A 72,089-nucleotide genomic window follows, 5' to 3' on the forward strand; every position below is an offset into this window, starting at 1 on the left:
GGCCCTAGGAAAGCAATGTAGCTTCTATGTCTACCATTCAGGGGTGATAAAAGAATCTCTGTCGCTGGTGCCTAAAAGGTTACAGGATAGAGAAAAACAACAGAGGGACAGTTCTAATTGGTATGAAACCATGTTGTCATGGTCCCCATGGGCCACCACCTTAATAACTATATTGACAGGACCCCTTTGAATCCTATGGCTAACTCTAATTTTGGGGCCACGTATCATTAACACGTTCCTCCATATTATAAAAGAATGCACCAGAGCAATTAAGTTAATGGTCCTTAACAGCCAACATAGGCCCTTGCCTACAAATGATATAGAACTCTATTAAGTAGATTTGACTTATGTTTCAACTCGAAGGGGGAGTGAAGGGACCAGGGCCATTTGTTTTTCCAGGGGCCAGTTTTCTAAGACCTCTGTCCCATATTACCCCATCATCCTATACTGACTCATGTCTGACTTCAACCAGAACCTCAGGAAGTATGTCAAGTCTGGTAGCCAAACAAGGTCTTATGCAGCCACAAGCAGGAACTGTCCTCGCTATTTTCAGCCAGACAGACCTCTGACACTACAACCAAAGTTGCTGACCAGATGTCATGAGCCAATCATAAAATGATTCCTGTATCAGTAAGGGTCTATACCCAATCACTTCAAAGTATACTTCATCACAGCTGGAATTCTCCCAAGTAAGCATATACGGGGCTACCTTACCCTCCCCCAGGGTTGAGGTCATTTTTTGCAGGCCCCAGCATGCTGGTCTTTTCTCAAGAGTAAAACTGCTTTCTGAAATTGCATATCAGTTGACTTCTGGTCATTTGGAGCAATCCAAGAACCCTACACTAGATGATTTCAGAGCAGAATTCTACCAGAACTTCAAAGAAGAGCTAACACCAATACTCCTCAAATGATTGTACACAACAGAAACAGAAGGAACATTACCAAACTCTTTATGAGGTTGCAATCACCATTACCCAAAACACATAAAAATGGAACAAGGAGACATCTTGATGGCAGGAGGTGGGTATTTGGGGGCTAGGGGGAAAGCTGATGCCAGGGAAACTTCCAGGAAAGCACAGGATGACCCTAGCTAAGACTCCTAGCTATAGTGGAGAGGGTGTCCTAACTGACCACCTAACTGTCACCAAAGAGCCCTTACCCAGTAACTGATAGATGCTGCAAACAGATGCAGAGATCCACAGCCAAGCACTGGGCCTAGCTCTGGGAGTTCTCCAGAAGGAATGGAAGAGGGATTGTACTAGCCAGGGGGTCCAGGTCATGATGGGGGAACTCACAGATACAGCTGACCTGAGCTCTTGGGAGCATACAGACTCTAGACCAACTGTTAGGGAGCCTGCACTGGACTGACCTAGGCCCTCTGCATGGGTGACAGTTCTGTAGCATGGTCTATTTGTAAGGCTCCTAGCAGTGAGATCAGAATCTGACCCTGGTGCTTAGCTCGCTTTTGGGAACATGTTCCCCATGCTGGATTACCTCACCTGGCCTTTATGGGGGGGCAGGGCTCTGTCCCACCTGTACTTGATTGTGTCGTGCTTTGTTCAAGTCCAAGGGAATCCTGCCCCTTTCTGAGTTAATGGGAAGGGGCAGGCGTAGAGGGTGGAAGTCTGTGGGAGAAGGGGGAGTGAAGATAGAAGGAGTCACTGCCAGCTGTCACCCTGACAAGCAGCATGAAAAGATGCCGGTAAGCCACGAGCCCTGTGGCAGGGTATAGATTTGTGGAAATGGATTAATTTAAGCTATAAGAACAGTTAGCAAGAAGCCTGCCATGGCCATACAGTTGTAAGCAATATAAGTCTCTGTGTTTACTTGGTTGGGTCTGAGCGGCTGTGGGACTGGCGGGTGACAAAGATTTGTCCTGATTGTGGGCAAGGCAGGAAAACTCTAGCTATAGGAGAGGGAAAGGAAAAGGAAACTGTAGTCAGTATGTAAAATAAATGAAAAATGTTAATTAAATAAAATAAAAATTTTTAAATTTTTCTTTGTCTTTTTAATGTTTGTTTTAAACATTTATTTCATTCTTTTTCAAATTTTATGCATTATATATGTGTACACATAATTTATACCATTCCCTCCCCTCTGTACAGACCTCCTGTGTTTCCCCACTCCCTCTCAACTTCATGAGCTCATGCTCCTAACTATTGTTGCTATACATGTCACACTCCCTGTGCCTGAAAATCCCAGGAAAGCCAAAGCTACAGTGATTTATTTTAAACTCTTTGTTGGAATTAAGATCAATCTAGCAACATAAGTTATTTCATTTTTTAATGAAAATCCTTCTAGATATAAAAATGGAGTTATAAATCCAAAGCCCATATTTGAAGCTCCCATAACCTAAGTAGAAGGAAGCAGGTTTGAGAGAAAATTATCCCATGATAACTTGTGAAATATGCTGACCACACACTGCTGCCTCAGAACATACGAAATACATAACTGATGAAGTTGACAATACATTGCCATCAGACAACTCTCAGTTTAAGGTAACACTTTAAAAACTACGGCCAAGCATTTCCTAACATAAAGAATGTTTATGAGTGACAGCTCTCTTCAACCCTTTTGTGCCAGTGATTTAGGTCTGGCAGACAATGCTAATATTGCTATTTGTCAGGTTTACATTTCTGAAGTTCAATGAAAAAAACAGTTAAACACCCCAAATACATTTGAGTCCTGTCAATCCAAAGACTAAATAAAACTTTAGATAACAAAAATAAGTTATATACACTGCTAAAGATTAAGATGAGTTACAAAAAAAATCAGAACACAAAATGTGGTGAAACAATTTGAATTCAAGAATAATGTTGGAAATGTAGAAATGGCTGACAATTTATAACGTGCTATGGGAGAGAGATTACAAGGAATGGAGTAGTCACTACATTGTTCCCTTTGTCTCTGAATAAAGAATTATAACTCACAAAAAAGTAAGTTTGGCTACGGTATGGGAAGTAGCGCTTGCATCGTAGACTCACTGAAACAGTCGGACCGTCCCTGAGATGATTTTCTTTCCTAGTTGAAAAGAATTTAGGAGACGTTGACAGGTGATGAGAGTGTCATGGTTGGCTGCATGGCTACAGAACCAGAGTTTCCTTCCCGAACCTGGAATTCATGGGCTATCTTCTTCAGCAAAGCAGCTCATCTGCAGGGATCCTCTTAAGATCCCAACTCCACATTTGTATGCTGCTATGAGACTAATAAATAAAGATATTGAAATAATTGGCTTTTCTGAAATTCCTAAGAGAGTAAACAAGTATTTTTTATCATATGTGTTTTGTGAAAATTCTACAACTCAGTACTATGCCTATCACACAGATTTTATCAGAAAATAACCACCAGCTCTTATACCAAGGAGGAAAAGGAAATTGATATTAAACAATAGCCAATAATGGAATCAATTCGTCGTTCTATCCTACAATGATGTCCTAACTAAATGGCGTTCTTGGTGTTCTCTAGTATTTTGGGTAATAATGATGTATTTTCAAAGAATTTTTTTTCACTACAAAGACAGATGAAACCCAACACCTAGACAAGGTCTATCCTTTCATTTCTGATGCAATATAGACATGGAATAAATTATTACCCCCTCATTCAGACTGACTTCAAAATAAGCAGTGATTTCTCTTTATGTATAAAAAGGATTATGGAGTATCTAACAATTGGTGGCAAAAGTGTGTAGGACACAAAGTTTAACTACCTGAAAGAATGTAATTATTTAGTCATTATAGGCATTGATGACTGTTGGGATAAAGGAAATCAGTTTTCTTCAGGGATATAGCCTCCAAAACTTGACCCATGCTCTAGTCAATGGCCCTAGATCTATGCACATATGGTAGAGGAACGGTAAGTGGACTCAGGGGTTCATGAAGAATAAAGGGTCATGTAGTTAGGAGGGGACAGTAGTAGAGGAGACAGAGGGGGAGATGGGAAGAGAGAGAATCAAGGTAGACTTTATCAAAACACATTATATACATGTATAAAATTCCTAAACAATAATAATATTTAAAAATTAAAGTGGTCTTATTTAGGAAAAGTTGAAGTCATTAACAACAAATCTATATCAATAGCATAGAAAACAGAAGGATCACATAGAAAATAGATAGATTGAAATTTTATTTTTTTTAATATCAGCAACAGCTTTCCCTAGAATTATGAAAGAAATGACAAGAATCAAAAGCAGGGGACCTTTACAGTTTCTATGATTGATGTTATCATGTCAGTTAATGCTGTGGATATAGCTCTATATAAATAAAACACTGATGGCCAGTGACCAGACAGGAAGTGTAGGCGGAACAAGGAGAGAGAATTGGGGAAACAGGAAGAAGGGGGGAGAGACACTGCAGCCACCGCCAGGACAAGCAGCATGTAAAGATGCCGGTAAGCCACCAGCCACGTGGCAAGGTATAGATTTATAAAAATGGGTTAATTTAAGATAAAAGAACAGTTAGCAAGAAGCCTGCCAAGGCCATACAGTTTATAAGTAATATAAGCGTCTGAGTGATTATTTTATACGTGGATTGTGGGACTATGGGGCTTGGTGGAACCTGGAGAGAAGCCCTGCAGCAACAAGTTAAAGTATCCATTTTAATCATTTTATAAGCTATGATTTGTTTATTTTCTCCAAGTACATACTTCCTCTTAGATTTATTTTTGTTTTTGATAGATATATTTTGGTGCAGTATATGCATGGATACATGCAATAGTAAAATAAGAGCAACGTACATATTTAGCACTTAAATGCTTACTCTTCTACCTTATCGACTTTCTTCCAAACACATAATTCTTGTATATGGGTAAAGATCAATAGGACAAATATGAATTGAAAGTTCAATGAAATGCTTTTAACTAAATTTATTAACTAAGGAATTACAAAAATATAATGTAGAAGTCTAAGAATTTTCCAGTAGTTCACAGAAGCAGCCTTGGCAAGAATGAAAATGTTCTTTGGTAGGTTAGCTGTGCATTAAATACTATTTCATTCCCATCTCTGAATTAGGAGATAAGAGCTACTATCTTTCATGCTTTGAAGCACTTAATGTTCTGGATAAATGTCCTTGAGCCTCAGAAGACACTTACCTTCCTTTGTAACATGCTCATATGTCAATGCTTAAAGAGTTTGAAAATGTCAAAGATAAATTATTTAGAGCCTACATCAAAATGATTGAGTGTATCAGTTTGCTAAAATATATTTATTTAAAATCTTTCCAATTATCCTTATTTGGATCACAAATATACAATGTCAATGGGAAGTCTAGATACAAAAAAATTAAATGTATTTAAAAACCACATGGTTCATATAGCAAAATAAAATTTGTCTAAATGGAGTAATCATGGAATACTGAATTAATAATATTTGATATTAAATAGTGTCACTGTGCCTAATTAACAATATTTTAATCTGTCATAATATCAAATAAATTTTAATACATATGGAGGTTGATATAGATTTCAATATTTTAGTGAGTTCTTTGTTTCCTTTAAGATATGAGTGGTTAAAATGAAGAAAAAATTTCCTACATAGCTTTAATGTGATCATCATCATAATATTTAAGCTAGTGATTATGTTTATTGCCTTGAGTGTTACAATGTAGCTCCACATCGCTGGCAATGGTGGCACACACCTTTAATCCCAGCACTCGGGAGGCAGAGCCAGACGGATCTCTGTGAGTTCGAGGCCAGCCTGGTCTACAAAGTGAATTCCAGGAAAGGCGCAAAGCTACACGGAGAAACCCTGTCTCGAAAAACCAAAACAAACAAACAAACAAAAAGAACAATGTAGCTCCGTTACAGATGCCATAAACAAACAATTTTCTCTCTGGGAATCAGAAAAAAAAGGAAGATGGATTAAAGGTGAAATCTGAGAATCCTATACATTTATCTCTTTTAAATATTGTGTCAGTAAGAAGCAATATTTGTACCCATGGAAGCAGAGGGAATTGTCACCAGAGTGAATGTTGTGGATGCCCACATACAGCACCAAATATATGGGAGTTGAAACCTGAAGAATACAAAAGCAGCTAACAGAGCAGGAATATAGGTGACTGGTGACTGTTGACAATGATATCCAAATATTCTGATCTCCCAAATTAGCTACAATTTTATAAAAAAAAAAAAACAAAAATCATCAAAATCAATAGCTTTTGTTCTTTGAAAGTTAATATTGAAGATGACACATAATAAGAAAAGATACATGTGAAAGGTACATCTTAATGAACAATTGCTCTCCTGAATACATGAGGAATTTATATATCTCAGTAGTCAGATAACAACATACTTTAGGAAAAAAATCAAAAGGTCTGAATAGATATTTCATCAAAGAAGCCACATACTTGAAAAGATGTATGTGAATGACCTTAGGAAAACATATATATATATATATATATATATATATATATATATATATATACATATATATAATGCATTGTAGTGAAAAGTACATACAATTACTATATTAATAAAAATAAAATAAAGGTAATTCAGAACTTTGTATGAAAAGCCACCCACTAACTGGTAAAATGGAAAGACTGATAACATCCAACGTCATCAAAGACATGTAACTGCTAATCTTTATGTACTGCTGTTAAGAACACAAACTAGTAGAACCAGTTTGAGGAAACTAGTAAACTAGTAACCATAACCACTAACACCATATAGTCTGCAAAATATGAAAATAAATGTTTACTCAAAAGCTTGTACATGAATATGTACAGCATCTGTATTTGTAGTAGCTAAGAAATAGAAGCAAGAAAAAGTACTCATCAGACTACTCAAGGAAAAGCAAATAGAAGTACACATTGGAGTGCTACTCAGTTAAAAAGGAATAAATGACCAATACATGCAAGCAAATGGAGAACTCTCAAAAGCAAAACAGAAGCATTGAGATACAAAAGACTACTGTTATGATTTTTGTATAAAATAACCCCCGGAGCCTTCTATGTTTGCCCACTCGGTCCCCAACTGTTTCCAGCAGTTAGAGAGCTGTAGTACCTAAGGCCTCCTTGTTACCTGGCATGGCCACTCAAGCTTGTAGCCCTGATTGGTCCCACCCAAGCTCTCCACTTCAAGTTTGCTGCCAAGATGTAACACTATACCCTAAGCTTCCACTGTGGTGCCTTTTCTGCCTTGATGAATGAAATTTTCGGAAAATGAGCCATAACAATTTTTTCCTTTCTTCAATTGCTCTGCCGGGTAGTTTTCATTGAAAGTAACTAAGTAAGTATGATATGCTTCGTCTGTCTTTATCCTCTTTATAGAGAAGACAACAGCACAGAAACAAAGCAAATCAATTTGTTACAGGGACAGAAGGGGTGCAGTCTGGAGAACAACAGGAAGATATGTGTGAGAAGGGTCCTGCAGATGACCCAAACCCACAGGGCGATGATGGTTTTACATCTCCATAAATTTTATGAAGTTTGTCATATTTTATACTTAAGGAAAATTTAGGGCTACAAATTACCTCTTAATAAGACTGTTAAAATGCTAAGTATGAAAAACAAAGAAATATCTATTTTGGTGTTATAAATGAATAAACAAATTCACAAAGTATAAATTTTAGAAAATGAATTTTGGCTGATAATGAGCAGAACATTATAAGAAGTCAATGGCTGGACATCTGCTAATTGCATGCTCTAAATTCCCTTTATTCTAAAAAGTGAGTGATTGCAGCCTCCATTGAATAGAATTCTTTATCAAGTAATCCTAAATAGAAAACCAAGAATGACACAGACTCTGGTGGCATCTGGAAATGTATTTTTAGATGAGATGTCAAATATTAGCAAAAATAGTCACCCAAAGGAAGTATATTTTAAGAATCCCTTATTACAATCACATTTTTAACTAGATATCAATCACAGTATAATGCTGACAGAGATCATTTTAGCTCTAAAGGACTCAAGTCAGCTGTGATCATTCTGTATGTCACAGACAATGGAGCACAGAGGCCACCTGGAAAGTAATCAGTGTGGTTTAAAAAAATACTGTAAATTGAAACAAATTTCCATAGTTGCAGCTGGATAGTCTCTTACCTATGTCTGCAATACAAGTATGTATTACATGAATGTTTGTATTGATACATTGTACACTCCAATAAACTTATCTGGAGGTCAGAGAATAGAACAGCCACGATATTAAACACAGGTTTAGGCAGTGATAGCACACGCCTTTAATCCTAGTGTTCAGGAAGCAGAGATCCGTCTGGATCTCCGTGAGTTCAAAGTCACACTGGAAACAGCCAGGCATGGTGACACATGCCTTTAATCCCAGGAAGTGATGGCAGGAAGCATAAAGGTATATAAGGTGTGAGAACCAGGAATTAGAGCCTTTTTAAGCTTTTAGGTTTTTAACAGTAGTTCAGCTGAGATCCATTTGGATGAGCCTCCATTCAGAGGCTTCCAGTCTGAGGAAACAGGATCAGCTGAGGAATTGGAGAAGTAAGGTTGAATGTGGCCTGTTCTGTTTCTCTGATCTTTTGCTGTTCACCCCAATACCTGGCTCTTGGTTTGTTCTTATTAATAAGACCCTTTCAGGTCCATTTTACAAATATTATTTGCTAAATGACTGAATGAGTAAATAAATGACAAGGAAAAAGAAAAAATAAACCAGTGTCAAGTCTTGGCAGGTCCATCCCCTTCTTTTGTTCCCCTTAAATTAACTAATGAAATTTGAACAAATGGGGGGTCGACATTTATTTCTGGACTCGATGAAGACACAGTTGTGTTTTGCAGATCTGTGAAGACAACCAATGGATCTGCATCTAGAACCTCGTGGCAACCATTTGCTGGGTAAAAGCCTCCAGATGGTTCACGTTTCCATATTTCTTACAGAAAAGCACAGATGTCCTGGAGGAGAAGCTTATTTTCTCCAAGGTGTTTGCACAAGGAGTCAAACCTGCTTGATGCCCTTAGAAAATACTTAAGTTCCAAATGTTAGCTTCTTCTCTAGTGACCCTAACTATTGCTGAAACAGGAAACACCTGGCTCTCCTGAATCACATATTAGGTTAGGACTTCAGAAAAGTAGAAGAAATGCTATTATTCTGGGTACTATTTTCCCAGAAGTAATCAAACCTTTTTTCTCTGTTGTAAGAATCTTGTATCTTCTGACAACTTCCATGAAACTTTAACAAATTATTTCTGTGAGCTGATGAGCAAGGTAGTCTCAGGCTCTTCACAGTATTTGCCCCAATTCCACTTTTTAAAAAATAATTCTTTTTTTGAGATTATCATACAATTATATCTTTTCCCCCTTCCATTTCTTCCCTTCAAATATTCCATATATCTTTCCTTGCTATTTTTAAATTCATGGTCCATTTTTCATTAAATGTTGAATATATATATATTTACATTCAATGAATATATATCACATATATGATATATGTATGTTGTATATGTAATGCATATCAACAATATATATGATATGTATATATGTACAACCTGTTTAGTTTGTACAATGTTGTTTGTATGTATATTTTCAGGGCTACCCATTTGGTGTTGAATTATCACTTGGCATGCTATTCTCTGAAAAAGTATATTTCTTGGGCTCTTGGAATTCCTTTTTTTGTCATTTGTAAACAGATGATTCTCTCTTGGCCTCTTGCTCCCAAATAACCATTTATAGACTTATATTGATTATAAATATTTGACTGGTAGCTCAGGCTTATTACTAGCTAGCTCTTACATCTTAAATTAACCTATTTCTCATCATCTATGTATTGCCACGTGACCGTGGTGTTACTGGTCTGCTGGCATGTTACTCCTTGGGTAGCTGGCCGGCATCTACCTTGACTTAGCCCTTCTTTCTTCTATTCAGTTTGACTTTCCCACCTAGCTATATTCTGCTTGGCTATAGCCAAACCAGCTTTATTTATTTATTTATCAACCAATGAGATCAACACATATTCACAGTGTACAGAAAGACATCTCACAGCAGTCTGTAGTTCTTTGTGTAGGCTTAAGGTCCTCTTGGGTTTTCTCTTTCTACATTGGTGTGTTTGTTATTGTTGTCAGGTCGTTTTATTGGTGCGATTTTGTGGGTGTGGCTTCTACATTCCTAGGAGACACAATCTTGCAGCACATTCTGTGTTCATCCTTCTTTAGTTTTCAGTTCTAGACAACGAGCAAAAATGTCCTCATTTGCTTTATGAAATTGTAGTATACTCAGTTTATTGAAAACAGGACCCAATAAATTCATAACCAATAATGTTCTATATTACTATTACATCTTCAACTAAAAGTGTTTCAGGGTGGTGGTGGTGCATACCTTTAATCCCAGGATTTGGAAGGCAGAGGCAGGCAGATCTCTGTGAGTTCAAGGCCCACCTGGGCTACAGAGTGAGTTCCAGGACAGGCACCAAAACCACACAGAGAAACCCTGTCTTGAAAAAACAAAAAGAAGAGGGGAGGGGGGTGGAGAGATGGTTCAGCGGTCAAGAGCATTGGCTGTTCTTCTAGAGGACCCAGGTTCAATTCCCAGCACCCACATGGCAGTTCACAACTGTCTGTAATTTCAGTTTCAAGGAATCCAACAGCTTCACACAGAGGTACAAGCAGGCAAAACATCAATGCACATAAAATACTTTTTTAAAAGTGCTATTATTATATAGTTAACAAGAGACATTAAAGATTAAAGTATGTTATAAATGTAAATTTATCTTTGTTTTAAATATTCAATATTCCATTCTTCTTGTTCTACTAGATTAAAACTTAATTTCACACTTTGAATATCAAACATTTTGCTAAAGATAAAACTAAATATTCAGTCTAAAATCTAAGAAAAGGTAATGTTCATAAAACTAGTATTTTTCATAGCAAAAGCACAAACTTTGAAGTATGCCAAAAATAGTGTCAGAAATAACACAATAATGTTTCCACAAATGGTCTTTCACCAATTTAAGTAAGCATCATTTCAGTAAGCACATTCTAGACATAGTATTCAGCACAAGTGTTCATCAATGCACAACCTACTCATTTGAAAATTGCTGGTTCAGAAACTTAACTATGACATGTGCTTAGCAAAGCAGTCATTAGAAAACCCAGTTTCTGGGTCAAATCAATACCATTGATAAAATGCCTTCAAAAGAACATGAACATTTTTTGTGATTTTGAAAGTGCCACTTTTCGTAAGATAATGTGCCCTTAACCTTATTGGAGGAAACAGTAAGTGCATCATTGTCCCCATAATGGCAGGGATGCCAATTATTAAATTGGACTCTTAGAAGAACAGGCCTGTTTTTATCATTGACACCTCAATATCAACACAATTACTTCCCTATGGGAAGAATAAAAGGTGACTCCTGGGTGCTAGAGCCTGAGCATCATTTATCTTTTCCAAGAGGGTTTTCTTCCATGGTTTAAATTTAAGGACTCTATTTTGAAGAATTTTTAAGATGACAGAAAATTTTGTACATACATAGATATGGGTTCATTTAAACCTATGACATAACTAAAGGCACAAATATTGGTCACAATTAAATAATGTTAAGCTTCACATTGAAAATTCTATGTGAAACAAATGTATACTTAAGTTCTCCAAATAAATGTGTAAATACTTTCAGATAAAAAAAAGAATAAATGGTATTCTGAAATTCTTAATTATGTGGAATTAAAATGAAAACATCATAGTATCTCTCATTAAACCTATGTGTTTTGGTCTATTACTACATATCCCGTACTGTATAGTGTGAGTTACTATTTTGGTGCTCATTTGTGAATTTAAAGGAAAGGTTAGTAATGTAAAAGTGAAATATAAAACTAGGTAAAGTTTTAAGTTTTGTGATTTTACCCTGGATGTTGTGTTTATGATAGAAAATATATTCAATGAAACTTCAATCTAGTCCATTAGATCTTTTTAAATAGAAATATATGGGTATCTATGTGGATTTAGTTAATTTTGAAGTTGAATACATAAAATCAAATGGGAAAAGGAGTCTAGAAAAGCATTAGCCTGAATTTTATCAGTGAAAATTCAAGAGAAAATATGCTAAGTGCTCATACATAATGTTAATCTTCTTTTTCCTATGTTATTTTTTTATGTTGAGCATATTTGGACTCAGTGCACCAGCACATGATTTGATTCCTTTGTAGTTTAGAAATCTTATTAGATATTTTTTTCTTTATTCCATTTGACCAAATTTATAACAAAGCAAAAGGCAGCAGACTTTAATATGAGATGACATAAAAGCAATTGATAAGTCAACTATAAAAAGGAAAGTTTGCCACAGTCTCAAAGCATTTAATTTCATGATTAGCATTTATTTAAATAATATAATTTTCTGTTTGACTAAGAACTTTCCTACCAGTCCTAGCAACAAGAACAAACAACTATAAAAAGCTAATAGGTTTACTCACTCTAATAAGTCACTTCTTTTAACGACAAAGAGGGCATAATGGTTATATATTTGGTATGAGGCTTGGGCATCAAAAAGAAGGAAGTAGCTCTAAACCCTAGCTCTGCTACTTATCAGCTGTATCATCTGTAAGCTACTAAACTTCTCTGAGATCTTGGGGGCCAGAATAAACCATGTAAAATCAAACCTGCCACTGGGTCCTTCTGTCATTAGCAGGCTGTCAAGCTGTGAGAAGGAGGCATCACTCCTGTTAAAGGGCATATAAATTTCTAAGCTACTGAGAAAGAATGGGATAAGATTGACTTTTCACAAGCCTTTCTGGTTCTCTGGTGCACCTCAGGGTGATGTTTCAGTCCATGATTGTGTCTACAACAAGCACATTAGCAAAACCTTGGATATGCAAGTGATGGCCCAGGCCTTCTCTAGAGAGAGATAGTTAAATGGCCTTGCCTGGTAATACTCTGTCTTTTACTTTCATGAGAAAGTCACCATAAAGGGTACTAAAAAGAACCTGAAAATGGGCATGCGTTAAGGGAAAAGTTTCAGAGAAGAAACTTTGAAGTGTTTCAAGACTATGCAGAAAAGATAACCTGTAAGAAATTTGACATCATCAAAAGCCTTTGAAAAGAGAGATGGCTAAATTGAAGGTGCACTTTTGTCTATGATATCAATATCCCCTAAAACCAAGGTACATTCACTGTGTAAATGCATTCTGTTCATTCATACCTGCTATATTCCTAATCCTCTCTCAGCCACATCCAATTAATATCACATCTGTGGGAACTGAGAGAATGAAATGAAGACTGGCATCTGAATCCCCAGCCCCTTTGTAAAAAGCTGGCTATGGCCACCTGTAACACTGGCATTGGGAGTGAGACAAGTGGATCCCTAAAGTGCTTGTCAGCCAGTCCACCCAGAACAAAAAACTTCCAGTTCAGTTGGAGATCCTGTGTTAAGATAATAAGTCAGAGGAAAAATAGCAAGAAGATTATTTCAACATACCACAAACAAACATGATTTGTGGAAACAATTGTAGAGTCGTCAGGAGAGTGAGGTCACTTTCACTACCAAAGCCACAGTGAGGATAAACAAGCACACAGAGAGAGAGAAACAGAGGAGATGGGGATCACAGGGTCTCTAGGGATAGTGACATCCCTCCACAAAGGGGGACAGGAGGCTTAAGCCAATCTTTTCTGTACTTTTATTTCCTTTCTTCTTTCTGAGTCAGTTTTACACTTCAGATGACAAGGTAATCTCTTGAGCATATGATTAAATGGCAGACACACAATAATGGGAAAGGAATTAATTTATTAAGATTGATAAAGAGGGAGACAATTTTATAATCTGACCCAGCTTATTACTGTGAAGATCTTCAATTTCAGATTGCTCTCTTCTGACTTTCTAAATTTCATTTTCCACTAAGAGCTTAGAAAATATTATTGGGTTGTCCAACAATCAGAAGCGGCACACATTTGAACTTCAGAAGCATCGCACAAGTTGCTGATGAAGTGCCATAGCTCAGAAAAGCTATCACCTGCAAACACCTTGAATTTACCACTTCTGTTTCTGAAACACCCCCCCATTTCCATCGATCCTCCTATTCCCACTGGTACTATGCATTTCTTTTTCAGACCTGCCTGGAATAGCACATTTTCTTCCTGAACTATATGAGAACATACATATCCATTTATGGGTCTTTACTCATCCTTATCTTACTATACTGATTATTATTGTATTATTATACTGTATTATTTACATATTCACTCCCATATCACAGGATTATAATCATGCTTCACTTAATATTGCTTATATACTTGGGACTTTCAATAGAGTCAAAGATTATACCTGATCAATTTTCTAGTCACCCTTAAAATTCAGGTTATTGTTTTGACTACAAGAGCTCTCATTGATCTCCAATTCTCTCTTCATTCTATTCTGCAATGTGATGAACATATGTCTAATTATGAAGTTTAGGTCTGACTCTGTCTCTTAGACAAATCCTTACTGTCACCAACATTTCCTTTGCTTTTTCATAACTTACAATATGCACAGGATAATTAAATGGATCAGCTTGCTCAGAACATCTTCCACTTAAGCTTGCTAGACAAGAGAAAACAAACTACTCAATTCAATCTAGAACATTTCTAGGGTTGGAAGACAAATTATAAACTCATCTCATTTATACATCTTATGGTAGTTTTGCTCTTTCCTCTCAACAATGTATAATCAATTTTCACACTGCATTGCATATTATACATCCACTATTTCATAATATGTAATATTTATAAAGTGAGGGAAATTGTCACATAAAATGATGGAACATAATCAGTTTGCTGTGGGCATAGAAAAAGAATTTCCTGTGACCAACATTACAAATGTCTAAGGATTAAGTGCAGAACCTGACTGGGTGGGAGAGCAATTGCATTTGGCACAGCTTCAAAAACATCATTTCAGGAAGAAAAATCTAATTCAATTTTCAGAATGTCTGGTTAAACCAATCCATGACAGGTCTATATAATCGATATCTACTGCCACTTACCTTGGCAGCATTCCTGGATTGATCATTTTCCAAAATTGTGCACATATAAGCCACTTCCCATTGTGTTTTATGTAAATCATTTTGGCTGGTCTTCTGTATCAATTTATGTCTGACTTTTACCAAAATAAAGAATTTGACCAAGGCATTGCATTAATATATATTATATAGTATATAATATATAATGCAGACATTTCTTAATGCCTATCCACATTTCATATCTTTGTAAAGTCAGATTTAATTGGTATACTCTATGCTATCATAGATGGCTCTAAATATTTGCTGATTTTCCACATCTTTCCAGTGCTTCAAAACAAGCATGTCTATCTCTGTAATGTACGCACTTTCCAAATTGGCATGCAGCCTTATAACATGTAGGAGCAGTTCTGAATATCCTTTGAAGGGATAAGTGTTATTCTGGCTCATGGCCCACTCAGGAACATTCTGTCGCCATGTAAACAAAACCTGAATCTGGAACCATGGCAGACAAGTCCCTGGAAGGGCTGGATTTACCCCTACCTGCCTCTCTAGAGCATCCGCACCCATTCTTCCTGCAATTCACTATGTTCCCTTCACAATGGCCTCTTTCTTGTTCAAGTAGCACACCAGTTTTTTCTTCTCTGCCTGCATGGCCCCACAGTTCATCCATAAAGCTTGTTTAGCATTCTCATCCTCGAGCTCTCTATTTGGGTATCACCTCCCAGAAGAGGCCTCCCCTGCGTTTGCTACCTAAGCGCTCCTCCAGGCAGCTCCCTCCACTGTCATCTCCACTCTTCGGTGGCTTTCATCACAGTTCTCCCACATTTTGTGTTTCCTAACATAGTTGTTTGTCTACCAGTTAAGCCTTGTGTGTCTCCTTTTAAAGCCAGCATTCCCACTACCATTCACAAAGGAGATGGTAATAGAATGTCCATGATATGAATGTCAGCGCTAAGTAAGAAAGATGCAGGTAGCATTCCTCATATTAATACCTGTCTGTCTCCGTTTTGTTAGTCCCCCGTGTTCTCAGGCTAGCTTTCAGTTCTCCCTGCCTTGAAGGATCTTTACTCTGGATGCTAGGAACACAGTAAACGGCCATCCTTAAGGGACAGCAAGGGAAAGAAAGAGATTCCGGGCGGGGAAGAGACACAGCGGCATTGTTTAATCCTCATGACAATTGAGGATTCATGTAAAGAGATTAAAATACTAATGATCAAAAGGCTCTAACTCTGAAATGTGCTTGGTAAGCTATGCATTACTAACAGTAAAAGAAAACAAAGATCTGCAATGCATGGGGTTTTTGTGTGCAGTATCACACTGAAGAGTGTAACGTGGAGTGTCGTTAATGATTTGAATGCTGAATGTATATAGCCTGGGGACCAGGGGAGGTAACACCTGAAAACCTCACAGTTGCTTCATCAAGAAGTCTGGATTAAAAGTTTATTTCCAATGGAGGAGGGGAGGCGGGGAAGGAATTTAGAAACCACCTTCAATGCTTTAGGACTCTCGGCTCCTTCTTAAACTCTTGATGGTCTGTGTTGAGAACCTGCTTAGCAATGTTTGATACTGAGTAAGATAAGTGATTATGAAAGTCTGATTTGATCATCAAATCATGTGTGGAAAATCTGCAGTGCATTAGATTTCTAAGGGAATTTTAGCTGGTGCCTAAGATTTCATACCAGTGAAAAACAGGGATTTTGCTGACATTTGGTTTTCTTTATTTCATCCCTGCCTGAAAATGTGAAACTATAGCCATAGGATTTTAAATGGTAACAGCTATAGTATGCTGAATAGTGGCCACATACAGGATACTCTATGCTCCAATTTGAGACTTGTCTCAATCTCCTAGGGATACCTGGTTTGCTAATCTCAATTGTCAGTTTAATAGCATTTGGAATCACCAAGGAAACACGCATCCCATTCTGTCTTTGAGGGGTTTTTGAACAAGGTCAATTAACATGAAAAGACCCACTCTAAATATGGGCGGCAGCATTCCTGTCTGAGTAATGGAAAGGAAAAAGGGGCCTGAGCAGCAGCGTCCATCTTGCTTTGCTTCCTCTGTGCAGATGTGACTTGAGCTGCCTCAAGCTCCTACCATCATGACTTCCCCACCTTGATGGACTGTTCCTGGGTGCCAATAAGTCTTCCTCCTTTAAGCGTTTTTGTGATCAGTATTTGCCATGACCACAAGGAGAGTCACTGATACAAACACATCAGCAAATTAATATCTTCTTGATATATCTTTCCACAGGAAAAAAGGAAAAGTGGACAAGAGAACAAATAACACAACTCTCTCTAGTGTTTCATCAGCATTAATCTTACCAGAGAGTCTCTAATTCTCAAAGTTGCATCTATACCAAAGTAACTCCCAAATAAAATCATATTGGGAAATAGGTCCAATGAGTGACATTGAGACTGTGAGCAGAACTCATTCAATAGCCTGAGCAAACACGGCCTAATTAAGAAAAAGGGATCTTCAATGCCTTATTCAGTCATCATCAGAGATACCTCCTTCTGCTGGAGATGAGAACAAATACAGAGACCCACAGCCAGATGTTATGCAGCCAATGAGAGACCTTGGAACACTCATCCCTAAATTGGATGCCCCCAGCACGTCTCTCACCTCAGGAAACCCCACAGAAGAGGAAGTGGAGAGAGTGTAAGAGCCAGAGGAGATGGAGGACACTAGAAGAACAAGGCCCTCTAAATCAACATGAGCTCATACACACTCACAGAGACTGCACAAGTCATCAGGTCCTCTACATGTGATATGGCTTCGGTTTAGTATTTTTATTGGAGTCCTGAGCATTAGAATGAATGGGTGTATGATGCTTATGCCTTTTCTTGGGCTCTTTTACATCTCTGTGTTTTCGTTATCCAACTTCATTGTGGTTTTTTGTTTTATCTTAACGTTTGATTTTATTATATTTTATTTTGTTTCATTATTATCCCCTAAAGACCTGTTTACTAATGGCAGACAGGAAAGGAGTGGATCCACATGGGAGAGAAAAGGAGAGGATCCGCATGGGAGAGGAAAGGAGTGGATCGACATGGGAGAAGTGGTGAAAAAAACGGGAGGAACTGAGGAAAGAGAAACCATAATTAAAATGTATCATATGATGACAAAATCCATTTCAATAAAAGAAAAAACGAAAACAAAAAGGGACCTTTGCAGATATTTAAAATTCATGAGAAGAGCTTTTCCTGGATCACCAAGATGGGTCTTGAACTCAAATGTGTGTGTGTGTGTGTGTGTGTGTGTGTGTGTGTGTGTGTCCTTGTAAGAAAAAAGCAGAGGGAGGGTCAGCAAACACGGCAGAGACTGAAGTTTTGCAATATCAAGCTAATGAATATGCACACCTACCAGATCTGAAAGAATCAAGAATTGGTTCTCTCTTAAGCCATCCTGGTCAGTGCAGCCCTGTCCCCTGTCAATATCTGGATTTTTACATCTGTTATCGAGAACTATGAGACAATAACTACATTTTTTGTAAGCCAAAAGTCTCTATGTATCCAAGTTCTACACCAACCCAATTAAATCAAGGAACCTTGCACTGAGTCCAAAGCTCCCAAGGTCCTGTCTTTGCCTCTGAGTAAAGCCTGAAAACATGTCATTGCAGTTTCCTATTCCAAATGCATTCTTAAATTCAAGAGAGAGTCTTCAATTATAAAGACCAAAAATATCCCTGACCTTCCATGATAACAATGCCCAACACCCTATTTTATTTAAGCAAAGAGACTACATTGTATGGTAGAGGTAGTGATAATGTATGTTGGAGACTGCTGGATCCTTCAAATTTGCTGTCATTTCTATCATAAGTGGGAAAGAATTTTTAACCAAAGAGAGAGAGAGAGAGAGAGAGAGAGAGAGAGAGAGAGAGAGAGAGAGAGAGAGAGAACTAGACTAAAGGCCCAAAGGAACAATAAGCATCTCTATATCATTATTTTGTACTGAAGATAATAATTCCAAATTATTCTGTAGAGTAACATCAAAAATCTGGGTATTTTTTTCTACTTCTTATTTTTAATTTCCCATAGTTTTTCTTTTCTCTTCTCATCCTGATCAATAGTGAATAAATCTAGCTATGCCAAGTGAAATAAAGAAGTAGTCATAACTTTACGAGGAAATAGAAACACATCTAACCCCAATCTTTCCTGTTTAACCTGCCATCAGAGGAAATGTGAAAGGTCGCCTCTTTGCCTGTATTTCTTAAGGAATTAGTCATATGCATTATTAAGTTGGCTCTGTCCCCAAAGACTAAATGAGAGATGAACTACACTGAACAAAAGCACGTCGTTACATTCAGAAAGCCATTTGCTTGCAACAGGAAATCAATGTAAAGCAGTCTTACAACATTGCATGACATTAAATATCTATAATCACTTTATTCTGCTTAAGTTGTATAGATGTGTTCAGCCAACATTCTCCTTCTATAATCTTTCCCTAGGAAAACTCATCTCCTTGCAAAATTGTGGGTACACTTAGAAAGTAATAGCTTTCTAAAACCTATCTCTATCCAGTCCATGCCTCTGGGCTCCAGAGGCTGTATGGTTCAGTGGTTATGTATGAATAGAGAGGCTTGGGTTTGGAATATATGTGTGCAACTCCCAGCCACCACTCAGATGTCAAATTATTTATCTTAAATAAGCCTCACTTCATCATCATTAAGTAGAAGAAAATGCACACTGCCCTAGGCTTGGCAACAAGTACTGGATAAATGGTATAGTTACTTCATTATTATTATTAGGTCTTGACAAGCAGATGTGCCAGAAATGCCTTGAAGGTAAACTGTCCAAAGCTGAATTCATTATTCATCCCAAATACTTGATTAATTTCTATGACACTATCATACTCAATGCCATATTCAACACTATCATCCTTCCAAGTATGCTATCTTTGGGAGTTGTGCCCATTTTTTCTTTCCCCTAATTTCCTGCCTACTAAGTTTTAGCTTTTTGAAGCATAATTTAGAAATAAAATTATGTATATTTAAATGTACACTATGATTACATATACATAAAATAATTGTGTCAATCTAGTTAATTTGCATATCTATCACCACACATAGCTAGCTTTTTTCATTTTGCTTGTTTTTAATTTATTGTGGAGAAAGCCTAATATATACCATCTTAGCAAATGTCAAGATAGTGCTATTAATGACAGTCAGCTTGCCCTATTAGACCATCAGAGCTTCCTCAGTTTATAAATGAAAGTTTGCACTGCTTATCCAAAAATCTCTCCAACTCTCCACACCAACTCCCTGGAAATAACCACTAAGTTGTTTTGTTTTTTGCTTAAAGTTCAAATTTTTCTTTTCCCTTTGTTTTATATTGCACTGATATGACACAAAAACATGATGAAATACCATTCCACCATGAAAATAAATATTTCCATTTGCAACAGTATGGACAAACCTGGAAGATATTACACTACAAGAAATAAGCCAAAGACAAATTCTGTGTGACAGTAACTCCTAGATCCCATTCCTTTACCTTTGTAATGACTCATCAGTACATCTTCATCCTTTACTACTTCCATGACCCAAATTCAGGTCACCTTGTCTTTCCTACTGCAACCTCCCTATAATTGGTCCCTTAGGCTTTTGTCTCTTGACCTCTCATTGCTGTCTGATTTCTTCCAAACAGTGGATATGAAAGTGATGCCCAACACACTCAAGTATGTTCCCTAATAACTCAAAGATATTTTTAATAAAACATGTGTTATTCTTTTAGTTTTCTGAAATTAAAATATAATGCAACACTTTTCCCCTTCTTTTTCCTCTAACTCTTCTCATGTCGTTCTCTATAAACCCCATGGCCTCTATTCTTTAATTGTAATATACACAGACACAGACACACAGACACACACACACATACACACACACACACACACACACACACACACACACACACACACACGTATATATACATATCCCTAAATGTATAAATACAACCTACTTGGTCTATATAAATGTCAGAGACGCTAAACCCATGAAGTCTTATCATCATGGCTGCTTATATAAGACCTGAAGGACATGGAAGAGGGAAGTCTCATGTCGGGGAGGACCTCAACTCTACTCAATGAACTACAGACAACTAAAGAATACTGAGAGCAGGAGCATATTCTCTTCCCATGAGGAGAGATACACAATTGGTTATCACATACCAAGAGGTCAGCTCTGAAATCAAAGACATAAAGAGAAGCTAAAGGACAGACAGCTCAGCAGTTAAGGGCACACACTGCTCTTCTAAAATCAAGCTCCAACCTGCCTACCTAAGTAGGTTGTTGCTGGAGGGCTTCTCTCCAGGTTCCACCAAGCCCCGCATTCCCACAATCCACATATAAAATAATCACTCAGACACTTATATTACTTATAAACTGTATGGCCGTGGTAGGGTTCTTGCTAACTGTTTTTATATCTTAAATTAACCCATTTCTATAAACCTATACCTTGCCATGTTGCTTGTGGCTTACCTGCATCTTTACATGTTGCTTACCCTGGCGGTGGCTGCAGTGTCTCCTCCTTCTTTCTGTTTCCCCAATTCTCCTCTCTCCTTGTTCCACCTATACTTCCTGCCTGGTCACTGGCCATCAGTGTTTTATTTATATAGAGTGATATCCACAGCAGTAGGTCTTCCATATAATCTTCCCAGGAGGCTGTCATACTAGCTCAACTTGTGAAAAATGTCATTAATTGGAATCATTTGATCCTGCAGGCTTTCTTGAACATAAATATAATAATATGCACACAGCCTACAAATTTATCTAGAAGTAAACAAGACAGAATACAAGTGAGAGCAATATCAATATATGTATGTGTTCAATCTCAATGCTATTCTCATTTATGTTTTTACACTAATCATTCATTAATTCTAATACCTTTAATTAGCTTTGACAACATTGTATCGTTTATATCTTTCCATCCAAGTTAAGCTTTGTTTTATAAATAACTAATACTGATCAACAACTTAAAATTCAAACTAAACCTAAAAGGACAATGCCTAGCTTCATGTCTGCTGCTATGATAACAAAGAAAGAACTCCGACAAAAAGCAATGCAGGATAGAAAAGGGTTTATTCATCTCATGTTTCTAGGTTACAGTCTATCATAGCAGAGAAGTCACAGTGGCAAGAGCTCAAAGCAGCTACTTACACCATGTCCGCAATGAAATAAGTGCACAGATCCTTCCTTGCTTAACGGGTTAGTATAGCCATCTCCTCCACAATTACATCATTCAGAGCTGAGACTGTGAAATGTTGCCACCACATTCAGCCTAGGTCTTCCTACATCAATTAACAATCATGGCAGTCTCCCACAGACTTGCGCACAGGCCAACTGTGTTATTCAAGGTTTCTTTCTATTGCTGTGAAGAGACACCGTGACCACAGCAACTCTTATGAAGGAAGGCGTTTAAATGGGGCTTACTTACAGACTCAGAGGTTTTTAGTCCATTGTCATCATGGCAGGAAACATGGTGGCACATAGACAGACATGGTGCTTGAGAAGTAGCCGAGAGTTCTATATCCAGATTGGCAAGCATCAGGCAAAGAGTGCAACAACACTGGGTCAGGCTGGAGTATTTGAAACCTCCTAGCCCCTGACCAGTGGCATACATCCTCCAACAAGGAACGCCTGCCTGCTCTAACAAGGCCACATTTCCTAATAGTGCCTCTCCCTATGAGTCTATGGGGCCTGGTTTCATTCAAACTACCACACTATCCTTATCTAGATAGTGACTTACTAGGACTCTCTCCACATATGTGTGTGTGTGTGTTTGTGTGTGTGTGTGTGTGTGTACAATAGCTCTCCCTCTTTTAGAACAGTTAAGTTCCACAGAGAGGGTTAGGACCCATAAACCCCTCCCCCACTCATAATTGGCTGTTGACAAGCTCGGCTGTGCAACAGGCCCAAGGCAGACAACCACAGCAACTGTGAGTTCATAATCGCAATGGCTGCGTCATGCCCAGAAGATAGCATTTCATCACACTCCTCCCTGTCTTCTTGCTTTTCCCTTTTTGTGGCAATATTCCCAGAGCCTTAGAAAGGGTGCCATAATGAGTGTCCTGTTTAGGGGCTGAGCACTCATAACCCTCTGGAGCATACTGCCATCTTTGTTTTCACAGGAGTTCACTGAAAAGAGAGCTTTCTCTAATTAAGGGTGAATGTAGCATTTGTCTAAGATGAGAAGCATAGAAGTCTAGAAAGCAAGTTAACATCATGTCAATTTAGCTAAATTATAGTAGTAAGTTGCCCCCTGGGGCCTATGACGAATAGAGCCATGAGTTTTTTTTTACTAGGTGTAGAGTAAGTACCTTATTAGAAGTCCCTCCTGCTTCACGGCCAGGCTGAGCTCCTGGAATCCAATCGGCAAGAGAGAGGAGGGATTCTGCAGGAGAGGGATTTCGAGATCATGATGGGAGGACGTGCAGAGATGACCCGCCACAGTAGTGGAAACCCATGAACTGTGGACTGGTGGCTGTGAAGCCCCCATGGGACTGGATGAGGCCGTCTGGACACGGAAGACGGTTGTTTGGCTGGAACTGTTTGGGGGGCACCCAGGCAGGGGGATTGGGATCTGTCCCTCGTCTATGGGCAGGCTTCTGGGAATCCGGTGCCTGTGGTGTGACGCCTTGCACAGCTTTGGTGCAGTGGGAAGGAGCTTGGACCTGCCTAGCTAGGCTCAGTGTGCTGGGCTCTGCTGACTCCCCATGGGAGACCTCAGTTTGGCAGATGTGGGGATGCGGGGTGGCTTGGGAAAGAGGGCTGGGGGTGGGAGAAGGGAGGAGGGGGAATCTGTGGGTGGTATGTGGAGTGAGCAGAAAATGTCTTAATAAAGAAAAATGAAGAAGAAAAAAGAAGAAGTCCTTCCTGCAGAACAGGCCTCAAATCCAAACAGAGTATGGTTGATCATCCAATAATGGTTATGCCACTACTACACATAGTGAGTACATCTTACTGCCTATTTTTATGTAAGCACCCAGCTGTTTTTATTACTCTGGATCTGCAACATCACTTGAGATAAGATATTATAGTACTCCAGCTTTATTATATTTTGTTTAGGATTGTTTTGGCTATCTGTGCTGTTTTGTATTTCTATATGAACTTGAAAATGTTTTCCTATTTTGTCAAGAAGTCATTGGGGATCCTGATTTGGATTTCATTCCTTCTGTAATTGCTATCAGTAGGATTTTGATTTTCACAATATTAATTCTTTCAATTCAAAATTATGGGAGACAATTCCACATTCTAGTGTTTTCCTCAATTTCATTCTTCAGAGTTTTAAAGATTTCATTGTGAGGACAAGAAAGAATAATTTTCATTTCTGTTGGACACAAAAGTGACAGAAAGTGAAAAGTGAAACCTGTCCTATGCTTTGCATGCTTAGTTAAAACAGATGCCCTAGATCAGAGACATACACAGCAGGAAGTGGCATAATTTACTTATTAACTTTAAGGCAAGTTGCAAATTTGATAGTTCAATAGAAACTTATATATCACTATCATTTTTATGTAGTACCATTTGCCATATAATACCTGGCTTTGAGCAGAAATTTTGTACATGGATGTGTGTACACATATATGGGAGAAAAACTGAGTGAGATCTTTGTGTGCCAGTGTTCTTCCAGGCAGTAGTGATATATATCAGAGGAAAACAAAGAAAGCTGTTTTCATGGAAATTACTTTCCTATCAGGATAAACAATCTCTACCAAGTACTTCCACATAAAATGTGAAATAACCATAAAACATAAAAAGAAATTAAGCATAAAAAGACTATAAATATATATAAATATATAAAGGCTAAATTATAAGAAAAATAATAAAAGGGATATAGAAATTGGGAGGCTAGAGATGACATTACCATTTTGAAGTTTATGATTAGGGAGGGTCTGCACTAAAGAAAACACCTGGGTAGATACCTGTCTTAGTCACTATTCTATTTCTGTGAAGAGACACCTTGTCCAAGCAAGGCAACTTTCATAAAAGAAAACATCTAATTGTGGGCTTGCTTATAGTTTTGGAGGTTTACTTAGTTCATTATCATCATGGCTGGGAGCATGGCAGCAGGCAGGCATGGTGCTGGAGAAGTAGCTGAGAACTATGAGAACAGTTTGTGAATTGAGTCACAAACAAAGAGAGAAAGAGGGAGGGAGAGAGAGAGGGAAGCAGAGAGAGGGGAGAAGAGGGAGAGAGACTGGTTCTGACCTGGGCTTCTGAAACCTCAAAGCCCACTCCCAGTGACACACTTCCTCCAACAAGGCCACACCTCCTAATCCTTCTAGTCCTTTCAAATAGTGTCACTTCCTGGTGACTAAGTATTTTAATATAAGAGTCTATGGGGGCCATTCTTATTCACAGTAATACCTCTAGGAGAAATGTGTTACAATTATCTAAAGGACAGCTGGGTCCAGGTAGAGGGTAAAGCACATGCAAGAAACCTTGGAGTGATTTCATTTGTGCCTGAAGGACTGAGCTTTCTACTACAGAATTATAGAGCACTGACCATAGGCAAGTGAGTGACATAACAATTTTCCACAAAAAAGTCTACTTGGTAACTATTGCATATGGTAATGAGATATGAGAGCTTTTATTACTCATATTTCAGTCTGAGAAAATGATTCTTAGGGACTTGTTAATGGCTGTACAATTATTTTCTTAAATAACCAAACCCTGTTAGATAAGTCCTTGGGCTGATTAATACTTATGACCATCTTCTGTAGTATATGACCATATTCTGTTGTTAAATTACCAATGAACACAAAGTGGGACTTATCTATATTAAGTATTTAGAGAAGAAACAATTTCAGTGACCTAGTAATTATGATTAAGTGAATGACTCCTCCCAAAAATCCACAGCCAAGTACATACTCATTCACCTGTTCTCATGAGGAATACTTGTAGCTTGCACAATGCCAAGGTTTGGATATGGTTTGAAGGCCAGCCAAAGCTTTGTGGGATGAAATATAATCTGTTCAAGAGGCATTAAAATCTTGAATACTTTATTTAGAGACAGGTTCTTTGGGAGGTACTTAGAGTAAGAATTGGTCATTGAGTTCTGCTTCTATAATTGAAGCACCACAGCTTTATAAGCAGAGGAAGAGTTATACAGAGAGAAAAAAACAGAGACAGAGACAGACAGAGGAAGAGGAGACAAAACTTGTGTTCCTAAACTGTAAACCAAAATAACCCCTTTCTTTGTTATCAACTCAATCTGTGGTGTTGTGTTATTAGCAAAAAGAAATGGACTAATGATTTCAGAAAAAAAATCCATTGCTTTTAGCACTTAAATGTTGTAAAAATTAAAAGGTAAAAGCATAATAAAACAGTCCTTGTCAACTACCTATTCTAGAATATAACCAAATTAAATTTCTTCTTTGAAAACATTAGCCAGCTCCACAGGCACCATACATGTACATGGGGTAGATAGAACACCCATATACATAAAAATAAATAAACAAATAAATGAAAATATTAGCCACACAAATCGTAGAATTGTTAATACCAGATTCCAGAACCATGTTTTCTCAATGTGAGTCAGCTTTATCATTACTGACTGCCATGTAAACAAGTTACTAAAGTTCTTGAATCTCCAGAGTTTTCCACTGAGAAGTATGTGTGATAAAAGTACTCACTTCCTGGGAGATATGTGGATTGACTGTGTTGGAGTAACTATGTTAGGGAAAGGAGGGGATTTGGAGCAGTATCACTGTGACTTTGGTAGTGTAGTCATTGCATAAGCATGAGACTGTAGTGGCAGCCTATATGATGTGGAATACTGGGTAGTCTACTGTCTATCTTTGTGTCCAACTTTCATTTTCGTGGCTGTGATAAAATACTTGGAAGACTTAAGGGAGAAGAAGGCTCATTTCAGCCTGCATTTCTGGGTTGCAGCCCACAGCTGTATGGAAGTCAAGGCTGACACTGCCAATAACTAGTCATATTCTATGCACAGTCAAGCACAGAGAAAAATGAATGCTTACATCCTTACTTGTGAGTACTCGGCTCAATCTCCCAACTCTTGCACAGTTCAGGACTCCCTGCCTAGGGAGTAAGTGCCAGTCACAGTGGGATAAATCTTCCTGCATCAACTAGTCTAGATAATTTCCCACATGCATGCAAACAAGTAAACCCAATGTTGATAATAGCTCATTAAAATTTTCTTCCCAGGTGATACAAAGTAATGTCAAGTTGACAATTAAAGCTAATCATCTCATTTTATAATTTGGAAAAGTCATTTAATCTTTCACTGTCCCCACTTTCTCATCTTTAATATAAGAATAGTATAACTTTTGATTTTATAGTGTTCATATTAATATAAAATAAATGAATATATATGTGTATATATATATATATAGAGAGAGAGAGAGATAGATAGATAGATAGATAGATAGATAGATAGATAGATAGATAGATAGATAGATAGAAAGAAAATGACTAGGTCATCACCCAATAAATAATGAGTACTGAGCTTTTTGACAATATTAATGTTACTATGATGCATCATTTAGATTTATTTACAGTTATTTACTTTATTTTTTGACTAAAAAAACATGAACACTGCTTTTTAGACAAATTTTGGCTGTTGTCAAAAGTGAAAGTATTTAGAGAATGCTTCTCTGTGTCTCATTAGCATGCAACAAATTGAAAGCATACTCTTAAAAGTTTAGCATTGTGTTAAATTATTTAGTTACTTTCCTGAAAACCATGTTCACACAAAATTTCCTCCCTCTACTCATTACTAACATGGAAACTCAAGTGGCTTTAATTTTACTTTCCCCTTCTACAATTATCATAATCTTATCGCATGGGTATTTTGAGTATTCACTCATGTTCGACAGTAAGACCCTGGTAATGTATAAACATCTATGACACACATATTCTGCCTTACTATAGTACACTATGGGGTTTTTGCTTAACTGCATAAAAGGGAAAAGAAATTGAATTCACAGCTGTCATTAGTCATGCTGAATACAGTGAATATTTGCAGTGAACAACTTTTCTACCTCATTGTGCCGACTCCCCACCCAAAAGACCAAGAACTTAAGAAAACCACAAACAGTCATTTAAGTGGTTGTTTTTGCATTGTTTTTTTTACAAAGAACATTATCTTTACTCTAACTTGAATTACAGAGTTTCCAGAAACCTAAATTGCTGTGTGATAAACAGAGTTGGCAACATAGCATATGTTGCCAGTATCCACCCCAATCCTGCTTGACAACAGAGAGCATGTGGGCTTTAGCCCATGTTCACTGTGAACTGAGAAGGGGAAAGGTTCCTTAAAAATATGCCTAGATGGTGCAAAGTGCCTTGAAATATCCATGTAGGAGTATCATACTAAGGAGTTCTGATAGTTTAAGAGCCTCAATAATCACAATGATCTGGTTAAAAAGTAACACTACTACTAAGTGCATTCAAAGATGGTGTCATCATTTTGCCTCCCTATGAAAATATCAAGAAGTATTACCATTGCCTACCTATACAGGTAAAGTATTTTCTGACTAAATTTATCTCCTAAGTTAAAAACATGACTCAGGAATCACCAGTTGAAATTATTATTGAAAAGAAACAGTGCTTCAAAAATACATTGTGTTATTTACTTCTCTGTTGCTGTGTGCTATGAAAAAACACCATAATCAGGGCAACTTATAGAATAAATAGGTTAATTTTGCTTAAGATTCCAGAGAGATAAGAGGCCATCTTGGTGGGGAGGCAGGCACCAGATAACAAGCATGATGGAGAGCAGGAAGCTGAGAGCTCACATCTCAATATGCATGGAGCAAAGAAAACATGCAAGTAGAGAAAGACTCTATATGTAGTCTCAAGGCCCAACCCCAGTGACGAACTCCTTCCAGTAAGACTGAACAATCTAAACTCCCAAAACAATGCCACCAGCTAGAAACCAAGTGTTCAAATACCTGAGCATGTGGAGGACATTTCTTAATCAAACTATCATATACATGATAGAAGAAATCAATGTGAAAGTATCTTTTCTTATTTAAGATATTCAAGAGAGTATAAGTTTAAGATTTTTTATCATACCTGGTTTCTGATCGATATTTTAAATATTCTTAAGGCATATGCCCCCCAATTTTCTGCAGAACCTATTTAGAGAAATGTTATTCAAATTTCATTCATTCTTTCAAAAATTAAAAAATGTTAAAGCTATGAATCTAAGATACAAAAATTCATATGGAAAGATCACACCTATGACCTCAGAGATCAATTTCCATTATCAGAAAAATATAATCCTCAACTCAAGAAAATGGGGTTTTCCTCCCTGATCCAGTATTTTATGAATACTACTGTAGTTGCCATTTTGTCAGAGTTTTGCTCTGTATTAGTAAATTCCTGGAATTATAACAAAACACCACAGATAGGTTAATTTTAAAACAGCAAAAGTTTAACTTAACACTTTGAGATATTTAATTCCATGAGCATTAGCTGCCTTGGATGAGGCAGCAAATCATGGCGGTATCCCATGGCAGGAAAGTGTGTCTGTTTAACTCAGGGCCAGAGATGGAAGGAGAAAGAGTGATAGAACACTGTCCTATGGGCTGACTAGCCATGAGGTCACATTTCCTTCTACTAGGTCCCATTTCTTACAAGTGCCAAATATTCCTACAATGTCCAGCTGAGGACCAAGCCTTTAATCTGTAGGCCTTTAGAAGATGGCCTCAATGTCAATTTCACTAGGTTCTAAAGTTCTGTGTTTTTGAACAGAACTCAGAACAGGGATGCAGCAGCCCAGCATCTCAGATTCTCTGTGACAATGCTTTTCATTGTCAGTGTAAAAAGTTTCCATAAAAAACAATCTAGAAAGGCTATTTACAGCTAATGATTTCATCTACAGTAGGCAACACTAAGAAGTTAACAGCCTTTTACCCAAAATGGGAATCAACACACAGCATTTCTAAAGTATGAGGAAACTGACCAAAAGAACACATGACATATTCCTGGCTTCCCCCAGGACGTTTAATGGGAAGTTATGCTTTTGCATTTGGAAATTTAAGAAACAAATAAATTAATTTCCATTGTAAGCATTGAATAAAGTGGAATTAAAAAGATGAATGTTTTTAATGTCTACACTACCTTTAAAAATTCTATAAGAAGAACTACTCTCGGGGATTTAGAAAAATACAGAAATATGATTTTTTTTTCTGCACGTGTTTCTTTCAAATTACCAAGGAACATATAGTGACTTTTTCCCCTGAGACACAGATTCAGAACAGTCCAGGCAGGGCCAGAGTCCCTTCAGAAGCATACACTTATTTTTAACTGTCATTTCCCCTCCTTTATTCTCCCTTCTAAGCTAACCGCTTAGATCATTACCTCATTTTGAAGTGAAAAACTGTATTCATGTTCGTTCATGAATCCATCCCAACCTCTGATTTCTCTATGCTACGTATGGATAGTTGTGGAAGAAACTTGGGAATTCGGGGCCTTTTTCTCTCAATAGCCAGAGCCTTGTGAATGGAAGTCTGCCAATCCCATTCATCCTGTACCTACAAAGCATGGTGAATTTTAAAGTCATAATGAAATGAAGCTTCCATCCTTCTTCATTGTATTATTACTGATTGAACCTACATGAATGGAGCAGTCTTCAGAGTGCTAATTATATCATTTTGAAAATAAACCCATGTTGTGGACAGATGTTCAGTCCAAAGCCATAACTTGAGGTCCTTAGCTGCAATGAAACCACGTGTGGATATAAGGCGTTTAGAGGCAGCTAAGGTTAAAAAAATAATCACAAGGGTAGAGACCTAATCTAAGAAGGTTTGATCTCCTTATAAGAAGGGACCAGGAATCACTCTTTTGTATTGTGCACAGAGAGAAAGCCAAAGGGGGATACAGAAAGAAGAGGAACATCTGCAAGCCGGAAGAGGACCCCTCCATCAACATGTGAACTTGGGTGCTGTGTGGTGGTTGACTAGATTTAGAATTACCTAGGAAATACATCTCTGTGAATATTTGTCTCCAGGGAGGTTTAAATAAGAGGGAAGATTCAACTTGAAAGTAGGTAGCGACATTTTATGGGCAGCACTCTAGCCTGGATATAAAGGAAGAAAAGAGGAAGCCAGCTAAGCACCAGCTTTCGTTGCTCTGTGCTTCCGGTCTGCAGACAAAGTGTAACCAGTTATCTCACTCCCCTACATCTTCCCTGCTATGATTGGCTATAGTTTTAAACCATAAGCAAATTAAGCCTCCCCTCCCTTCCTTCCTTCCTCAATTTGCTCTTTTTTTGGGGAGTGGGGGGGGCGTATTTTTTTAAAGCAATGAGAAAAGAAAGCAATACAGACACACATTTTCAGGAACTGTGAGGAAATGGTTTCTTTTACTAAACTCTCCAACCCTGTGCTGCTTTGTTCTGTCAACCCAACTAACTAATATAATTCCAAAAGTCACTAACACAATCTAGTGAACATCTAAACATTTTGTAGCCTAAAGACTGACTTTCTTTTACCTTTCTCTGATCAAACAATATTATCAAATCAGAGAGGAAATAGACAATCTAGCTATTTCAAGCTAGACACTTCTGCAGGTTAGCTGATGGAAGAAACACAGTATTAAAAATATTGATTCTTTTACTTTAGTTTATTACACAATAAACTTCCTGCACCGACTCGACTCTAGTTATTTAACATGTGTACTCGTAGTCAAACAAGAAAACAGACATAGATCCTGCAACAAAAGTGTTTACAGCTTTGTACGAGGAAAGACTCAACCATAACTGCATACTCAAGTCAAGTAGGCCTGGTAATGGACATCATCCTCCATGCTTACGGCACCAGGCTGATGCATGGCGGAAAGGAGTATTGGATGACAGCTGCTCATCTCATAGACTGCACAGACACATAGCATCTAGTCAGGCTTCTTCTTCAGGAGTGCACTGAGATTATATTTTTTGGAACTAGCATCTTATATGAGAATCTAAGAGTCAGTGACAAAAATACCAACAGAAGTAACTGATAGATTTATGAGGAAAACTGAAAACAGAAAATGTCTAGAGACTCACACAATTAAAATGGAGTGGTAAATGTAACAACAGAAATAAACCTGGAGAGGTGTGGTGCCTATAATCCCAGCACTAGAGAGACTGAGACAAATATACTGCCACGAGACTGAGGATAGTCTGAATTTCATAGTGAAACTGTGACCTGATGTAAGATAAAACTCGAAAGTCTGATCAATGAACTATAGAAATGATCCTTCAAAGTGCAAGCTTTTAAAGAGCACAGAATACAAACTTCAAAAATGCTCCGTACATTAGAAAATGTAGTTATGTTTTAGGAAATGGTCACTAGTTGATAATTGTACAAGAGATTGAACTTACTCGACAAGATTCTTATATAAGAATGTTTATATGAGCTCAAAACTGAGGGAGAAAAAGTCTGAGGATGTTCTTTGTGATTATTGAGAGGAAGGTAAGCAGAGGCTACCCAATCCTTTGCAGTTCTCATGATGCAAAGCACCTATGTTGGAAGGAACAACTGTATATTTTATATAGTTCAGGAAAGAATTTTATGGAGAAAGTTTGCAGGGTACATTGTCCTGAGAATTCTTATGGCCACAGTTTGTGTGTAGCTGCCTAGACATGGCATCCCGTCTTAGCAAATGCAAAACCAAAAAATGTTCTCTCAGCTGTGGTGCATCTGAGACATTCAAATGGTAGGATTATTAATGTCTCAGTGACTCCCTTCTCAGCCCCATAAAGCAATCTCCTTGTTACTCATCAGAGTCCCAGCCCACTTACTGCCTCTAATGATAAAGTGGACATATCTTAAGAAATATCGGAATGAATTAGAATTTTCTCAGTTTAAAGTTGTATAGCATTAATTTAAATTGTCTGTAGGAAAATTAAATTATTTATAAAATCAAAAATGTGCAAAATATTATAATAATGAAGAAAAGTATACTAAAATATATTTGAGATTTTTAAATATTTTCTGACAAATGGTTTCAGTAACACTGATACATTGTAACAATGTGGTGGGGCATTTACTTCTTCCTACAATGAGCTAATTTCCAAAGATGTTCAAAGAGAAAAGAAGATGGAAGTAGCCAGAAAGGACTTCTCTTTAGCCCCAAGCTAACCCAGGGCTTAATGCATAAACCATTCTGTGCCAAACGTCAGAGATAAGAGAGTATCCTTTGGTGCTGTATTTATAAATATTAAACATACGAATTTACTCATTTAAGCAAACTGTTTACTCTTAATGTCAATTGTATATCCTGATCTCCAAATACAAAAAAAAAAAAAATACCATATCAACCCACCTTTAAACAGCTTTTCCATGCCCTAGTCTCTACAGTATCTGCATTGGTCTGCATAAGACAATCCTTCAATTTTAAAATTCCCCATCATACCAGGTCAGTTTCCTGGGTGACCACCCAAAAGAATGCTTTGATCTAAAAGTAACACTGAGCTTTAAAAAATTGAAGAATGAGGAAAAGAAGTGATCAATATGGAGCCTTTGATGCCTGTGAGTGCTTTGGGATACCCCCAAAACAGGAATGAGGGGCCAAGTTATCAGTAAAAAAGGTGTATGCAAGAATTTAGATGCAGGACCTCTCCGAAGTCTGCAGTCTCATGATGCCCCTTTTCCCACTGTGAACTTAGAAACTAAGAATTATTTTAGGTTAGTAAATATATCTGAATGTTAAATAGTTAATTGTTAAAATAGAATAGCCTATGCAAAGCATAATTTTCAGCCATTGTTAGTCATTTGTTAATCTTTAATTAAAAGCACTACTTTCATTAAAGAATTACTAAAAATAAGCAGGACCTCAAAAAAACTCAACATTGGGCTATTAGATTGGTTCAGTGGTTAGATACACTTGCTATCAAGCCTAGAAAACTCAGTTGCATCCTTAGAACTCACAAGATGGGAGGAGAGAACCAAATCCCACGAAGTTGTCTGCTGACCTCAACATGTATGCCATAGCATGTGTTCACCACCACCATCCCTGCACACACACACACACACACACACACACACACACACACGTACAAACACACACACAAACACACACATATACACAAATACATACATACACACATACATACACAAATACATACATATACACACATACACACATGTACAAACACACAAATACACACAAACACACACATACACGTTGACACACAATCATACACACAAACACATTGTACAAACAAATACACACTAATAGTAAGTTTTAATTCTTAATGAATTTCTATAAATTATAGATATCTATAGTTATCCAGAATCAAGAGAAACTGGGCAAAGGTTGCTAATTTTTCTTTAAGTGATTTTAGGAATGTATAGATTGATCTTTTTATTTTTAACTTATGGTGGAAATGGTAGTTAACAGCTTCCATTAAAGCCAGGTGCACACACACACTGGTTGCAGAACAAAGAGAAACCATCTCAACGCAATCATTAAATTTCTTCTCTGATGACTTGGGTTCATTGCTGTGGGATGGTCTGTATGTCAAATATGTTGCTCTGATTGGTCAATAAATAAAACACTGCTTGGCCAGTGGCCAGGCAGGAAGTATAGGCAGGACTAACAGAGAGGAGAATTAGGAGAACAGGAAGGCGGAAGGAGACACTGCCAGCCGCCACCATGACAAACAACATGTGAAGATGCCGGTAAGCCACGAGCCACGTGGCAAGGTATAGATTTATAAAAATGGATTAATTTAAGGTGTAAGAACTAGATAGATAAAAGCCTGAGCCATTAGGCTAAATAGTTTAAGTAATATAAGTGTCTGTGTGTTTATTTTATAAATGGGCTCCAGGACTGGCGGAACTTGGTAGGAGCTGGAGAGAATTCTCCAGCTACAGTTCATAGTGCTGGAAGTTTGTTAAGCAGACTTGTGGGAGAGAAAAGACACCAGTGGACTTACCCAGCACTGGACATGGCATGCTACAACACCAACTTTCTAGGCATGATGTACACATTAATGCAACTGTGGCATGACTGCTATGTACCACTTTCTGATTGGATTGGAGACCTACTCCAGAGGAGGGAATTCCATATTTCCTACCTGAATCTTGGTGGAAAGTTCAAAGTTTTAGGTTAGAACCTGCTATTTTTATTTTGCTAAATGTTGATGCTGTTATATTGCTGTCTAAATATTCTTGTTTAAATATTCTTGTTTATATCCACAGACCTAGGTGGCTCTTAACCTTGATGAGAGAAGCTTCTTTCTACAGTGGGAAGCAGGCAATGGAGAGATGCGTTAACTGGTCAATATGCTGAGAATTTGACATGTGAAAAAAAGTAGCTGAGGTTACAAACAAAAGGCCTGCGCAAGATGAAGCCAGCCAAAATCTTGCCATAAGTAGCATAGATGATCTCTAGATCCTACCACTTACTGAGAAGCTATTGACACTGAACTGTTGTTGGGGAGAGAGAATTATTCTTTTTTGAGGATGTGTCCACTAGGAGCTTTCCCACACACCAATGGATGGCTCCCATACCCACATACAAATGGGCAGCTTGAACTGGACTTTATGAGTTATCAAAAATAAATAAAACAAAATATGAAATTTTAGTAGGGTCACATTTTGGGAAGGCTTTGAGGGTAGTTCAAACAGGTAAATGGGATAGATATTATCATATTTAATTGTATGTATTATAAAATTCTCAAAAATAAAAAAATTAAAGCCAGGTGTGGTGACTCATGACCATAATCCTGACACTAAGTAGGTAAACAGAAAATAGATAAAACCTGGAGTTCAAGATCATCTTTGGCCTTACAGTGAGTTCATGACCAACATTATCAAATGAAAATATCTCATGAAACCTAAATAATAAAAAAAAGCAATAAATAAATTAGTTTGGCTTCTATTGATTTTACACTATCATCCAAATACCTGTTGTAGTCATGTATATTCCACAGATGTAGGATTTCAATTAGAATTTAAAATGCACATTGTTATTTTAAACAAATTTCTCATGTCATACTATTATTCTTTCAATCTCCCTCCCCCCCCCCCCTCTCAGAAGTTAGGTAAGGATAAGAAGACATACTTTCAAACTCTTATTTTACTATTTATTGCCACTTTGGTTAAATTAGCTAGACTTTCTCATTATTATGCTGGGAAGTAGAGCATGTGGTAGTCTACATCTCAGAGCTGATGACAGAATTCATTGTGGTACTGCAGCACAGAATATGAAAACACAGGTCCTGTGGCAATGGACTTCCTGCATATGCAATATCTGACTACAAGGACCACCAGGGTTGCTTGTGAACCTGTTATAAATGGAAAGTCTTAACCCTAACTCCAACCTCAGGGTAACCCTGGACCTCAACTAGAGTCACAATCATTGCTTTCAACACAGGCTTCTTGGGTTTGAATCTCAGTCTTGTGCTTGGTAGCTTTCTATTCATAAGAAGGTTTCTAAACTTCTGTGATCTATGTAACAGTTTTGAGAGAGAGTGACAAATGTTCTGTTATTAAGGTCCTTAGGACACTGTTACTTCTTATTAATCATCTCAGTTAATGTAAGTCCCTGGTATCATAATTTTTGTTTTATTATTATAACATGCCATTATAAACGGAAATCTGGTAATAACATTTGAGAAATTATACTCAAAGTAAGAAAAATAATTGACAGCCTCTAGCTACCAGTAAAAATTTGTGTGTTTTATAAAGTAAAACCTACAGACTTCTTTTTAACGCAAAAAAAAAAATGTTTAAGTGGCAATATTAATAGAGATGCTAATACAAAAGGGGAAAATCCCGGGAGTCCACCATCACACAAAGAACTGCAGGCAACTAATGACTAATCTTTTAATTTATTTTTCATTAAAACAAATTATACCATTCCTCCTTCTCTTTCTCCCCTCTAGATCCTCCCATGTCTCATCTCACTGTACGTCCCTTCCTGTTCCACTCTCAAAGCAATCATTAGTTGTCTGTAGTTCTTTGTCTAGGGGGTGGAGCCTGGGAGACCACTCCCCAGACAAACAGCATGTCTATTGACATTATCATCATTCTTGTCTTATTTAGACAGCCATTTCTGAGAGACATAGTCTCACAGCAGGCTCCCTGCTTCTTCGGTACTTAGAATTTTTTTTTCCCTCTTCAGCCATGTTCCATGAGCTTTAGGCACAGAGTTGTGTTGTAAATTTATCCACTGGGACTGGGGTGACCACAATTCATTAATTTCTGTATAACATCCAGTTTGGGTATGCTTGCTATAAAAAGAAGCTTCCTTGAGTAGAGATACTGAAAGCCTAGCCAATTAATCAGGGCTAGTAAGGTCATGTATTATAGCCTCTCCCAGGGATGAGCTCTCTAGCTCTGAAAACATATACATACAACAAATGAACTCAATCAAAGAAAAAGAGGCCACCTATTTGAGAGGGAGACATGGGTGAATGCGGAGATGATTGGAAGGAGGGGATGAATGAGGAGTTGGAAGGACAAAAGGGAAGGGTGAAAATAATGTAATTATATTTTAATGTAAAATATATTAAATAATTTTAAATTAATGAATAAATAAACAAAAATCTTTATTCCAAGAACTCAGCCTTTTGCCATGCTATCAGACTTGATGGAGGTAGGCGCAGTAAACATAAAATTGACTCATCGTGATCTTTCATGGGGTTTTACCATTCAAGGATTAGAAAAGCCCATCTACCTCCTTTGTTTCATTGTCTTCTAAATGCTCACACATCTTACACTTATGGACTATACAGCATGCCAGTGTGTGCTCATCATTTGTATCTCAAAAACTTCAAAGAGAAATGTGCCAAAATACATGCGGTCTGACATTTAGTTCTTTAATGCTGTGATTTTTAAGAAGTGACTGAGTGGGTGGAAAGATTGTAAGAGCCAGAGGACCGGGAACTTGGCTGTGAGACTGTGTCTCCTAGTAACATCAGAAGCTATTTCCATAAAGGCTCACCAACAAGATTGCCCAAATGTGAGCTGTTCAGAGGACACCAGCGAGCATGACAAACTGCGTGGGAAAAAAGCCCATGAGGTCTCAAGTCTACGCAAAGAACTGAAGGCAACTGAGTAAAGCTGGCAGTGGGAGAGGAGACGCTCCCCAGGGAAGAGCACACACAACTGGTTGTCCAGAGGGAAGCTGTCAGCCCTGAAAACATACAGACATAACAATACATGGATCCAACCTATTATATATATAAATTTATACTATATGCAAATACATATATACATTCAATAACAAATGATGAAAAAAGAGGCTGTGGATTTGAGGGAGAGAGGTATATGGGACTGTTTAGAGGAGGGAAAGGGGAGGGAGAAATGTTGTGATCAATTAACATCTCAAAAATAAGCAAAGAAAATGACTGAGGGATGAGAACCGCAGTTATCTGTGGGGACAGGAACAGGCTTTCAGAACATCGTTAGGGACTAGGCTGGTTTAATGAAGAGAAGGCTATAGGTTCTCCAAGATCCATGACTTCACTAGCCATGGGGAGTTGGCTAAGGCTTCCCATATCAGACCCGGTTTCTCTCTTATTGAACGGGCCTTAAGTCCCATTAGAGAGCTATTGGTTACTGCCAGGGTAGAAATATACATACATTTTTAAAAAGAGGCCCTAAATTTGAGAGAGAAGAAGGAGAATTTTGGGGGTAGAAGAAGGGGGAAGTGATATAAGTACATTATAATTTCAAAACACAGAGATTATATTACTAAAAATATTACTGATGAGAAAGGCACAGAGAATGGAAGTGACTGTGGCTGCGGGGAGTGCGTGTGGATTCCCCGGAAAGCCTACACACTGCACAGCCCAGAGCCCAGAACTGCACAGCAATCCAACCATCCCACTGGAAGCAGGGAACAGCTACCTAGACTAAGCCAAACATTGTGTTTACTGTGCTGATGATATTTTGCCATGATTATCATTTTCCCATAACAACAGCGAGTTCAAGTCCACACTGCCTACCAATCTCTCTGTAGGATGATTGTGGACTCAGTCAGGCTCCCCTTTCTGTGACTGGCTAAGCCACGCCGTTCTCAAGGCTTTTCCCATTTTTATCTTGATTTTTTCAAATGAATTGTCCTTAAATTGTTGAGATAGTCTTCACAGTACCCTTTAAAACTCTGTAACATCTTCAGTTGCTCTCCTTCTAAAGTCCTGATGCCAGTCATTCTTGCCTTCTTCCATTTTCCTGTTTTACCAAGTAGCACTGATGAAATTTTGTTCATTCTATAAGCTTTCCATATTTTATGTGGCCCACTGAATTTAATTAGGGTGGCTTACATAAGCATGTATAGGGAAACATATTAGTGATCATACCACTGAGGAGTAATAATCCACATTTTCCCACAGCCATCAGATGCCTATAGCTCTGTAGGGAGAGGTGGGCCTGTAAGGAGAGGTGGGACCTTATGAGCCTTTCCCCTATCCATGATGGACTGTTGATGAGTCCAGTCTTGAGCATGTAGCCACTGCTGTCATGAATTCATATGTACAACTGCAATGTCATATCCAGAAGATTACATTTCTAGCATTCTTTGTCATCCTCTGGCTCTTACATGATTTCCACTCCTATTCCATGATGCTCCCTGAGCCTTGGGGAAAAGGACAGAGCAATATACAGAAGCTTATTTATAAGAAGGTACAGTTTATATAGACATTAAGTCTGACCACTCATCACTTTTGTCAGCATATAGCTTAGATTTTGTTACTTGAAAGCAAAACATATAATTCACATAATTTCTACCACATATTAACCTATCAATTCAAAACTACAGGCATCTTACTACTAAGAACGTGGCTTATATCACGCAGTAGCTTCTAGAAGCACGGAACCATTAAGTCAATTAAGCAAAATAGATGTTCAAGTGTGACTGCAGGTGTATATGAATACAGCCTAAAACTCAAGTAAAAACATCTAGATCATGTCGTGAATTTAGTAGGGATCTACATGAGTTTCTTCATTCCGGTATTGCAAGCATTCTGTTTTGAAAAGATGGCAGTCAAATCAAAGGTGAGATCTAGTCAGAGTATTTAAAAATACTACTTAGTAAGTCAAATTTTCATCTCTGTGTTTAAAATGCCATTTTTATGCATTACTGTTTGCAGTGTTACTTTCTCACACAGAAATGCTATTAAAAGTCCTTTAAAAGGATTGCCTAAAAACTTATTTTTAAAGCCTGCAGATCACTTTACAGAGTCTAGATATAGAAAATTCAAAGAACAATAAGTTATCTAAACATAAACTCTACTGAAACCAAATACAGGACCTAATTTCAAAACATCCTATAACATAATTGAAGCAGTAATTACCTGACTTTGAGATGAACAGTTGGAGGTATTCATTTTTCCAGCATATCGCATAATTTCTACCTAAGAAAATAATCCCTTTACATTCCCGACAACAGTTTTGATGGATAGGAACAAGAAGCATTTGCACTATAATTTTTCAGTGCTTTATAATAAAGTGAATGTTTTTCTAAATGTCATAGTTTAAATTTCATGGGGCATGAAATCTCCTTTGAAATGAAGTTTAAAGCCTTTTTCAAATAAGGAGACTAATCTTACAGTCAAAAACACTTCATATTCCCAGACATTATTAACCTTGGAGTCCTGCTTGCAAAAATGATAATACTTTCTGACACATTAAGATTAAATTTGCCTTTATGTAATTATGTTAAAGAATATATTTAAAATGATAAGATTGCAAGAGAAGTGTGAACAATAGTAAAATTCCCATTTACTACTAATAAATGTAGCCTCTCATCATTTGTATGGTAATATTAATATATTTGCATAGCTCTCTCCTAAAGAAAACTATTTCTAGATTGATCATTGGGCTTACTGTCAAAATGGTAATATTGGACAATAACCTAAAAAGAGATGACACTAAATTCATTCTACTTTCAAATGTGAAAAGTCACATAATTGTAATCGTTTTTATTAGTGAAGTGCAGAATCCTATTCACATAATCAGCTTTATTTTGGTCCATCTCAAAATGTTTTAAGAGATGCAGCAGTCATACTCTAAGTAGCTGATTTTATTACTTTATTTTTCATTGCAAATGGCTGTGCATAAAGTGTTTGCATGAAGATTACATGGTTATTGTCCATTTTTCTATACGCAAAAACCACTTCTAATATGAAATGCAACCATGGAATAGTACTTCTTTCTGACATAAGTATTAGAAATCATCATGATAGCACAAAGTATTATAAATCTGTTCCATTTTTAAGCCCCCACAAAAGAACTAATAGTAATTTCCATTTCCATGATCCTAGTGTTTTAAGATATGAACAGAGAAGTTAGACATTTAGAAAATCATGAAGTATGGCTCATCAACTTTACACTTTCCCATAAGCCAGAAGACTCAGATTCTTGTAGGTTAATAAATATTTCATACTGCAGACTTCTACTTCTCCCTCTGGACTTTTTCAACTCTAAGTGCTCTTCTTCTCTGTAGCCTGGTAATTACCAACTCTTCTGGGGCTTTGTCCCCACCTGGTGGTTGGTTACGAGAATGGCCGACCCACTGCTCCTATGTTCCAGGCTATGTTGGGGGGGGCGGGGCGTGGCCTCCAGTTTCTTTACACTCAGGGTTTCCCTTGTTTGATATGTCTAGGCCATGACTTAGTTGATTTCATGAAAATAATGTCTTGTTTTACACAGAAACACACTCCCTAGAAATACCATTTGTGCTTCCTTGTTCTCTGTGCTGCCACTTTGCCCAAAACAATCTCATTCTCTCCAACTCCCCAGCTTTCACGTGAGAACCAAAATGGACATGTTGACAAAACTGGAAAGCCTTACATCAATGTGACTAACAAGACTGATCATGAAAAAAACACATAGAATGTATTGTAAACTGCCCAAGGAAAGCCCTTTTACCTCTCAATTATTTTTTTTATTTTTTATTACATTTTAATTCTTTGTGTGTGTGTGTGTGTGTCTTACTCTGTGTGTGTGTGTGTGTGTGTGTGTGTGTGTGTGTGTGTGTGTGTGTGAACACATCACATGTACATGCTACTGAATGCAAATGGATGTCAGAGGACAACCTGAAGAAATCTGTTCTCTCCTTGCAGGGAATCCCAGGAATCGAACACAGCTTGTCAGACTTTGTGATGGGTTCCTTTACCCATTAAACTGTACCATGCCTCCAGCCCCTGGCTTTAGAAAAGTTCCTGGCTGCCTAGTCACAAAATATTAACCAGTGTTCAGTGGCAGAACTTAAGATTCAAAGGTACTTTCTCTTTACTTTTCTGCAATTCAAATGCCAAGTCCATTAAATGGAATTTTATGTATTATGTGTGTTTGTGCAAATTAAATTTTATGTATTGTGTGTGTGTGTGTGTGTGCAAACTAGCTTTACTTTCTCAATGTTCAGTGTATAACTTTTATTAGAAAAATGGTCTCCAAATTCCAAAGAACCCACTTAAATAGCCTGTGTTTAAATTAGATACTTCTTATATTAAATCTTTGTCTTTATTCTTGGTTTAACTTGTTCCTCAGAAGATTTTGTTCACTCCTCTGAGCAAGCTATAACAACCATATATGCTGACTTACTTTTCCCAAAGATACAATTGAAAAATTTTAACGTATCAATATGTGTTGAAAACATGGGTTATTCACCAAGAACTTAGTAATAGCACACCTTTGCTCAGGCCGTATTAGACCCATGACTCCTGGGTATGTGTGTGCTTTGATGTAAATGCATACAACACGAAACTCCATTGGAGGCTATTAGTTTTTTAATCCTTTGAAATGCAAACAATATATACAGCTAAATCTTTGCATTCATTTGAAAAATGACTTGAGTTTCATCATTTAGACTTAAGTAAGTATCTTGAGTTTTATCTTTTGAAAAAGTGTCATAGACATTAGCAATGGAACTCAGAAGTGTGTCATAGACGTTAGCAATGGAACCCAGAAGTTGCATGTGATTGCTCAAACAGCAAGATAGTATAGAAGAAAAAGAGTCTTATTAAAATTCTCAGAATGGAGGAAAATATTTTAATATCAATAGCCACAAAGTAGTGTGTTGCATGTTTTCTTGTAAAATGACTCCTGAGCTGCCAAGGGCAGCCGAGACTCCCATGGTTTGGGTGTTCAGGACTGTGCAATTCTTAAGGTGGTTTCATCCATGTTGTTTCATTACATTGGTTTCTAAGTTTAGCTCTTCTGAAGAACTTGAATGCATTTATGCACCTTTTTAAAATATATAATTTAACTCCATAAATCAATAAAATGAAATGGCTTTTTAAGTTTTAATGTGAACATAAATTTGCACTATGTTAAAAGTTACTTTCAATTTCTAGACTGAGGTTGATTCCATATATCATGGAATACTGGATGTAGAAAAAACAATTATATTATACTAAATAAAAACTTCCTGGTATAAAAGAGTGAATATACAGGATCATAACTATTGCTTCTTTTAAATTATGTCCACACACACACATTATTGATATATTCCAGAACCTTGCTGTGTGTTAGGTAGAGTAACAAATAAATCCAGTTTTGCAGGAAAAGGTATCACTGTCAATTAGTGTCCATCCAGATTATTTTAATCCTTCCTTTCTCCTTTAATGACATTGTTACTAGATGGAAGATATTGATGTAGTGGTGCGAGTTGTGAGTCACCAGCTGCTATTTGGAACCATTGAGATATACAACACAAAATTGACATTTGGCAGGCATTTGAGAGTATATCACAGAAACACTGTTTTTAATAAAGACGGCTGACTTTCAGGTCTGCAATGTTTATGACTCAGAAGGAACTGTGTAAGCAGCTAGAGTCACTTGATTACTTCAGAAAATGTACAGACAAGTCATATTGACGAACCACTGAAAGACACCATTGAGACATGTCCTACAGTGACATGTGTCCACCACGTATTTGTCACATACACTTTCTGCTTAACAAAAAAGGGAAATGTGTCCCTGGGGTGTAAGGGCTGTGAGTCAGACCTTACAACTATGAGGTGTTCAAAGTGGGTTGGCTTTCTGTTCCACACCATGGTTTCTGAAAGGCCAGAAGTGTACTTTTTGATGAGCGCTGCCTACTAAGTGCCTATTAAGTCTATTACTAAGTGCCCCCCTCCATCATCATGAACCTGACTTTAATCGTGGACCATCATTAAGAGACTGGGTTGAATTCATCAGGGCCAGGCAGCCATCTCTCTCGTCTTGTCATTTGCTCCTCAGTACAGTAAAGGAACCTGTATTGGATCTTTATCACATTTTTTGTTTGTAGTAAAACTGAAGGAAACTAGAAACTGTTAATGGAGCACTTTGGTGAACAGACTGAGATTCTGTAACTCATTTTATCTTTGTAAAATCAAGAGATCTGTTCAACTAATGCTTACGTTCCTCTAGAGTCTGTGAATAGCGCAAAAACCAAACAGGGTGTCAAGAATGCATCTCAAAATCTTCTGCTTAATATTGTGTCTATTTTAGGATCCCAAAAATATGCATACTAATTAATAGAACCAACTAACAGACCTGCGAGAAGCTTAAAAACCATGACAGCCAAATGTGATTGGGACCTCATTAAGACTAAGATTATGCATTGATGAGCATGAGAAATGCTCTCATTGGCAATGGCATGCAATTTCATTTCTACAAGAAGTTACCTGCACTGCTAAGGAATTACTTGGGTAACATCTCTTTCCACAAAGTAATTACCTGTTATGTTTTGACGTGGATGACACTTGTTAATGGCAAAGTTTTAAGGTGTTACAAATGCATAAATCACTGTCAAACATTCTCGATTACATAATGTGGAGTATTTTTATACCAACATCACCATCATCAAAGAAATAACCGAACAAGTTACATGGATGAAAGTATCACATAAATGCATCTTAGTAAGGAAGATTTCCATGTTGAAAATAATAGCACAATTGTCAATTCACCAAGGATGAAGAACTGGGTAAAATAAGGCACTAAGTGAGAAGAATATTAAAGAGTGAGCAACATGTGAGTGCATGTAAAGCTAAATAGGCATGTATTCGTTGATGAGCTGAAATTAATTGTGGTAGAATAAAACTATGCTTAGTCTCTCACATATCAAACTGTGACATTTAAAGTGAATACATTAAGGTTATGTTCATATATTGGCTTAGGATGTCAATGTGTATGACCAGAATAGCATATATAATGCAAGTAGAAAATATTTTAAATGTACTACCATTATGAAAATAATATAATTCATTTCCTAATACATTTAATATTATTTGGAATTTTCAAAATACATTCTGCTTGTTGCAAAAGAAGATGGTGAAGAAATATGCCAATGGTATCCAAATGTAAAAGGCACAGCAGGATCTAGTCTGTCTTCCCACATGCACACTTGCACACATGAATGGAGAATGGGGGTCTGAAATCCACTCACCCCTTTTTTTCCATAGAGGGCTCATTGAACAGAATGTGCACACTTTTCCTTTCTAAAACTACTTGCTATGAACTCTGTCAAAAGTGGTATGTCGATGTGATTTGTAGGAACAAGCCATCAAGTTTAAAATATCACTGTTTCCAAAATAATTTTCTTCTCTCATTCAGAGTTAAGGGATTGTTGGTACTGAAACTTTGGTAGTGTGACCAGATTCTGGCTTTGCACACTTGGTGGTCCTCATATGGTTAGAGGAGCTATGACCACAGTCTGAAGAGATGCTGAGGTCTCCTGATGGGCAGAGAGTCAGCACTGAGCATTCACAGATGGAAGATGGATGAGACAAGGCAAACCCAAAGTGAAGATGAAAATGGGAAGAAAAGAAGGCAGACAGAAATTTGAAGGAAAAGGGAGAGAGGAAGAAGAGAAGAGTGGAGAAAAAATGCACTTTTCACAGTGTGGAGCATTTCTCTTTGAGCTGCAAGTTAGAAAAAAACAGTTTTTCAAGATACCACAGTGTTCAGATGGAATGTACATTGCTATGAGAAAACCCCCCAAAATGCCTCTGCTGCAAAATTCTACCGCAAAAACAAATAACAGCTACCACCATCTGCGCACACACTGTATGAGGTCCCGGAGGCAGTATGCAAGCATGTTTTCTGCTTTCCAGCCTCTGAAATAAAACTATAATATAGTAATTTATACTCGCTTCACAGACAGAGACCCAGAGGACCCCATCATTTAAGCGAGTTGCCAGAAGCAACAGGAGTCTTAAGTGTACATGTCCAAGATGCCCACTTTCTCCTATACATCCTTCTGGTACATTTATGAGCAGTATTCTGCATCTGAAATATTTCTGCTACAGTAAGACAGCAGTAAGTCTTTCCTTTAGACTTGGATCTCTTGTGAAAATGTTTCTGATTGATATCCACAGTCTAATCCTCATAGTACCTATCATAGGCTGCACTTTGGGGGAACTGCTTTTCTTCCCCTCACATCACAGACCTCTGACAGGGCAGAGGCAGCATGAACTTGCTGCAATCCACAATGCCCCAGCATTCTTGAACCAGTGCTTTCATCTATTGTTTTTCTTATCTCTCTTTCTCTAAATTGAGTTTATTGGGAAATATGAGGGACACTGACACTCTGGTAATAGAAAACCAAAATTCAAGCTAACTAGAGATCTAGCACTAACTTTACAAAAAAAAGACATTATAGTAGCAGTTGAGTAACGGGATTTTCTGGGAGCTGGCTTGCTAGGGTGCAAGTATCTCAGCCATGACTGCCTGGACCCCTCTCTAAAGGTGGTGAAAATACAAACACTGTTTACAGAATCAGCAGAGACAATTGTAAGGACAGCCTTAAAACAAAAGGACAGACATAAGGAGAACTTGACAGAAGAGGCCCACGCCTTTAAACTCGGCATAACTCAACCACTGGGGCAAAAAATTCTTCGTACTAAAAAAGTGAGGTCCTTGCTATGGTTTCCACGAGTTCTCTTGGACTTCTTCCATGCCCCATATTGCACATCACAACCTGGATCTCCACAACAGAATCAAAAGACCACACTTTGGAAAAGAAAAGCAAAAATAACATCCATTGATCCTTAAGGAGAAAGAAAGTTGTAGCAGGCTTTCATGGCCCTTTCCATGTATTGTGATTTGCAGTTTCCATGGACTGCATGGTAGCCATCTCACTGATGCTTCTCGTCAGACTTCACTGTTCTGTTCTCTATACAGGATAGGCAGCTTCCTGTTTGGAGATCCAAGTCTTGAAGGAAAATGCACATTGAACACGTTGAGAAAGTTCCTATTTTTTATGTAGCCGGTAATAACCTCAATCTCCTCCTAGATCACACTGACCTGGGAATCTCTTATGGCATGGGCTCCTGGTCCCACCAGAGTGACCTCCTAAGCCAGACTGCTGCCTGCTACTTTTCTAATAGGAACTGGTTTTTAAAAAGTGCTATTCGTTATAAAACAAAAGGACCTGAAGTTGCCTATGACCATGGCATATATTCTGAATGTCTGTGAGTAAAACTTGGAGAACAAGGCCTTCATGCACTGTATGAGAAGAGGGTAGAGGTTCTTAACTGCACAGTGATCTCCAATTCCATGTACTTCTCTAAGACCAATCATGCTTTTCTTTTTCTAATTTTATGTGTTTATTATTATTGTATGTATGTGCATATGGCAGGAGGCATATACATCATGGTGTGTGTGTGGGTGGGTGGGTGTATGCGCGTGCGCGCGCACACGCAGAAGTGATTATAGGATAACTCTATAGAATCCATTATCTCTTTCTAACTTTCTGTCAGGTCCAAGGGTTGAACTCAGGTCACCAGAACTGCACAGCAAGCACCCTCTCCCTGCTGACCCATCTCACTGTCCCAAGCATGATCTTCTTAAAGGTTTAGTATTTTACTCAGTCAGTCGTTACTTCACTTACAAGCACAAGAGTGATTTTAATCGTTAAAGAAATTACACTAGCACATGTAAGTAAACACCTGGCCCCGAAAAAAAAAAAGTGCACTTGTTTTAAATGATTTCAAAGTTATATAACTGCTGGTGGGGGTGGCACACGTCGTGGTCTCAGCACTCAGGAGAGAGAAGCAAGGGGCTTGTAAATCTATAGCTGCCCTGTCCTGAGTTACACAGCATGTTTCCGGCAAGCCAGGGCTGTATGGTGAGAACCATTCTAAAAAGCAATCCATTCAAGTGGATAAGATACTGAGTACTGACTAACCATCTTAAAACATAAAGATACTGACATAGTTCGAATAGCTATTGGGCATTTCATTCTCAAATAAATAATTATGTCACCTATTACAAGAGACATGAGAAAGGATAGTCAAATCATACCATGAAAATAGAACGTTTAACTGGAGTATGTTTGAAATCGCTGTGAGAAAACGTCTCATGTCAATTTTCAATATCTGAATCGGAGAGGTAAGTTCTCACAGCCCTGGACCAGGAAGCTGAGAGATGGGAATGTGCTCCGATATGCAGTGCTGCTTTGTTCCAGATTAGGGATCATCATCTGGCTGCAACTCGAGATGCTGCCTGTTGAGAGAAACCGTCCTGTTTGGCACTGCTCTCGTGCTTGCATTCTGCTCACATCCTTCTTTGGTCCTTAAGCCCATGAGGTCATTTTTGGCTGGGTCTGCACATTGACTTTGACAAGTTATAGCATCATGAAAAGAGCAGAAATATGCATTTCATTTAAGAGACACAGACTCCTGTCTGTCTTTGTTTGACCTCTCCACCCATCCTGTTGTTTACACTCAGAGGCTACTTTGGAGGCAAATGCAAAGATGTGAAGGGTAAGAGTTGAAAATCAATGACAGGGAGACCAAATGATCTTTCCAAAGGAGCATTTTGTACAGAGGAGTAAATATGTTGTCTAAAATGTCAAAAAAGTACATAAATTTGGCCTGCACAACTGTTCAGCAGGTTACAATCAGTAAGTAGATTTCTTATTTTAACTTGATTTAAAAGATTTATTATTATTTATTTATTTATTATTTAATGTGTGTGTTCACACACACACACACACACACGTATGCATGTATGCATGCCTTCAGAAAAGGTCACATCCCTTATAGTTGAAGTTATAGGTATTTATTTGTGAGTTGCTCAACATGGTGCTGGGATCCAAACCCCAATTCTCATGATAGTTCAACAACTACAGTTATCCTCTGAGACATTTCTTCATCACCATTTGTAATTTTCTTTAAAGATAAGCAATATACTAAAGAGAGTGGGTTTGGTGTCTATAAACTAAGTAAATATTGTGCAATGTAATTCTGCTGCCTTTTGTAAGGTGAACTGTCCATTGCTGAAATAAATTTAACAAACCAGTTTGACATACTGGAATTTATATTGATGAGCATTTCCCCAAAAAATCTAAGAATACCATATTTCTATTATGTTTTGTTATGTTTATTTTTAAAAATCTGGTTTGTTTTGATTATTTGATGAAGTAGTTCAATTTATAATATTTGTTTTATGCGATCTACTACTCTGTTGCTATATGGAAAAGGCTTACAACCACACACAATCCTACCCTGAATTTGAACAATAATTTACTTGAGAAAATGTCAAGATATAAAAATTGCTCTTAAAAGGAGTTTATCATTCATATGACATTTTTCTTAGCTGGGTGCTTTCTTTGCACAGTTTATAAAGAAATTAAATTATTGTTGTGAAATGAGGATTGGTGAAGGAAATGGCTGTGCCTGTTTTATTTCCATTAACTACTTCTGTGTGGATGTTTACATGATTCTGAGGACCATTCCTTTGCAAGAAGAAATAAGGTGATTTTGAACAGGTTCACCCCAAATAAATATAAATTATCAATCAATAGATAAAATTATGCTCAACCTTGTATAGTAAGAGCTTTATGATTCTTCATAAAGAGCTCAACTCCATGACTTTCACAGTATCCACAGAGTGACCAGCCAGTGGATGGTAAGTTCTTTGGAGTAAATATTACATAGGTACAGATTCACTTGAAGTTTCTTTGAATAGTCTAGCATACCCTTCAAAGATAAGGTAAGAAAGTATTCTTGTTTATTTCATGGATGCCTTACCAAAACATTTTTATATTCTTATATATATGCCAAGGTGTCTGAAGGAATCTTTTAAAAGTCTTCTAGGAGTCAAGTTCAAAGAAGACTTTTAATCTGGTACTTGATTCCAAGCTCACAATTCTTCTTAAACTTGGTGCACAGTTGCTCTGGGTCTTTTAGCATCGTGGAGAGGTATGCATGTAGGCCAAAAAGTAGATGAAATAGGCAGTCCCTAGACAATGAAACTTAGGAAACACCGCACAAAACACAAACACACACACACACACACACACACACACACACACACACACATGCACTCACGCATGTACGCGTGAGCACACACACACAAATATGTATGCAAATATGCATGCTCGCGCACACCTCTATATCTTCTCAGTGGCAACAAAATACTTTCTTTAAGACAATAATGTAGCTAGAGTTTTCCTGCCTTGCCCACAATCAGGACAAATCTCTGTCTCCCGCCAGTCCCACAGCCGCTCAGACCCAACCAAGTAAACACAGAGACTTATATTGCTTACAAACTGTATGGCCGTGGCAGGCTTCTTGTTAACTGTTCTTATATCTTAAAGTAACGCATTTCTACAAATCTATACCTTGCCACGTGGCTCGTGGCTTACCAGCATCTTCACATGCTGCTTGTCCTGGCAGTGGCTGGCAGCGTCTCCTTCTGCCTTCCTGTTCTTTTATTTCTCCTCTGTTAGTCCCGCCTATACTTCCTGCCTAGCCATGACCAATCAGGTTTTATTTATTGACCAATCAGAGCAACTTGACATACAGACCATCCCCCAGTACAGCCAAGTGCAGACCATCTCAGACACCTGCACTCAGGCCCATGGTCCTAATCATCCTCTATGCAAACCTGCTGAGTAACGCCACAAGGAACCCAAGAAGGGCTCCCACAGGACATACATTAACATCCCACAGCACAATAAATTGTCAAAAATCTTTGTTTTTAAGTCATCAATATCATTAGAACAAAATATAATCAGGAGAAACAAAATAAACACAGGCAAAGCCACATGATGTTAACAAAATCCACTGATGGCCAGGATCAGAGTATGGGACCCTCTGAGTGTGTCACAGGCTTAATTCCACAGTGCCACACCATTTCCTAATTTTCCTGTCTGTCTGTGATGAGTGATTCCTGCTCTCCCATGTATTTTTTTTTTCATATAAACAGCAAGAAAGTCCTATGAAGAAAGAGATTCAATTGACAGATAAGTAATCACAGCGCTTCATTGATTAGCAACAACAAAGGCCTTAGACAAGATGTAGGCAAACTATGTCCCATGGGCCCAATTGGCCCCCACTGCGTACTACTATACATGAAATGCTATCGGATCTCAGCACTGGCTGTCCATTTATACCCTGTCTGTGTTGCTCTCAGCCTACTGTGGCTCAGCTGACTTGATGACAGATACCATCGTGTCTCAGAGATTAACATGTTTCCTACCTTCCCCCTTATAGAAAAGTATTGCCATCCACCCTCTTGGAACTGTAGGTATCTACAAGGTTCTAGTTTAGACATAATTCCAGGTCTTATCCTCCCACACTGAAAAAGTAAAAGCAAAGAGAACAAACATTTATAAATGAAAGAATTAGCCAGCCTTCCCTCTCCTTCTCCTTGACAGACACCAAGTATAATAACGGCCCTTGGGGAAGAGTGTAATTGACTTCTTAAGACAATAATTACTTCAAAAGTTCATTCTGGAAACTAAGGGTACAGCCATAAAGACATAGAAGCTTCCTTTTCAATTCTCAGAAGGCTCAAAAGTGCCCACTCAATTAGGGAAAGAGCTAAACACCACCCGCATAATGAGATGACTGACTGACTCTTGAACATTGGAGCAGTTTTGAAAGTATTTATTCCACTCCTTTGATATATAGGCAGTCTAAAATCTATGTTAATTAGTTTGATTTTATTTTTTGTTTTTGTTTTTTCATTTTAGTGATTATTTTGAAATAGGCCCTTACTATGTTATCCATTCTGGCCTAGAACATACTATGTAGGCCAGGGCAGCCCCAAACTCACAGAAATCCTCCTGCCTCAACCTCCAGAATGCTGGGCTTGTAAGTATGAGGCATGAGAAGTGCGGCTAATTGGCTTTCTTCTTGACAGATGGATGTGTATGTGTCCAATGATTCTGTCCCTTACTCCTAAAAGTATATAAGATGAAACAGACACACCACCAAGGCCCCTGAGTGACCAAAACCAGGTTTGCAGATGCAGAGTATATCTGGACCCCTTCACATCATTCACAAGCTGGTTCCAGAACCTTGGCGTGGGAAGAATGGAGTCAGCATACAAAACAGATATATACCTACAGTTTCATAACTGATTTTTTTTTTGGAAATGAGACAAAGTCATATTTCATGCACAGCTCTGTCTCTTTTCTTTGTTCTTTGGGAATAAACTGTGGAAGACATAAATAGAACAAAAAGATTGCTAGGTTTCATAGTCTGTTTTCTGCTGCTATCACAGAATACCACACACTGAGCATATTATCCACAATAGAAATTTATTTGGCTCATGGTTCTGGAGGCTGGCAAGTCTAAGATCAAAGGGATGCATCTGGTATGGGTCTTTGTGCTGGGTAATAGCATGCAGAAGGGCCCACAAGCAAGCACGTGCAAGACAAGAAAATCAGGCTAGACTCATTGGTTGTCAGCAGGAGCCCACTCCTGAGACAAAAAAAAAAAAAAAACCAACTCCCTCCAATAAAGGCATCACTCCACTCAGCTCATGAAAGCCAAGCCTTCACAATGTGACATTCCTTATAGATCTAGCTCTTAATGCTGAGGCAGGAGAATAAAACTGAGGCCAGAGAGGAGACCAGAGTGTCTGAAGGTGAGCCAAGGCTTGTTATAATTGCAAAACCTGCATCCCTGAGTGGGGACTTAAGATGCCAATGGGCATTCAATGAGCTACATGTAAGAGCATTGTTTGAATCTACACTATGCATCTAAGCCTAGACACCTTCACTGTGTGACCACTAAAGCCCCTATAGGACACACAGCCTTTGTCATTTAAGCTGCTAAACTTTCTCCCTGCTCCATTCTTTTTTTCTCCAGTAGAAATGTATCTATTTTCTAACTCTCACGTTCTGCTGTCATCCATACCTCTCTATTCAGTTTCTTCTTCCAGGATGCAACAGCCTGGAATCCCTCAGGAAATGCCTATTGAAACCTAGTATCCACTAGTATCAATACTACCACCATGGTGACTAAACTTCAACATGAGTTTGGCTGGACATATTCAAACCATTAAACTCTGGGTATCATGTAGGGAGAGTAAATATTGTCTAACATGTCCTTAGTGGCTATCTAAATATATGATACTGTGCTTTTCACAGTGTGAGCTTCTTACAGCTCTGTGCATTGTAGATAACTCATAGTGATCCAAATGAAAAGGCCATACACATGCAAATAACTTCGGTCCAGAAGAAAAATTCAGTTTCTCTCTGCCTCCTATTTCAACCTTCCAATTAAAAAATAAGTAAATAATAGGAGAAGGTGTGAGTACAAGTGGTCAGGATGCATGGTGTTCATGTGTGGAATTGTCCAAGAACAAATTTAAGTAATAAATATCCCAAGTGTAAGTAAATAATATCAAGACATTTTGAATTTATTCACATTTATTTCTGCATTGGTGATTAGCTTTGGTGTATAGGACTTGAAATTTTCCTTCAAACTCCCTCAATAAATTTTTCTTAAATCAATGATTTTTACAAAAGAACGCTTAATTCATTTAGTGTTCTGATGTTGTCATGTAGTTAGAATTTTAAAACTTATTTCAGAATTGTCATACCATCTCAACAATTTCAACTCCAAAGGAAAATATTTCTATTACCTGCCCAAAGGAACCATTCTATCTGGATCATGAGTTGGAGCAGCCAAAGGAAGACTAGGGACCACAAAATGAGGAAGAGAACACTATAGCTAGAGTCACCAGGCATATGGACAGCTCTGGAATACTTGGGGAGCATCTTCAGATTTCCCTTTATATCCTGCAGATCAGGGAATGTATGCTTATACTTGACTTACACCTGCATTGAGACTCTATATAAAGTGACTTGTATATATTAATTTAATCTTCATTAAAAATACTTTCGCTGATTGGTACATCAGTGCTCAGAAACACTCGGTGCAAAATAAAATCTGAAGTAAAAAGCAAAGTCACATCATGTGAATTGATAATACATCTCTCCTGCTAGAACCTATGCCGTCTGTGAGTCTACTGACAGACTACCGTGTGAGCTCTGCAGATCTGTTTCACATATCCTCCTGGGCAGAGGGTGTTTCTCCGCCATTCAGTGTCAACTATTATGCTGATCCCTCCCAGTGGCTTCAATTCCTCCTGAAAATAATGCTAACAAAGTCCACAAACAGAAACAGCAACGTTCCGTGCTGGCAGCTGCTACACTAACGAAGGCGGCCCAATTGCTTTTCCCTGCGTACGCCTCACTGTACATCTGCTCTGCTGCTCCAAGGTATTCCGCTGGGCTGAAAGGATCTGCACTGAAGGTAAAAGCAGATGCCAGTCCTGGCACTGTCACAGGCTCGAGTACAAGGGCCTCCAGACGCACCTGAACTGTGGCTGCCTCTGGCACTGTGGCAATCATCCAAAGGGTGCAGAAGGAACATTCAGCCGCCATGTTGCCTCCTTCCTTCCACACCGAGAGAGGAACTCCAAGCTGCTTTTTGACCCTCCTGTAGCGATTTCAGATGAAAGTTATGATCTCATAAACACAGAAGCAATATGTTTATCACACAAGGTGAATTTCCATGAATCTAAATTTGGAGATAATTCCATAGAGCATTGGGTGGGTAAAAATCAATGGAAGTGGTCTAATCCATGTTCTTAAAAGAGGGCTCCAATCATTTAAGAAAAAAAAAAAAAAAGAAAATTTTAAGTTGCCTGAACAACCTAATAGCATAACTGATGTGTGGTTCACTATGCTAGCAAATATTGATTTCATACACTCCAAACAATGAAAATGTACATTTCTGGAAATTTCCTTTCTAACTTTAATTCAAAACAATACTGATAAACTGCAGTATTTGAAGTTCGTGGTTCAGAGCTCTTTTTACTAGAGATGCTGTGCAATGAGGCAACAGGAGAAAGCAGAAGAAACGTCTTTTATTTCTCCACTCAAACCAGAGCACAATGTTCATTGCAAAGTAAGGATTCCATGCCAGCTTGATTCTTGAATTTAAAAAAGGGCCATGAATTCAATCCAACTTCTAGAGGAGAAAATACATGAATATAAGCAGCAAATGTGTGACTGTAGAGCACCCACTGTACTCAAGCCAAGGACTGCCTTATGGAAATGATCCCACTGGCCAGACCCTACATCTGGGAAAGCTGCAAGAGACAGGTACGGCACCAGAAATGTCACTTTCTGACTTGACCCTGGATAGGACTGATTGATCAGCGCTGGGTGAGTTCTGCATTCTTCCCCAAGACCCTAGGTTGATGCAGGATGCTCTGAGGATGTTGACACAGACACCAGACAAGCTTCTCTGAATTTGAGTGTCTTAAGGAAGGTCAAACTAGGGCCTACCAGTCAAATCCAGCCCCTCTATTGCTTTTTTTTTAAAAGAATTTTGAATTGATGTGTTAATTTATATATTGTCTATTGCTGCAAAGGGGGGCAGAGCTGATAATTGCTTCAGAGACTGTCATTCAGTGCCTCTTCTGTGTATTAATCCAAATGTAAATCTGCATCATCCATGAAAAATTCATATGTGAACCTCAAGCTAGTTGGAGTTACTATGGCCAGATTGCAATCTTATCTGATTATGCCATTCTATGCCCACTTTCATACCACCAGGTACCAAGAAGGTTCTCTGCTCCTCTTCTTCTAGAGAGCAAATGTTTGTCACTGTCTCCTAGCTTCTATTCAGAACTATCTAGGTTCTGTACCTCTCACCTGTTCAATGTATTGATGCAGATAACATAAGAATTTCTGTAAAAGGTATAGGGTCACATGTTAGTACACCTAGGCTGAAGCAACTCACCCCTCACTAGTTTACTACATTTTCTCATCCTGGCATAGTAAGACTTAAACTACACATCAGGCATTAAATTTTCCAGCAAAAAAAAAATGAATTTTACATATAAAATTTTACTTAGGTTCCATGTGTATAAATATGCATATATATATAATTTTAGCCACAGGTTTAATATATAGTGGTCTATAGATATAAGTGGTAGGCTCTGCTCCTGGCTCTGATGGTGGAACAATAATGTTGACACTCGCATTCCAATGGGAGCAGAGCTGTAGTACAACCTAAGGACAGAGATACTATGATCCCGCATAGGTTTATACTGGAAAGAGACACAGTTTGAGGAAGAATCTCCAGGTGGATGACAGTGTCAGAAAAAATCTAACTCCAAGTAAACATATATAGAGCAATCTGTTTTTAACACAGAGCCAAAATGTAAATAATATTGACCTTACATTTTACTATAAATTATATTCTATGAATACTAGTCATATTATTATGTCAAATAATTGGTTTGGCATAGTTTGAAAGTGTGTTTTCATAGATCAAGTATGTCTCAGAAGGAAGGGAGGCTTGGCACTAGATCTGGTACTACTATTCATCTTGTGGTGCTTGTCACTCACGGCTGTCCACAGACACATGCTACAATGCATGAGTCAGACAGCATTCTCTTGGTTCAAGCTTCAGAAAGTCCTCCCTACAGCTAGATTTCTACACTGACTCTTTATGGGAAACTGTACAGCTTTCCTGAGTCTTGAGAAGATCATCTGAAGTTACTTTCTGTTGGGTGAGGGCAAAAGGAAATGCCGTGCGATAATCAACTCTGACTCGTTTCACACTCCTGGTCAACTCCCACTTCTTGTAAGAAGCCATTTTTATTTTTATTAAAAACTGATTTTTTTCTCACATAATATAGACTGATTATGGATTCCCCTTCCTTCACTACCCCCCTAGTTCCTCCCCACCTCCCTTCTCATCCAGAACCACATCTGTCTCTTAATAGAAAACAAACAGGCTTCTAAGGGATAATGGTAAAATAGGATGAAGTCAAAACTGACACGTTGGCATTGGATAAAACAAGAAAACAAAAGGGAAAGAGCCCAAGAGAAGACACAGCAAACGGGGGCCTACTTATTCAGACACATGAGAATCACAAAGTAAAAAATGAAAAAAGTTAAGGTGGAATTCCAGCTCACCGTTTTTGGTCTTGTGAATACTGTTATTTTCGATGATTTAAGGTTATTTCCATACTCCCTTAAAAGAAAGGGGAAAGATTTAAAGCCTTAATTTCAGGGGGAAAAATATTTAAACACACATATTTCCAGGAAATAAACAGAAATTATTCTAGTCACAGTTGGTTCAGAAGTTGGTTCACTTATAAATATAAATATAAATAACAGACTCTACTCCACCAGAATGGAAGATGAATGCAGCATTCCAAGGGAATGATGCCTCTAGAGAGGACTGCACTATAATGCTTCCTTTCAGAGTCTTTCCCTGGAACCAACACTGAGAAGTCTTCTATGTGAGTCATCGCATTTATATCATATAAAAAGTTAAGAAACTTCAATGCTGTGATGCTCCACAATATGCTTTAATAACAGTCCTAGCTCCCTTCTTCCTTTCATTCTCCTCTAAGCTGTTGGTTGGTGCAGAAATCAAACGATATAGAAAGCATCACATAATTACATGGAAATGACACATGCAGATTGCCAAGGACTTCTCACAAATCATATAAGGCTGTGGTCAAGCTTGCTTTGAATAGCACCTGCTACTATGTTTATTTTTTCCCTTCTCTGGGTTTATTGATAGTCATTGATGACTATTTTGTTTGGCAGATGTCTTGCACCAACTTAGGTCTCTGTCTGCATTCATTAGCATTCAGACTTCTCCAACTGAGTACTTAGGTGTACTTCTGATTTAGAGAATATCTGTGAAATCACTTGTAAATACGTATTAAGAATGTGTATTTCTGACTGACTGTGTCAAGGATCTCCTTTGTTGTTATTGTTTGTATTCTGAGATAGGATATCACTATGTAATGCAATCTGGCTTCAAATATACACAAACCTCTTGCCTCAGCCTCACAGCCTCTCAAGGGCTGCTGTAGCTGGAGATTTCTCCAGTCCCACCTGAGCCGCAGCTGCTCGGACCCAAATAAACACACAGAGGCTTATATTAATTAAAACTGTATGGTCTAATAGCTCAGGCTTCTTGCTAGCTAGATCTTACATGTTAAATTAACCCATTTCTATAAATCTATACCTTGCCATATGGCCCATGGCTTACTAGTATCTTTACATCTTGCTTCTCCTGGTGGAGGCTGGCGGCATCTCCTCACTCAGCCTTCCTCTTCCCAGAATTCTCCTCTCTGCTTGCCCTGCCTATACTTCCTGCCTGGCTACTGGCCAATCAGCATTTTATTTATTAACCAATCAGCGCAACACATTCACAGCATACAGAGTGATACCCACAGCATGCTGGGATGTCAGGAGTGTCTTGTTTCACCCAACAAAAATCTACTTTTTAAAATTTCTCATTTTGGTATTTAAATAAATATGACAGGCAGGCAGAATCAAAGCAATTTGGTATTGAGGCAGACAAAGACTCAAACAGTACAAAGAATTGACCATCTGCAATTAGAATTAAAAATCACAGAAGTCTTCATGGTTTTAACATGCTAACACACAAAATATAAAAAAGTAGTAAATTTGTAACATTCCAAGTATGTTTTAACATGATTGATTAAGGTGCCATTTTAATATTATATAAAGATAAGAGCTGATCTAGGTTCCTTGTAAAGAGCAGAGGTTAGGAAGCTGGGATTCTTTCCATGGTGTCCCAAAGAAACATCAAAGAAACACAGGAAAATTCAATGTCCACCAGGAAGGGTGAGTCAGAACCCAGAGAAGCACAGGAAGATGAATAAAGAGAATATATGATCAAGATTCACAAATAGTCTTAAGATATTAAATACCAAAAAACATTTTCCCCTGTAAAAATCTACAAGTGTAAAAAGACAGAAAAATTCACAGGCAGGATTCTAGGAGACAAGAGAATCGTCTAAAGCAATCCAGATGATGGAAGTATGGGGCACAAGCATTCATTAGTTTCTAAAATATGCTTTGGGAGATAATTGCTCCCAGCTTGGAACAAATCTAAATACCTGACCTCTGAGGAAAACAGCTACACCGTGTGAAATGGCTCTTCAGTCTCTCTCTAAAGCAAAATTTGAAAGAAATAACTTTTCTACCCTCTGATGATTCAAGTAAAATGATTACAGACTCTTCACATAGCTTCTTTGTACTAACAAAATCTGTCTTCAAAAGTTTAGAGGTTTTCTTCCCACTCTTTACAATGAACAAAATAATCTCCCAGTTGATGTTGCTTAAATTGGGTCAGAAGATAAATCTTGCTAGGAAAAAAATAGAAAAAGAAAGCAAGAGAAAGAAAAGGACTTTTATTTAGACTCTGATATAATTCATTGTATTTGCAACTATACATAAAAAGGAAAAGGATGAAACCCAAACTTCAAAATGAAGTTTCATATAACAGTCTGGAAACACAAACAAAACCTTTTATCTGATGGAATTAGAGAATAAAGTAGTTCCCAAATGATATGAATTTAGTCGACATAGGGGCAAGATGAATTGTGAAGGAAAGCAGTTAGCAGATGACCACAGTCAACACAGACAAGCAGGTAATGTGGCTTTGCAACCTGGCTTTCTCAGTAGAAGGTTCATACAGCTGCCCTTTGTGGACAGGATGCCTCCATAATTGCATCAAATGTTTGCTTCTGTTTGCCTGCTTCAAATCATTAACTCACCAGTTAACATAAAGCTAATTATATGTTAGTCTCAATAATCTCAACTCAAATCTTATCTCTTCCCTTTGGACTTACTGCAATGTACTATTGTAAGCTACCTGCTCTCTTGGGTGTGTCTCTAAACACACTGAGGACAAGGTCTCTGTGTAATGTAATAATCCTCCAAATCCATCTCTGAGGCTGGCAGCCATAGCATTACCTGATAAACAACTAGAAATGCAAATGTTTAGTCCCAACTGAAAGCAGTTGAATTAGAAACTCTGGAACGCCTGGGGTGGAGCTTATTGGCATTAAGTCCTTAACTGGCACTCATGAGGCCTTGCGTTAAACCCAGCATTTTGAAAAAGAAAAGAAAGGAGTTCCAGGGAGCCCAATACTCTGCTGGAAATGTTCCTTATGGCAATTCACATAGTCAACAACAGTCTTGAGAGCTTATGTTGATCATGCAGAGATCTAGCACAATGTCTGACACGGTGCAGCAGCTAGCAAGTGACATTAATCTTACAGGCAAAGGTATCTGTTAATGTTTTCAACACATTTAGCATGGTTCTTTCCACTCTCCTAGAGACCACCCACTTTATGTAAAAGTAAAATATCAGCCTATTCCTACCTATTCACACTACAATACTCCTTTCTAGGGTAGTTGCAAATGCCAAGCATCCTGATATCTGTTTTAGGATTAACTTCTGGTTAATGACCAGGAGCATCTGAGAAAGCTCCTGACCTAAGTCAAAGTTTGTGCTCCCCTGTGGATTCCTTCAGGTCGGTTGTAAGACATGGATGGTAAATATTCAATATCTATCAATACATGAATTCATTAACACTCCAGAAAATCAACTTGTGATCTATGATGAACCCAGGAATGAAGTTTCTAAATAACTATTCTAGCAATAAGTTCTATCTTCAGAAGGTCCCCTGAACCAATGTAGATCAAAAAACATTAAACGAGTGGACATTCAAAAATATGCATGCCCTACCTGCTCACTCTACACTGAGAAAAATATAACCTTGAGCTCAGAAAACTAAAATCATTTTGTTAAAAGATTATTATTCAAGCAGGGAGTGGTGGCCCACACTGTTAATCCTGGCCCTTGAGGGGTCAGAGGCAAGCCAGTCTCGATGAGTTTGAGGCCAGCCTGGTCTAAATAGCAAGATCCAGGACAGGTGCCAAAACTACACAGAGAAATCCTGTCTCGAAAAGAGAAGGAGGGAGGGAGGGAGGGAGGGAGAGAGAGAGAGAGAGAGAGAGAGAATCACAGCCCATGACTGGTTGTTCACACTGTTTGGGGCCCTGTGGCATTGCAGTATGTCATGAATACAACAGATTAGAAGGAAATCTCAAAGGCCTGTGTGTTTTATACTTCATCTTTGGAAACTGATGCAACCGGGATATGATTTTCAGGAGGTGAGGCTGAATAGAATGAAGTTAAATTACTGGGTTGTTTCCTTGAAAGGATTATTGGGATCTCACCCCTATCCTGTCTCTCTCATGGTGCCCAGTGGCTTCTATGCATGGAGCTGGTTTGTCCCATCCCATGTTTTCCCATAAGCCCCTACGTAAACTCAGCACCAAAGGGAATAAGCCTTGACTAAGGCTTGAAGTTTCTGCAGCTGTGAGCCTATGTCAGCCATCTTCATGGTCTCTCATCACACCGGTGAAGAGCCGAGAAAATAGGAGTGTGCAGTGGAGTCAAACTGCTCACCTTGTGGTTAGAAGAAAGATAGAAGACAAAGAAGTAGTCATCATGACACAATTCCTTTTGGGGGCACAGGCCAGATGACTCAGAGACTCCCCCTCAGGTATTACCTCCTCATAGTTCTACTAACTCCCAATATTGCCAACCTGGGGACTGAGCCTTTAACACTATGGCACTTGAGGGATCATTCTAGAAAAAACTATAATAGAGTTCCAAAGAACAAAACAGGTCAGCTAGAGACATTCAGGAAGACAATAGATGGCTAGGTATGTTTTAAAAGGTTTCACACCAATCCCACCAGACTTCATTAGATCTGATTAACCACAGTAATCTTTTAGTTACTATGAAGTTATGCAACCCTCATTCCTTTATTCATAACTAAGAGAATTAGAGTAGAGCTTCAAAGTTATGGACATTCTCTCCCCAAAACCAACCTTCTGTATTGCAGAATGTATAAAGTGTTCAATATGATAAAAATATCTATAGTTGTGTTGGGCATAATTACAGAATAGGCTTGTAAAATTGAAAATTAGCTCTGACTGTTCACTTTCACACTTACTGCCAATTTCTATTTATATAGTACACAGGCTATATTATCTTAAACACATGATCCTAAACATGTATTAAAAAATATTTCATTTCAGTTACAAGTATACATATTTCTTCTCTCTATTGATGGATTAAATTTTTTTCCAGCCTCAATTCTACAAATTCCTTTATGCTGTAGAAAGTGAAGTCCTGGAAAGGGGTTACTTATAGCCAGATCTTTTGGCAAATTCTAATCCAATTATTTTTTCAAATTGATTCTGAAAGTAATAGCTCCTTCTGTGGAGGTGCTTAAAATATTTTTCAAAGTCTAGTTCCTTTTCCTGGGCTACTTTTTCTTGGCTGCCTGATACAGGTCCATCTAATCATTAAGAAAGCTGATGTATGACTCACTTCACTTTCTTGACATCCCCTTCTGATCTACTCCATGGCTGTAGGTATCATCTACCCAATGATTTAAAATGCATACTTCATCCCTCCTAAGCTCCAGACCCATATAACCCACTTACAATGGACATCTCAACACAGCTTTTAAAGCTCTTCAAATTCATCTTTCTAAAACTTGTTTCATGATCTACTCCCCCAAACCGTGTTCTTTCTACTCAAGTCTTTCCAGATACATCTAGACTGTTCTCAAATGCGGCCATGCACTTAACCTTTACAAACAACTCCCAAAATCATGTCCATTCCAATTAATTACATCTTTTAAGATCTTAAACCCATCAGGTTGTCTGTATCCCCAGTACTACCACACTGTCCAATCCACTACAGGAGTCACTTAAGTGACCCAGTTGTCAATACTTGCATGTTGCAATATGATCTCTTGACTTATATAGCCATAAATCTTATCATGTCACTCTTAAACTGCTCCTACCCATCATATCTTTTTGCTCTGAGGAAGAGGTGTGTGCATCTTCAAAATAACTTAGGGAACTTGCTTGAAGTCGGCCTTAACCAGTGCTTACAATGTACAGTTGCTTCTGCTTCATTTGCCTTTTAGTTTTTATGTCCTATATCCAACAAAGCTGGTTTTTCTTTTCCCAGTGAAACATGTCTCATCCCAGGATCCTTATTCTCAGTGCTTCCTCTGACTGCATTGTGTTTTCACATCACATTTATTGGACGCCAACCAACTTCAACTTACTATCATTTTTTCAAAGATACTATGTCAAACTGGATTTTTTGCAAAAATGACTGCAGCACTGTATATATATATATATATATATATATATATATATATATATGTGTGTGTGTGTGTGTGTGTGTGTGTGTGTGTGTGTGTGTGTGTGTATATATATATATATATATATATATATATATATTTCCATGTGTGGTTCACATAATATTGGTTATTTAAGGACAAGACTATTTCACCTGTCCCTTTAACCTGGGATGTCTTTTGACTATACCAACTAGAATATGTCATCAGTGATGCTATGTGACTTTAGGTGCTGAGTTACCAAACAGATGTAGCTTTTGTCTGCCAGACTTGCTCTCTGTCTCTCTGGATGTTCATATTTGAAAGTCAACCATGGTTTTATCAGTAGCTCAAGACAGATGTAGAATCCTTATGTGGTTGAGCCTCCTCCCTGGGACTCCTCCTGCTGAATTCTCAGACATCAAGGGCAAAAGGCCACTCATCTCATTGTGCCATGTTTAAATTCTTGGCCTGCTGAATCTGTGAGCACAATAGGTCTTTCTGAAGCCACTACATTTGAAGTTAATTTATCATACTTTTCTGATAGATGGGAAAAGAGTCTTTCCTTGACCTTTTTAGACTAGCCATTGCTATTCCAAATGTGTGTGTGTGTGTGTGTGTGTGTGTGTGTGTGTGTGTGTGTGTGTGTGTGTGTGTTGCTCTTGGTTCTTTCAATTTTGCCTTTAATGTCTGCCTTCGCTTCCACCTTTAGAATCGTGATGAGGACATAGACTCTTGACAGCTTTATTCACTACTACACTCACAGTGTATTCAGTAAATATGTGTTCAATTATTGAATGAAATTCTCTTCGAAAATGTTAAAGAAAGAGCAGCCTGATATTCACAACTTGAAAGAGAAGCTTAAATGAGAAGTGTGGATATTGTGAGTGACTGTTCAACAAATTCTTCCACAGCAAATCAAAATGAGAAGCTAGAGGGCTGTGCAGCTGAACTGCTTTCTGGTATTTTTTGTTTATGAGTTGTGGGTTTCTCAGGCTGAAACAAGATGGACTAATGGCATGATTCATGCATAGAGGAATGTTAAAGCCAAAGCCATGAAACTGATGAGAAAGAAAAATTTTAAATTGGGACATTAAAAAAAATTGCCCAGTGTCTTTGGAAAGTCAGATAGTCAAGTGATTATGTCATCAGAAAAACGGGAAAAGTGGCAAATGTACATGTAACATGGTCCCAATATATATAGAACCCATGTCACCTACACCAGGAAACAGAGTCCAAATGTATGAGCGGCTGTACCGAGGAGGCCCAGTCAAGAAGGTGCTGAAGAGGTTCTGGGATACAATGCTACCTTGCACAATTCATACCATTTCACTGAAAGTGAAGTGGAGAGAGAACCTCTTTTCTAATTAAATATAATAAGTAAAACATTAATACATACTTATACTAGTATCATCTACAAAAATGAGCAAATTCACTAATGCCATTTTCCTGAAAGGTGTTGTCTGCACATTTGATCTTTTTCTTTTTCAAATTTAAAAAAAAATATATATTTTAAAATCTATTTATTTTTATTTTTATATCCTTGCATGTTTTGCCTGCATGCATATCTATGTAGCATGTGCATGCCTAGTGCCCATGGAGGCCAATAGAGGCTGTGGAATTACCCGGAACTGGAGGTGATTGCGAGCCACCATGTGGGTGCTGGAAATTGAACCTGGCTCCCCTGGAAGAGCAGCCAGTGCTCTTAACCGCTGAACCATCTCTCCAGTCAATCTTTTGTTGGCATTTTAAAGATTTTTTTTCTCAATATATTCGTATTTGTGGTTCATTTGGGATAAAAATATGCATTTTCAAAACTGGTTTAATGCAGCATTTAAAAATTAAGAAAAACATGCAATGTAAAAATGGATGTTTGAAGACGTTATAAACAAAGGTATTTCCATAGCTATTAAAATCCCACAGCATTGAAAAGTAGATAAATACACATAGGTACAGGGAAACTCTGTAAAAGGAAGTAAACATTCTTTTGTACAAAGAAAGAGAAATTATAAGGTATTCTGAGGATTAGTGCCAAAATAGATTCAAGTTTTAACTAATAGAGAAGGGAAGGCACAATAAATTCCCTACAACTGCAGTTCAAAACCATGCACTTTGAGATAATAAAATGCCCACTCAGAATGGGCTTGTCATGAAAGATTTCTGCAGTGGATAGGAAAATGCCAACAGAGCATTACTGTAAGCACGTGTAAGATAATGTATTAGGCAAGAGGCCATCTAAATCCCATTTACAATCTAATTGTGTCTGAGCTATCAGCAAAACTCAGGAACCAGTCAGAAAGGCCTTTACAGACTAGCAGTCCCTGGGGTATCTGTGTGATGTGTGCCTCTAGTACATGCCTTAAACAGAAAGTCTTCCAAAAGCCACACTGGAAAAGGACCCAGGCATGTAGACTCTATTCAACAACTAATTCCTGATCTGCCCAAATCACGCTCACAGCTCATGCCGCTTGATCTTATTTTCCAGCTACAAGTCTCAGCTTCATTCATTCCGTTTATGGTACTGCTCAGTTCACAGAGCCACCAAGGCTATCATAAGTCCAAAATGTGCCCATCAACCCACTGAAAACTGTTACCAGTGAACTTCTCTGTGTTTCTGGGTGTCCCTTCATCCTGGGTAAGTAGTCTCCTGCTAAGCACAGCCAGCTCCCAGGGAAAACTAAACAAAATGTTCTACTGCAGTTCAAAAAAACCAATGAAGCAAAGAACAGCAGTGTTATGTGTTCTTTTTAAGCAGGAAGATAGTTCATTATCTGCAATGAAGACATAAAGGAAATATTTATCTTGATGAATTCTGACTGTGGGCACCCTTACTACATGGAGTCAGTGCAGGAAGAGTTATCTCAATTTTGCCTAATTTATGCTATTTTACAAGAATATAAATTTTGCCTTCCTTGTTTTCACTAAGTGTCATTACACCAGTACATAATGTTCTTGCTTTAAATTACAGTATTGTAAAAACTAACGGGAGCATAAACAGGCAAGAATAGCAACAGAATCCTTAATGCCAGTGCTGCCTAATTTACAACACATGTAATAGTATGAACAGGCTATGAAAATACCAGTATTACACAACTGGCCTACAGCAGTGGAATATTGATGCCTTTATCTCTTTACGTCTTTCAGTTCTAAGGAGGAGTACCGCCTGAATCACTGATGTGCAGGTCTGTAATTATCAAATTCCACATATCTTTCTTTTAATTAAAACAATTTCCACATTATATCCAGTTTTTCTTATTAAAACAGAACAAAACAACAGAAACCTGATTGAGCAGGCTACCACATTAGCATATAGGGATGGCTAATTCCACATGAGAGCACTCTATTCTGTGGACTCCTTTTTTTTTTTTTTTTTTCATTTCTTATTCTGCAGATGCTCAGCAAAACCTGTCAGAATTAGAAGTGTCTGTGATGGAATGCTACAATTCCCTTTACATCTACAGTGTCCCAAACACAACAAAGGCAGATTTTTAAAGCAGGTTGAAACCATTTGTTCATGCCTTCAATACACAAGTTTCAAAATGCAGCTCATTCCAAATGCGAGCGCGGTGTGCTTCTGCCATCTACCGGAGCAATGGCGTATTGCAGTTTCCATCATTCCTGTGGCAGGACAATCGAGACAATGGTGATTAAGTCAGCTTCACTAGACTAGACACTTCAAAGATAATTTTTCCTGGCTCTGCTGTATTCATTATTCCATCCTCCAAAATTTCAAGAAAAACATATTCCAAAATTAGAGACAATCAAGAATGCTTAAGAATATTTTTCTGGGGTGAAATTAATGTCCGCATTGAAAAACACTTTTACCATGACTTCTTAATGTGCACGGTTGTAGGGAGACAAGAGGAAAAGTTTAGATTTCCAAAACCGGAGGCTCTAAGTAACAGCGAGAAAATATACAAAGTCCAACATAAGCATTATTAGCTCCTGGGAACATTAATTTTGGCTGAAAAGCGGCACAATCAATCTGGTGATTTCTCCTTTATTCAAAAAATAACTGTTTCCTGGTCTTTTCCACTGGGTGACTGCATTCAATATTTAACACAAATTTAAATTCACAGGAGCATTTGAATCTCGCAATCCTTAGTCTAGTAAAGGCATTTCTATTCTGTAATTGGGGAGGTGAGAAAACGGAAGCTCAGCCGTGTTCATTGTCACTCTAGTCACAGTGGCCAGGAAGTGGAAAACATGGAATGTCCTCCAACTAATGAGTGGGTAATGAAGGTGTGATGCACTTTTAGCTGTTAAGAAACATAAAATAGTGAGATTGGCAGGTGAATGGGTAGAGTTAGAAAATAATAAATTAGGTGAAATAACCCAGACCTAGAAAGTCAAATGTCATGTGTTGTCTCTTATGTGTGGACCCTAGCTAGCAGTCTTCAGATCTGAGTATATAATCTGGAATAACCATAGAAACAAGGAAAGTGAAAAGAGACCATTGGGGAGGGAGGGAGCTCAAGGAGGACAGCAGGACACAGGTCTGTGAAGAGGAAACAGGAGAGAAGCTATAACTAGGAGAGAAGGGAGGATGGAGGAATGGCCTATCTTCTCCCTTCTGCAAAGACGTGGTATTCCTTACCGCTTCCAGATGTAGATGTAACCAACCATCTTATTAAATAAGAAACACAGAACCAATGTAAAAGAGAAAGCCAAGAGGTCAGAGCTCAGAGCTGAAATCTCACCCTTCCTCCTGCAGTGGTCCTAGCTCTCTGAAAGAGAGCTATTTCCTGTGTGTATGTCTTTAAATAATCTTTCTGTTCTGCCTTCTCATTGGTTGTAAACCCAAACACATGACTGCCTCATCACTGTCTGTAAGTATCGCCCTCCAGGTCTTAAAGGCATATGTCTCCAATGCTGGCTGTATCCCTGAACACACAGAGATCTATGGGATTAAAGGCGTGTGCCACCACCACCACCACCACCACCACCACCACCACCACCACCACCACCACCACCACCACCACGCTCTTTCTATGACTCTAATAACTCTGACACCCAGGCAACTTTATTTATTAACATACAACTAAAATCACATTTCAGTACAAATAGAATACCACCATATCTACATCCACCCATCGAACGCTCCTTTTCCTATAATCCTTCTGCCCTCTCCGTTGCTTCTTCAACCACTCTTTTTTTCACCCCTTTTGTGAGTTTGCCAGGGGCCATCTCAGCTAGCTCCTCTTTGACTGACACTGATTCCATTAGAATCAGCTCAGCAAAAATTTGTCTGTGTCCTATGGCAAGGAGGTCACTTATTTGAGTGTTTGTGGATGAAAGTGACAAGATATTAAATCTTGAAAGAAAGGGTATTTATGGTACCTATTATGAAAGTCTGAGTTAGTTAAGTTGATTGCTTATGGCTAATAGACATTGAATTGTGAGAAATCAGATGAATTGATAAGACATCATGAAGACAAAAATTTATAAGTAGACAAGGTATGGGATGCAGAAGATGAGTCATGAAAATTGGTACAAAAGTTATTTCTGTATGTTGGGTCTGGGCCATTCATGGTGAGGTTATGGGAACTGGTTTGAGGCCTCAACTAGAAAAATTATTATGTAGAATCAGTCAATATTGAGACTATTCATAATTGTAGTAGCTTCAGAAAAAGTTTGAGACTGTGAACTTAAATCTCATCCCCTCTAGTTATTGTTAACATATGGATGAGTGCTATAAACTGTAATTGCCTTATTGTTCCACATGATCCTTGAAATGTGTGTCCCCTATTATTTCGTTTTCATACATAAATAAGTACAGATGCGATACATCAATGAAGAAGAACACAGAGTCAAACACAGTATTGCAGAAGCTTACCATTTCTGTTACAAACACAGTATTGCAGAAGCTGTACCATTTCTATTACAAACTGGGTTCTCAGTGGGGAGCACAGCTGCTCACGTATCCCAGAATGAACAGTGTAAATAATGCTCATCTAGAACACAGAGCAGTCGTGTTGTTTGAGCTCATTTCTTTCCCTTCCACCGAACTCTAGAATGGGAACTTCCCATGACCTCACAGGATTTTCTTACCATTTAATTATTGGTTGAAAAAAAATAACAAATAAGCTCTTAGTGTTCACATACTTACTATGTTTTGGAATGCAACTATAGGATATTATTTATTTTTAAGGCAGTGTTCACATAGCAAAATATCACCAACTGTAATCCTTGAAGGTTATGGACCACCATAGTTTTATTACATGATCCTTTGGACAGCAATTTCCTCTAGTCCAGCCATCAACCACTGAACACACTGGGCAATGGAAATGGGCATGTCAACATGGCCAAGATCAGCCAATTTTTTCCATGCCAGACTAAGTTTATGTTATCCTTTGCTGATGTTGATGTTGGGGGAGGGCACACTTGCCCGTTTCTAATATCATTTTCTCAATGCTGGATTATCTTGCTTTTCATCTGTAGCCAGAAATGGGGGAAGGGGGGTCCTATGCTCTGTATTCTCTCATACAACTAAAGATGAGTAAATTAATTTTAAATTTTAAAACTACCTAGTTCCATGGCCAAACCTTCCCCCTTCTACTCTTTTCCTTCATTATTTGGGACAAATTATAGTTTTATTTATTTTTTTAAAAGAGTATTAAGTCTTTTTGTTTGTTTGTTATTGTTGTTATTTTTAAGAAAATGGATTGTATTCTGACCTTTGGCAAACATATGGAAATTAACACTCAGTAGAATGAATAATCGGAATCCTAGTTTGAAAACCTGCTTTAGGCAACATCTGTCGTGAAGGCAATCTCTCTCCACCTCCCCAGAGACCAGGAGGGAACCTGACAGGGTAGAAACCAAAAAGCACATTGCCCTCAAACGGAAAGATTGTGTAGACCTCAGCCATTTCCTATTCCCTTTAAGAAACTCAGACCCACACACTGCGTGACAGTTAATTCCTTTCAAATAAATTTGTTTTTGTGCAGATCCGGTGGTGAAGAAAAGATTAATCTTCAAGCAAAATACCAGCAAAAGCATAAACATGCTTTTTTTCTACCTGTAGCAATGAATTAAACATTTCTTTTGGTGCAGAACAAAAGCCTTTGCTGCGTTTGAATGGCCTAGAGCTAATAGAGTGGCACTCAAAATTTCTTCATAGTGCTGATTTATTACAGTTGTTCTGTATAACCCAGAAGCCACTTCAAATTAAATCATCTCACCACTGTCAGAAACAGACTTCACCAGGCAATGGTTAAAATGCAAATCATCATATGAAAACAAATCCTTAATGAGTGATTATACTTTTAAAATTAAAAACTTTGTATGAAGAAGCAAAGTTCGACGGCTTTCTTAAGGATGCTGTATGCAGTCAATCATACATTTTCTGAGAAAATAAATCTTTGTGGTTGTTAAATTATAGTACTAAGGGGTCTTTTTTTTCTGATCATGTGCCATGGTAATTAAACTTAAAATTTGTAAAGCAGAACATGAAAATCTTATGAATACTAAATCTGCTTGTTCACACATTGCTACACAAGACAATGCCTTCTAAATTTTCATGATATCAAATCTTGACTGATACGATGGGACTCTGCTCTTGTGAAAAAGAGGCTTTTGTACTCTCGGGTCAAACACTGTGGTGTGGTGGGGAACTAAGGGAGTTTCTGAAAGAGGGGTTTCCGATACATTTCTCTGATATTAGATTTAGGATTAAGCACGAGGCTTAATTATCTGTCACTATTTAATGCATCCTTACCTTTTCATCTTCAGTAGATTTCTAAATGTTAGTTTACTTTAGGCTATCATGCTTGCGCACAATATATTGTGAACTACTCACCTTCCCCTCCTCACCTTCCCTTGCTGTCTTCCCCCTCCTGCTGATCTCTTTCTTCTCAGGTAGTCCCCTGCTACTTCCCTGCTGAGCGTGGGGGGGGGGGCATTGTGCAAGAGATCACGGATGCTAAGTGTTCATGATTATAGCACCCATATTAAATCCAGCTGATAGCGTTTTGTTGTATTAGTCCCTATCCGCTGGCTCTCACAGTCTTCCCACAGCCCTCTTCCCCTGTTCCCTGTGTAGTTTCTGACACCACAGCAGCATCCTACCTCTGCAGCCAAAGCAGTTACGTCATCACCCGTCACCAGGTGTCTTTGCACTGTCAGCTCTGCACGCACACGTGTGCACCCTTCCAGAGTGCCCGCCAGGCACAGCTCACCCTTCTTGCCTCTTCTCTTGTCTCTGGTCTCCCTTGCCTCTTGTTCTTCTTTGTCTCTTCTTCCCTCTCTTGCTTCTCTTCCTGCTCTTGTCTGTCTGCCTTTCTCAAGTCCCCACTCCGACCCGGCCTTTCACTCTCTGATCTCCCCCAGTACACCTCTTGCACGAACTCTGTTGCGTGTGTGTGTGTGTGTGTGTGTGTGTGTGTGTGTGTGTGTGTGTGTGTTTGCTTAGTGGCATACCTTGGCAGGGCCTGCTGGAAGTACCCACTATCACTTTCTTTTTATTTATCCTTTCACCCTGGGTGCCTGAGAAGGTGGCACAGATGTCCCGCTTCGGGCTGAGCACTCAACAGTCTCTTATTATCAGGAGTTAGCTGGCTGTGATCACCTGACTCTACCTTTGTCTCCCTTCTTTTGATTTGATTGGCAAACACCAATGTCACCTAATTTACTTAAGCATCCATTTTCTGTTTAGCAGAAGAGTTAAACAAATATACATCTTTTGAGACGATAAAAAAAAATGTAGACATTTGGCTTTGGAATCCAGGTTTATTAGGAGAGTAGAAAAAAGTGACATTTTGTTTGAGAACATTTTGTTCTAATGTGAGTTCCATATTACTGCCAACTGACTCTTCTGAGTCTCTACTCTCCTGTGTAAAACGGCGCAGTGTGTCAATCTCGAAGCCCTGACACGATTGAAAGAGCTTGTCAAGGGAAGGGCAAAGTATGTGGAGTTCGTTGTTCAAGGCACCGTTATTCCTCTTTATTTTTCTTTCCTTATATCAACACAATGGAAGTTTGACAACTCTTGGGTTCTCAGGCTTTTGCTTGAAGGATATTG

Source organism: Peromyscus maniculatus, chromosome 9 (genome assembly GCF_049852395.1).
Source record: "Peromyscus maniculatus bairdii isolate BWxNUB_F1_BW_parent chromosome 9, HU_Pman_BW_mat_3.1, whole genome shotgun sequence".
In the NCBI taxonomy this organism is placed as follows: Eukaryota; Metazoa; Chordata; class Mammalia; order Rodentia; family Cricetidae; genus Peromyscus; species Peromyscus maniculatus.